This window comes from Rhinolophus sinicus, chromosome 17 (assembly GCF_057876585.1).
Source record: "Rhinolophus sinicus isolate RSI-liver-muscle chromosome 17, RSI-T2T, whole genome shotgun sequence".
Classification (NCBI taxonomy): Eukaryota; Metazoa; Chordata; class Mammalia; order Chiroptera; family Rhinolophidae; genus Rhinolophus; species Rhinolophus sinicus.
In genome coordinates, this window is record NC_142517.1 from 98,228,153 (window position 1) to 98,300,241 (window position 72,089).

Sequence of the window (72,089 nt, forward strand, 5' to 3'; positions counted from 1 at the left end):
GCCCAGTGCTTAGGCCCACAGTACTTTTAGAGTCCCATGAAAATATTATTTTCTTCAGATTAAAAAAAAAGCCAAAGTCCATGTCAAAGAAATGTTTTAATGTATAACAACAACCTTTATATCAACACAATAATAAAACATAAATTTTAATGTTTATGGATGATGGGGCCTAGAAAGACAAAAGTTCATAGAGCACATAAAAGTCATAATGTGGCCCTTCTCCCAAAGTCATGTGTACCCTATGTAGTCCTGCCTCCCTGGCCATAGCTGATTGAAGTAAGGATAGACACTTGACCTACATCAGACCTATCGGATTGTCTCCTGTGAGTCTGGATTGAGATTTAAATATATTAGTAAGTATTTGTTACCTTGTGGAGACCTGTACCTCTGTAGACTTTGGTGGAGTCATGTGTGTGAAACAGTGAAGAAAGAGAGAAGAATGAGAGATGGTGTAGCCTCTGAAAGAGGGAATGAGACGTAGAGATGCTGTCTGAGTTCCTGGTACTCTCCATTCTCTGCATGTTGGTGGTTGGTTTTACAGACTTTCCTGGATTCAATGAGATGTCCCAGTATCCTTTCTTAAATCCATGATTTGGCTTAGCTGGTTGAAACTGTTTTCTGCTAGTTTTAATCTAAGAATACTATATTAGTTTGCTGGGGCTGCTAGAACAAAGTACCACAAATTGGGTGGCTTAAATAATAGAAATGTATTGTTTCAGGTCAAGGTCCAGAAGTCTTGAAATAATATTATCAGCAAGGTTGGTTCCTTCTGAGGGCTTTAAGGAAAAGCCATATTCCACACCTCTCTCTTTGGTTGGTAAATGTGTACTTTCTCTGTATATCTCTTTCTATCATCTTCCCTCCATATGTGTCTATGTCCAAATTAGCCTTCCTCACAAGTACAATAATCCTATTAGAATTAGGCCCGACCCGAAAAGCTCACATTGACTTGACTACCTCTGTAACAACCCTATCTACCTATAAGGTCACATTCTGAGGTGCTCAGGGTTAGGACTTCAACATATGAATTTGTGAGGGACACAGTTCAACCTAAAGTATTAAAACAAGAGGGTAAATGTAGATTAAATTGTAGAGTGCCCATGGATTATTGCAACTGATATTTTGGATATATTTCTTCCCTTTTTTATTGAATTTTAAATTTTAAACAGCACTTTCTATGTTTTCTCCTCTCTCTCTTCAACTTGGCTCCCATAAACTGAATTTTACCCATAAATTACACAGGGTCATAAATTTCCAAAACATCATGCAGTATCCCATAATAATAGTAAAGAATATGTACTCTAGAGTCAGACTGCCTGAATTTAAGGCCTGCCTCTACCACTACCACAGAGTTCTACCACAGAACTCAGGGCCATCGGGGCAAGCTATTCATCTCTTTGTATCTCAGTTTCCACAGCTATAAAGTAAAAATTGAAAGAGCAACTTACTCTTAAGGATGTTATGAAGATTAAATCAACTGATGTATGTAAAGTGCTTGGCATAGAGCGAGTTCCAGCTAAGGGCTTGCCATGATTATTGTAGAGATGGAGCCCTCGCTTATGCACTGGCCTTCCTTCATGACGTTTGTCCTTTAAAATAGTCAGAAGGTGAATCTCAGCTATTAATTGCCTTCTTTGAGTAGGTGTTAGGTGCACAGACTTACCTGAGGCCAGGTTGCCTATGTTCAGATTTGCCACTTCCTGCCCCAGAGTGTATCTACCATAAGGAGTTTGTTGTCATAATTGAATGAGTAAATTATATGAAGCATTCAGTATATACCAAATGTACACATAGGTTAGTTATCATCATTACCATCAGATGAATTAACCAGGTGGCAATCCCCGGGACTAACCAGAACAACCAGTGACACAGCACTGACCCTGTTGAAGCTCATGACCAAACCACTGTTGGACCCTAAAGAGTCTTGTGAATTTTCAAATACTCTCTACTTTCTTGGAATTTATAGTCAGGGTTAAAGCCCTGATTTGAGTAGATTTGGCCTATATATAAACATCATTTTGTCTTCTTTTTTGGTTTGTTTCAAGTTTAATTTTTTTTTTTTTTTCTCTAAATTGATGGGTAGGTTTTTTGTTTTTGTTTTTTTTTTTTAAGATTTTATTGGGGAAGGGGAACAGGACTTTATTGGGGAACAGTGTGCACTTCCAGGACTTTTTTTCCAAGTCAAGTTGCTGTCCTTTCAATCTTAGTTGTGGAGGGTTTTGTTCAGCTTCAAGTTGTTGTCCTTTCAGTCTTAGTTGTGGAGGGTGCAGCTCAGCTCCAGGTCCAGTTGCCGTCGCCAGTTGCAGGGGGCACAGCCCACCATCCCCTGCGGGAGTCGAACCGGCAACCTTGTGGTTGAGAGGACATGCTCCAACCAACTCAGCCATCCGGGAGCTCAGCGGCAGCTCAGCTCAACGTGCCGTGTTCAATCCCAGCCGCAGGGGACAAAGCCCACCATCCCTTGCGGGACTCAAGGAACTGAACTGGCAACCTTGTGGTTGAGAGCCCATGCTCCAACCAACAACTGGGCCATCTGGGAGGCAGCTCAGCTCAACGTGCCGTGTTCAATCCCAGCCGCAGGGGACAGAGCCCACCATCCCTTGCGGGACTCAAGGAATTGAACTGGCAACCTTGTGGTTGAGAGCCCACTGGCCCATGTGGGAATCGAACCGGCAGCCCTTGGAGTTAGGAGCACGGAGCTCCAACCGCCTGAGCCACCGGGCCGGCCCAAAGTTTAATTCTTTTTAACATTACAAGGGCAATGCTTGAGAAACATCAATCATAAATTTGTCATCTTAATGGTAAGTTAAAGACCAGATATAACCATACAAAATATCTGTAACCATATGTCTATGACACAATAAAATATTTCTGGACCACTGCTCCCAAAGGGGGGAAAAATGTATATAAGATACTTATTGATATTTATACAGTATATAAATGTACTTGAAATTTGTTGGCCTACCTTTAGAGAATGGAATCTAATTTTCTTATTAATTATATGAAAACTCATTTCCTTAAGATAGAAAAATAAATAGAATTTATAGACATTTGATAACAATTTAATGACCCCTTTCTTAAAAGTCTCCATAATATGATATAAAAAAACAACAATTAAGTGGAAAATATGCAAAACAAGATCCTATTTTATTTGTATTTCAGAGCAAGCAAATTGATAATGCAATAGTACTTTGCTGATACTATCGTGCAAGCAAGACATTTAGTCACACTTCCGATAAAAGTGATCCCTTTGGAATTTTATACTTGTATAATTGGGAAAGTCCAATATATACAAATACAACATTTTCCATAATGATGATAATTACTGCACAGTATCTATAACCTTTAGAGCACTGAGATTAATTCAAACAAAAATAACAGATGGTGTTTCAGGAAAACAAGCTTTTATATTGCTTTTTTTTTCTTTTTTTTTTATATGCAACTGTTACAGAAAGCTATGTTGGAAGTTCTTTGAGACGTAATTATATATTGTTTTCTATCCTGCATTCTGCATATTTCATTCCAATAACAATATATCTAAATTAATTTTAGCTTAAAAAAAGACTATTATATTGATTAAATATCATATTAGAAAACATATTCTATTTATCTTGGCAAAAGTTCCACTCATTTGATAAGATAAAAGAATAAGCTTCTCAAATGTAAATTGGATTTCAGATCATGATTTATTATTTCATGCTGTCTGTATATTTGCTTTTGGAAGTTGACCACTTTGGGAGAATTCAGACTGGAGCAAATGGAAATACTGGCTGGAACTTAAAACAAGTGACATCTTCTTATGTCAATTAGTACCATTTTCTGTAAACAAATAAACAAGACCTGGGTAAATCTACAAAAATAATTGAGAGACTTTCAGGCAAATACACCTTATAAAGGATCTCTAAAAGGGATGACATTTTGATTTATACCAATCTTGTTAAACTTACAATATATTCTTCCTGAGTGTGACAACTTCACCTACCGAGTTTTGCAAAACCTGCTGAGTCAGCTTTGTGGTTTTCAGTCTTTCCCCTCAGATGATAGACAATTTTTCAACAGACCATCTAATTGGCTGTTGTCATTTGGAACAGTACTAAGCAAACCAATTCCTAATCTAAATCTCAGCTCTACAACAACCACCATTATACAGTCTTGTGCATCTGTCTTTACATCTCCTCTTAGACTTCCAGTTCTTCTCCTCTACTTCTATGAATATTCACTTACTCCAACCAGAAGAATTGGAAATCAATTTATTAGTGACTGAATTAAATAGCTCCATCCCTAACTTTGGGAAAAGATTGGTCAAATTTTACCATATAATATATGGAACCCAATAATAGCAGACCAATGTAGGATGACCTATACTATATGAGTATTATTTATATTAGCTACTACTGCCTAACTACCATCCAGAAAGATTCTCCATCCTCCCAATAAAATAGATGGATTCATTTTCATCATTAGAATGCTTGGGTAAAAACTGTGGGAGCTACTTACCTTAATTTTGCTGCTAAATAGCCAGTATTAGAGAAGATGTTCTAATTTCACTTATTGCAACATGATCAATTTTTAAAAATGAATCAAAGATATTTGTTCTTTAAAGCCCAATCCTCAAACCTAGTGGTATCTCTCTGGATTTTTCATATTTGGTCTTGGTAGAAAATGACCTGTCTAGATTCTTCTTGTCCTTGCTATTTATTCTGAGTCTCTGCTAAAAATAATTCATGATCACATACTTTGTGGTCTGGCCATTAGGACTGCATTATAAGTGAGTTGACATCTTTCTCCATCATTTGGACAGAGTCTAAAGCTTCTTAAATTAAACGATCTTATGTTATTAATGTCATGTTACCGGAAGTCCCAGTGCACAGCATAAGGACTTATGCAAATAAACAAAGATCGCACCTTAGTTGTGATCACCCCTCCTTGATATTACCCTTAGAATCTCACAAATAAGCGTAGGAATTAGTTCATCCCTCATATCAGAATACATGGCACAAGAATTTGGCTCATGTGATTAGACTGAAGATAAAATTTTCACTAAACCATGAACTCTACTTGGCAGTGGAAATGACATTTTTTTCAAAATGAATAACATCATGAAAGCCATTGGTCCACTCGCTCCACATCAGTTTAAATCCTTCCTGAGTCTAGAGATTTATGTTTTCAGTTTGGCTTGCCTTTTCATTACAGAGAGCTTTAATTTGTTTTCATTACTTAGGATTCTCTTATTTTCTTTTCCTACTTTCAATGTTCTGCATATATTACACACCTGTATTTGTCTTCAATAATGGGAAAAAAGACTTATCATTTTCAATGCTCACTCGACACACATTCATTATCTTGGAAATATCTTCACCAAAATATATTAAATTGTCACTAGAGAAAAATGAATGCATATAGAATGTATGAATATTGCTGGACTAGATCTCTAACTCTATCTCATTAGTCAGCATTCAGCCTCCTGGCTGAATGCCTACATTTCAAAGCCAGCAAAAAACAAACAACAAATAGATTTGAGAACATCAGGCACAAATAGAAAGGACCCTTTCTCTGGTTCTGTTAATGTTCTACCTGCTATTTATCAATTTATGTCTTTTAGCTCCTGTGCACCTTCTTTGTGCAAGGAGCTATTATATGCACTGGGAACAAAAAGTGAACAGAAAAGTAAAGTCCCTACTTTCATAAGTTTACATTGTAGTGGAAGGTGAGAGGTGATAAACAAACACATACACAGTATGTCAAATGAATGGTGAGAGCTAAAAAGAAAAACATAATAAGACACATAAGAGCTAGAATATGCCCCGAGGAAAACAGGGATGCTATTTTATTTAGGTGGCATTTGAGTGGAGATTTTAAGGAAAATAAAGAAGTCAGTCACATGTGTACCTGGGAAAAGAGCAACCCTGGCAGAAGATGGAATGTACAATAAAATTCTTTGTAATATGAACTAAAAAGCACTGGCTTAGAGGAGCTATCTACTCCCAACTAATGAGCAGATCAGAATAATAAATCTTTTAAAATATTGTATACTATTGCATTTTCTTAGAAAATTTATAAAAGTCCTCTGAAAATGTTGTCCACTTAACTCTCACTCATACTTTGTAAACTCTTACAAGTTCATATTACAAAACCAGTAACTCTAAACTAAACTTCAGCTCTTGAAGTTTGTTTTCCACTTTTTTAATAATGGAGGGTAAATTAGTGAGGTTTTGTTGCACTGTGTAGTTACTTGGTAACTTGCCAAGAAAATTTTCCACATGTTGCTAGACTATGGGAGTATAGGGAACATGATGAATATGACAAGATGTCTTCCTTCTTATTTAAGAACTTAGATTTCAAGTGACACTTGTATATTTTTAATATAGACTGCTGCATTTTGTAGTAGTATGAATGTTTTCTATAACAAGAAGCTGTAATCTTTGAATCTTAATGCAAATCCCTATTCTCACAGATAGCCTCCAAAGGCAATGTGATATATGCATTTAGATGTTTGAACATAAACAGTGACAGGAGGGGAAAAGAGTACTTGCCAAATGGAGCAGAATACCAAATGAATGGAGTGCAAGCTATTTTATTCTTTGAGAGGAATGAAATGCCTACTTTTTATTCCTTTTCTTTAGTGTCTGTACCCATTTAATGATTCAATTAATGTTTGGCATTTAGACAATAAGCATTACACAACTTTTTTCTTTGACCATAACACCAGCAGGAAGATGAGGGAAAAAGCAAAGATTTCTAGAAGTTCAAACCGATGGAGAGAGCAAATGAGAGATGGCACTTTCATCACTGGATTTAAGCTGACTTTTAACCTGATAAAGTCTCAACTTCAACATTGACTTTTTTTCTAAAAATAAATAACTTGTTTGGAGGAGCAGCAGATGAATTTACACACTACAGAAATAATTTAGGATGCTGATTCCCTAAGGTTTGTCCCAAAACTAAGAAATATTGACCAAGAACAACAGGAAAATTCTCACCCAAAATAATGTGAGCAGTTTGAAATTTTATGTTTGTGTTTTGCCTTTATTCTCAGTACCTCCTATATAAAGCTTAGTAGTCACTCTTTGTCATTTATCTTTGCAGTATTTACATGTATAAACTAGTAAAGAAAAAAATCATTTTTAATGACTGAAACAAAGAGGGTTTAGGTAAAATTTTAAAAAGCTAAGTGGATCATTGAAGCAATTAAGCACATAATTTACGCAAACATTCACAGATGTGTTTATTTGAGATAAATATGGTTTTCTTAGGCTTTAAGTCTATCAATTTCAGATAATCACCTTGATTCCCTCTTTACTCTTCAAAGAGAGACATAGAATAAGTAATTTGTGTAACATATATTATCTATATGCTGCTTTCAGTACCATAATCTGTTTAGTCAACATTTATGCTTACTTGACTTTTCTTAATTAAAAAAGGAAAAGGAAGATTAACTTAGCCATTAATTTATGACCTAAAAATATAAGTTTCCACCTTGCCAGACAAATAACTAGTCCTTGAAAATGGGTGATTCCACTTGCCTGATTTATAATGACAACATTGCATAAGGACTTTAAAAAGGATAACATCGTACTAATGTATATAAAGATTTATCAGAAAATGTTAAGTGAAAAAAATAAAATACACTGTTACAGCTCCGCTTTCGTTAAAACCATGTTAAAAGTAAGACAAAGAATAAATGGAAACAAAGAGAAAGTATAATGGGTAAGTTCATTGCCATCCTGGACTTCGGCTGGAATGTCTTATTTGCAAAGGATGTGCATAGAATCACATATGAGCAGACAGTTTAAGGAACTAAGGTTGACTTTATGGAGCCAATGCTTTCAACGCCTTCTTGGAATAACTGGCGTTGTCCTAGGCTTAGAGGATTCCAAGGCTTACACATGAGTAAGGAAGTTCACTTCCTGACATGCTTAAGAAATTTAGGATATTTTGGGGACCTTGAAAAGAAAATAATTCACCCAAATCTATAAGTACTACAATTGATATCTGATGGCAAATTCTTGACTTGGCTTCCTAGCCTCAAGAGGCTTTTAAAAATCCTATCTGAGATTCCTTATAAAAGTTCTAGCGAAGTGAACTTCAAAAGGCCTGTGTGCTCAATTACCATTCTTTCTATACTTAACATAAATGATCAGGCCAAATAGAATGAAACTAGAATTATTTTGTAAACAAGAGTAATCCTACCTTGATTATCTTTCTAAAAAATGGAAATAATTGTAGAGAAAAAAATTATGTTTTAATGGAAATCTATAATTTGCCCTTGGGGGTTATCAGATTCTAGTTCTTTTTTTTTTTTTTTCTTTTACGGATTCTGGTTCTGTTCATTGTCTTTGAGCTACTTTCATGTCTTTGTAAACTGGATCCTGCCATCTTGCATATTTGGTCAGTATTTAATATTTCTAATTGTTCTCCCACTATCATCCTCACTGCACCACCTAAAGACATTTCTAAAGGACTTAAAAAAATTCCAACCATTAATCTTTATTTTTCTTTGGTCTCCATAGAAGTGTCCCTCATTAGTAAATGCCTGACTGCTTGTTCCATGTAAAGGCCTCACTTCGATGGGTGCCCTCTCCCTACCTCCACTGCTGCCTCTTGAAATGACATACGATTTTTTAACTGGACTGACTTATTCCCAGGACTGGGAGACTAGTTCCGTGGGATATGGGACAATCAAACAACTTGCTTATTTGTGAAAGTTATAGGGGAATTTAAGACAGGAGAAATTAAGGGATACAGAATACACCACTGTGAAGAATCTTTTTCTGAACTCCACTTATCTGCCTAAAGACAGAGTCTCCCCAAAGAATTAAACTATCATAAATCCCTTCTCTGGGGGGAGTTTTATGGCTATGAAGAAAATGGAAAAAGACCACTTGCACCTGCATAAACAAACATAATCACAAACTTTCTTATCTTCTATTTGTTTCCCTAAGAACCCATTTGTCTTTCCTAAAGAAACTCATTTATTCTTCCCATAAAAGTTTTTTTCTCCCCCTCCCTTTCTCCTTTTAAGTTAGGTACATAAGTCCCTAACTGAGCTATCTACCGAAGTGAATAGAAGAAATGTCTTCCCCCCCACCCCCGCCCAGTGTTTAAACATTTGGTTCTGCAAAAGGGATGGAGCCAGCAGAATTAAATGCAATAAATAAATGAGAATGACTGTTGATGACAAAGGGACAAATAAACAGAGGAGAAATGTAGAAAAGGCCAAAGGTCAAACAAAACACTCTTTGATTGATATTAAAACAAGCCTATAGACCAACCATTACATAAATGTGGCTGGGTAAGTCTCAGTAAACTAAAATAAATTATTTATTGTACATAGACCATTGAAAAGTAAACATTTTAATGAGAAGAACTTGTGTTAGCCCAAACGCTACTTAGGATATAAGATTCTCATCTAATATCTGCATATAATTCCTTTCAAAAGAGTAGAATGAGAAAATCAATAAATGTCTCTTACTGTCCAACACTATCAGAATGAAATTCTCCATACAAACTAGATCTTTCTGGTTTCATGCTCAAAATAAAGCCCATATGATGATGACCATGACCTCTTGGGAAGAATATTGATCCTAGAATAAGATTTGTTCCTCACCTTCATGGTGCATGTATCAGTCATTATAGACATCTATGTTTTCTAATGAAACTTGCCAGTATGAATGGCTTTCTAAGGTTAGCCTGACAAAGCAGACACCTTGAGCTTCCAAAAGTGAGAACTCTAAACCCCTATAATAAAGGCTATGATGGTGACTCAGAGGCTACAAAATATGAGTGTTCCATACAATCGTCCACCACCACCACACCTACACATACACAGATCACATGGGGTGTGTCACTTCATGAGACAGGCCAAGGAACAGCTCAGGATGGTATAATCTGAAGAAATTCTGAGGTCTTTTCCTCCAAAACTTGATCCCTACATTGGCTTTCCAGTCTCACTGTTACACCTGTCTTTCGGATCAAAAATCTATCTTCAGAATATATGATGGTATAAATGTGAAAGCTTCTGTCCCTGTGCTAGTCACACAGCACATTCTCAATAAATGTTTACTGGAAAAAAAAAAAAAAAAAAAGAACAATTGCTCCAAATAGATGTCCTAAACAATCACAGAGTTATATTTTGTAACAAATTTAGAACCAAATTTGACTACATAATTGTCTTCCCTATTTTTCTAAGCTTGTGGGGAAGTTCAGAAATTTGTCACCATTCTCTCCACTTATCCTGCTCCATTGTCTCATAAAACTTGCTCTATCAATAATCCTATATTTATCTTGAATTGTCAATCACTTGTTCCCTACTTGCTTTTTCTCTCAGGCCATAGTTAAGATAGTCTCTCACATACGAAAATGATCCACATTTGGCTCGGCTTGATCTTTTAATAACTACCCTATCGTCATCATTCAAGTTAGAGTATTCTTTAAACACAAGTCTGTATACAGAATCCTCCTTTTCTGAGCAACTCTTTATTACATTTTAATCTGGCTTCTCCCTTGCAACTACCAAAAAAAAAAAAAAGTGTCAACAGAGGCCACAACAAACTTCTTAGCTGCTAATTTTAGGGACATTGTTCAAAACTCATATTATTCTATTTCTTTTTTTTTCTTTTTTTTTTTCTTTTTTTTCTTTTATCTCACATTCCTGAAACTCACTTAGCTTCAATTATAGAACATTTTCTGTTTTCTTCCTTTTCTGACCTTTCTTTCCCAATCTACTCTTCTAGCTCTGTTTTCTCCTTTCACCCCAAAATGTTGACATTCCTCATGGTTTTTAGCTTGACAGCCTTCTTTTAGTCTACATACATTCTTCAGTGGTCTCAATCATCTTCACAGTTTTGATTTCACCTATGTTCCCAAATTTCTCTCTCCAACACTATCCACTCTACTAACTTTCTGTAAAATATTTATAACTGCTTCTTGTCAAGAGCTCTGTAGAAACTGAAACTCAACACGTTCAGTGTGGACTATTCATCTAAATATTCTCCTCCACCAGGAATTTAAATCATGTCTATTACCAGACAACTCCCAAGATTTTTCCATCCTAAGTCATAAATATGTCTTGAATATGTCTGTTTCCCTCAATCTCCAACATTTTCCTTTAGCTTCTGTCTTGGACAATTATGATGCCTAAAATCCCTCAGTTCATCCTCCTCCATGGCCAGGCCTCTCTGTGACCAACAGGAAAAAATCTAAAATCCTTAGCTTAGCAATCTTACTCAGACTTCTAGTCTCCTACCATTGCCTCACCATTCACTAATTCATTCCTTCAAGAAATATTTATTTTAATTACTTAATATTTATTATTTTAAATATAATGAATAAGGCATAGTAACTGAACTCATGAAATTTATAAACTAATAGAGAGGAAAGACAAGTAACCAAACAAAAGTTAAAAAAAGGGGTAGAGACTATGTGTTTGAGGTTTATATTCAGTACAGTAGGAGCATGAAAAATTGGTGATTTTTCTGAGCGATATATATTTTAAAAGAATCCATAGACAAGAGGATGTTATACCTGAATCTTAAAACAACAAGATGGTGAAGGAGGGAGACTTTTGGAAAGCCTCGTACTCTAGACAAACCAAATTATTTGAGGTTCTCTGTATGCTCCCTACTCTTTCACACTTGCTGTAATACACATATTGCTTTTATGTCTCATCTCTGAGACACCCAATTCACTTCTTCTAAACCATCTCAAATGCCACTTGTCATGTGAACCCTTTTATGACCCTCCCAAATACTAAATCACTCTCTTTTCACTGATACATAGCTTGCTAATATTCTGTTCTGCATTGTTATTTGCTCTTTTTAGTTATTTGGTGATAGGGGTTATGTGTTTTTTTGTCTCTGCATCCTGGTTTCTGACAGATAATATTAATCACAGTTTTTGTTGTCACACCTGTTGAATTCCCATAACATACCAAGAGGGTCAGGAATGACGCTAGTTCATATAATATCACACCTTTGGGTGATCTCCCCTTGCGTGTGGGCTGGCTCAAGTTAGTGACTTGTTTCTAATGAATAGAAAATATCAAAAGTAGTGGGATAGCACTTAAGTGACTAGGTTACAAAATATTGACTTTCTTCTTGCTCACAAATTCTCTCTCTTGCTGACTTTGATGAAGCAAAGTCCCATGTTGAAAAGGCTTATGTGGCAAGGAACTGAGGCTTGCCTCTGGCTAACAGTAAGTGAGGAAATGAAGCCCTCTGTCCAATCACTTGCAAAGAATTGAATTCTGCCAGAAACCACATGAAAGAGCTTAGAAGTCAACTTCCTCGATTGAGCCTCAAGATTAGGCCACATCTCCAGAAGGCACCATCATTGTGACCTGCACGATATACTGAGCAGAAGACCCAATTAAGTTGCTCTTAGAGTCCTGATCCTTTGAACCTATGAGATACTAAACGTGTATTGGTTTAAGCCATTACTTTTGGGGTAATTAATTGTACATTAGTAGATAACTAATACACTAGGTTTTTGTTTGTTTCATCTTTTACATTAAAAGTACCCAAAACAAACTAGAAACAATGTAATAATTACAATAATATTAATATGGGTTCTTCTGCATTTGAGTGATATAAAAGCAAAGATCTTAAATTTTTAGGCGTATCTCTTCTTCCCCAAATGAATTTTTTTTAGCATATTTTCCTTCAAATCTTTTTTACCTTGTCACACACACACAAAATCACCTAAGCTGGTAGAGAGGAAGAAAAGAGAAATCAACTTATTTGAGAGCATAAATGTAGATTAATTGTGGTCAACTAATGATACTGCAGTATTGGCACAAAGGCACACACTCAATAAATAAATGAAAAGCAGAGTGGATCATTCAATTTGATCCAGAGCGGATCAAAACATTCAAACTATAAGTCTTGAAAGCCTGGTTCTTAAAGGCAAAGTCAGAATCAGAAGAAACAAATATTCATTTAAGGAGTATTAATCACCTATCTCCAAGACAAAAAAATAATAATAATAATTTGCAAAGTTAATAATCTACTATATCAAGACATTAAGATATTTTAAAGAAGGCATGCTTAATAAAAGGAAATCATATTAAACAAACTATTGGAAGAGAAACCATTCTGAATCTACACTTTTCAATCCAAATACATTGCCATAAGAAAGGTGCAATTCAGTGAAAACTCCATATTTTAGATCCAAAAACTTGAGTTATATTTAAAAAGTACTTTCCTCATCCATGTGATGTTGCCTTTACATATATTCCAGAGTAATATTTCCTCCCGTTCCAAAGTTTAGGATTTTATTTCCAGTAGTTTTGAGAAGTCAAGAATGAAAACAATGTTGTTATATGCAAAGGCATCCATTTGAATTGCAACTTGAAATCATCTGGAAACCAGTCCGGTCTCTAGAGGATAGTTGTAATGTGCTTCACAGGGCTAACCCCTCAAGCATCAAAAGCAACTGAAAATTCAGCACAGTAAATGATGCTTTTTCATTGTGCAAGAGAATAATTTCACATGAATGACAATTTCTGCAGTGCAGTACATAGTTTAGCCTTGACAAAACCTTTAACCTTAAATATAAAATAAGTCAAAACAAGTCCAGTACACATTGTTTATTATGTTATTATCTGGAATTATCTGATAATGATTGCGTAGTTTGTCAATAATCAGGTGTTGGGCTTTTATATAATTTAGGACTAGAGTTCTCAACTCTAAAATCTGGGAGGTTTAGTAGCTCTATAAAGCTAGGGAAAATATAAATACCCAGCCTCAGTGTTCTCAACTTTAAAATGGGAAGTCCGGAACAAATGACCCTGCACCAATCTGCTATTGCAGCACAACAAAACATTCCAAACTTAGTGGTTAAAGACAACAAACTCCTATTCCTTTCTTTCAACCAACGGGTTGGCTGATCTCAGCTAGGCTCACTCATGCATCTGCTACCAGCTGCCTGGTCAGCTGTGGGGAACTGATCTTGATAGTATCACTGGGAAAACCCACTTCTCTTATATCTATCCTGCAATTAGCCATGGCATGTTCTCATGGCAATGCCAGGGGTCCACAAAAGGAAGCAGAAATTCAAAAGTGAGTTGCAACCTTCTGTTTACATTAAATAGGCCATAAACCCATTGACCAAAGTAAATCAAATAGCCACGTTAGGATTGTAATGTGGGGTCTCTGGTCCCGCACCCTGCACAAGAACACAGGACATGGTGAGGCCAAAAAGGAACAACAGAGCCATAGATAGGGGAGTCATACAACTATATCTATATTCCTGCTGGCAGCTGGGTTGGAGACACAGGAAGCAGTAGCCACACAATCCGCATTCCACAGTCTGCTTCTCTGCCAACCAACCAACCAACCAACTCCCTAGTGTAGCTACGGCAGTTATATTAGTGGTTAATGGCTAACCGGTAACAGCTGATGGCCACCCAGCAACAGTGGATGCCCATCGGATTACAGCTGATGGCGATCCAATAACAGAGCCAGCACCCCTCCACATGACGCCAAGAGCCCAGATACTGTTCTCTGGGACTCTGCCCCAACAGGATCATTGTGGGAGGTCATTACTCAAGGGCATGGAACACATTTCCATGGAAAATTGTAGACCTTAATACAATTGATTTATCATAATCTCTAAGGTCCCTTTTCAGCTTATAATTGATTGAGTATAGGGTTTTGGTGGTGGTGGTGTTAATTTTTTTTTAAGAGGACTCCAGCACAAAACATAGTGAAATACATTGAGTGTAGAGAGCAAAGAAAACCAGCTACTGCTTCTTTGACAATCAGGCTCTATGTAACTGGATATGAATAGCCTACACCTGAAAAAAAATTAGACATATTTTTCTCTTTTTTGTTAGTTTCAGGAGTACAAAACAATGTAGAGCTTAGACATTTACACGCCTCACAAAGTGGTAACCCCAACAAGTCTACTATCCCTCTGACATCATACATAGCTATTACAATACCATTGACTATATTCCCTTTGCTGTACTTCACACCCTGTCACTATATATTTTTAATTATAGTTGACTTTCAATGTTATTTTATATTAGTTTCAGGTGTACAGGGTAGTGGTTAGGCAGTTATATAATTTATGAAGTGATCCCCCTTATAAGTCTAGTACCCAGCTGAGACTATACATAGTTTTTACAATATTATTGAGTACATTCCCTATACAGTACTTTATATCCCTGTGACTATTTTGCAACTGCAAATTTGTACTCCCTAATCTCTTCACCTTTCTCACCCAGCTCTGCAGCCTCTCTCCCCTCTAGCAACCATCAGTTAGTTCTCTGTATCTGAGTCTATTTCTGTTTGTTTGTTCATTTATTCTGTTCTTCAGATTGCACATATTAGTTAGATCATATGGTATTTGTCTTTCTCAGTATGACTTATTTCACTTAGCATAATGCCCTATAGGTCCACCTATGTTGTTGCAAATGAAAAAAAAAAAAAATTATTCTTTTTAATGGCAGAGTAATACCTGATTGTATATGTTTACTACAGAGCTATTCACAATAGCCAAGATATGAAAACAACAGATATGCCCATCAATAGATGATTTGATAAAGAAATTGTGATACACGTTAACATATTTTATTAAAAGTTAGTGTTATACAACTGACTGATCTACCTTTCATTTACTTTCTTCTTAATATTTTTCTATTAAACTTTTTCAAATTAATATAGTAACTAGGCAAGAAAAATGCAAAAGATAACCATGTTCAATGAATGCATGATTCCAAACATTCACTTCTGATTCCCTATTCCCATTCAAAGAAAAATAAATGAAAAGAGCAGGAGAAAAAGAAATTAAAAAGGGGAAAGTAATATAGTATTTTTTAAAAGAAAGAATAGTAGAGTGTTTATTTTTGCACATTTCCTTTAATGCTCATTGGCGGCTTCTTATAATACCAAAGGGCATCTTTTCCTTGGGGTAGTTGTACTGGTAGACATTGCATAACGTGGACCAAGTAAGAAGTCATTCTCAGGAATTGTTTTATCAACCATAACCAGATAAAACAATTCATCCCTTGTTGACCTCTTCTTTTAGGACCAGCAAAGACATCTACTAAGTTTCAGGCTGAAAATTACGTATATAGACCGTCTTAAAATCCAAGGTTATAAGTTCCTATCTTGGTCGCTGGTGAAATCATCCAGTAATAAAAATGCTTTTCTTCCCTGTTTTGAAAGAACCCTGAGAACTAAGTTATGGTACAGGACAAAGCTTTACAAGCACATATAAGTCAGTTATGTTTTAGTAATAGTTGTGATATCTCTGCTTCTAACCTCTTTGTTTTTCCTCTCTGGTAGATTCAAAGACTTTGAACAGACACACTTACAGCAGTGTTTATACCTTTACTCACACGAATGGGTTAAGGCAAGATTCAACTCTATAATCCTAATTGTCTAAGAATTCCTTAGTTGGGTTAAAAGCTTTGACGAATTTTACTGACCCATAAAAAGTTACCTGACATCAATCAACCACCATGCCAAGATGAGAAATCTGATCACTTGGCTTCCAAAATATTTATCTAACTAATACACCTGGGGGGGGGGGGGGTATCTATCTATAGTGGGCCTTTGTATGTTCAAAATTTCTTGAAGGTTCATATTTTGTCTTAAACAAATAGTTTGAATTTTATAATCTATTTATAACGTGGCTCTACTAAGGTAGCATAAAAGTATTTGAAAATGTTTTGCCAATTAAATTACTTACCTTCTTTTATTCCAAATCCCCATGTAAATTGGCACAAGAAGAAGAAGCTGCAGGCTCACCCTGTGGTTTCAGTAACCCATATCCCACTGCCATGTATCTTAATTTGGGAAACACAACTCTAAGTCAGTTTGCTCTGTATTATCTGTGTTATCCTGATGATCAGTGTTTTATTTTCTCTAAGTTAAAACAAAACCCTCACATAATTTTGTGTATTGGGTATTTAACCTGGAATTACTGACTTGTCATTTATAGGTGTGTTGTTTGCCTCCTCTGACAGGACCCAATTCCAATTTGAAAAATTATGTGAGGTCAGTTTCAATTTCTCTGACGATTTCTCTTGGATAACACAAAATGCCACAGTTTTTACCTCCTGATTTACCACCTGATAAATTGTTGTGCCCAATCATTAAAATTATTGTGTCCATATTTATGAATTGGGCACCAGAAAGGAGGTAGAGAGGACATAAAACTTTAGGCAAGTCAGAAAGCATCAGTGAACTTTGGAATTCTATTCCAAACTGTGTCAGAATCTGCCTGCTAGTTCTGGAGGCCTTTCACACACTCTCCAGTTCTTGGGAAAACATATTACTTTAAAATGTTGTATTACATGGTCATTCTGTTCCTTTCATATTACTTTTCAGGCCTATCGTTTCCGAAAGTCCTTCCCAAGTGGTTCAAGGTGAAACCAAGTTTCTGTTAACTGCCATTTGTGTCATCAAACCAGAATGTGCTTCTTTGCTCTTAATTTAATTTTAATTTCTGTCATCCAAATTCCCCCCCACCCCCTGCCCACTGGAGCAGTTTTCAAAGACAGAATTTTAGCTGGGGAGCTGGGGCAAAAGCAGCAGCGTCCAACCCATGCAGCAAGGGCCACTAATTATCCTTGCTGACAAAGAATAATGGTGGGGAGGGAAGTAGGAGAGGAATAAACCGCCGAGAAGAAAAACGTGTTTTGTTTAGACTTTATTCTTATTTATAAAACTAAGGACTAAAATGTAGTTTCAGCTTACCTCTTTATTTAAGAGAGAAGGGAAGAAACCCAAAAGAAGCCCCCTGCTGGCCACTCTAATTTCTACCCTATTAGCTCCTTTTCAAAAAAAAAAATAAAAAATTTCCTTACCTATATTTAAGATATAATTTAACCTTCTATCATTATTTTTGATGTACTATATCTTCTTTAATTGAAATATTTAACTGCACATATACCGTTATAAAGTCATAAAGGCAATTTGGTAAATTTTCTTTCCATGATCATAAAAATAATTAGTCTTTTAAAAAACCATTTTATTTTAATGTTGCATTTAAAATTATATCACTAGCAGATTTCTTTTTGTATTTATACCTTAGAACAAAAAAAGTTTGTGTTGATTATCTCAAACTCATGCAGGTCTTTAAAAATAAAATAATAAATCAGAGTTGTATTCAAAGTTATTTATAATAACTGGTTTTTGTCTTATTCTAGAAAATTAAGGGTACTATGCACAGCAAAAATCCTAAGGCCGCCTTTATTGCATTCTGTAACTTGAATCTCTGATGAAGTCATCCCCTAGACTTATCCTCTAGAAAATAGAACTCCTTAGGGCAGCCTGACCCAAGTTGCACAGGAATGTAAATAAAAATGATCTTATTTCTCTCTTTACATAAAACAAATATTTTGCTACACTGCATACTACAATAACCTTTCTCACATCCAACACAGAAATACTAACATCTATAAAATGCAATTAAATACTCACAGTCTTTACAAATGTAAAGCAAAACAGCAGTAGAAACAACATTACTTACATTTAGTTACCTTTTCAAAGAAAGTGTGATTAATGAAACAGAAGCTTTCTCCTGGAGAGCTTGTGCCCTGTAATAGTGGCAGTTATATCGGAACAAACTTCATGTAATGTTTATTTTTATTTTACTCCAGTATCCTCTAAGTCAAACGTGTGGGTATGTGAGACAAGCACAGATTGACAGCTTCTTTGGTGTTGACTTGGGCTTTGTCCAGGCTTTCTCTTACATGACTGATCCCTTCCTCATCCCTGCTGTCACTGTCTTTGAGGAAGTGCATGGCTGGGCCGTTTGACATCCCCTCTGTTGGACTAGGAATGAATCGGCTACTCATAGCCAGGTTCATGAGTCAATTTTAAGAACAGTACTATTCTACATGATACCCTTGACCTCTTAGAGTTGGTGGTATGAGCATAAAGGTTGCCTGGAAAAGCTAAACTTTGCCTGAGACAGAGTCCAGTCAACAACTTTACGACAGTCTTTCTGGACTCAGCTTTGCCTAATACCTACAAGTTGGTCATGAGACAGTCAGGGGATTAGAAATGTATCGCTTGACGAGGTTTTCAGATTGATAACAAGACAGTAAACAACTGTGTCATCCAGGAGGTTCCAAAGTCCTGGGTTCATTTGGGGGCAACTGCAGTAGCACCCCTTCCTAAGTCTAGGAGTTCTCCTACCAGCAAGAGCCCAATAGGGGGCATCTTCCCAAAGTTAACTCTAAAAGACCATAGTCTGCCTAGCTAAAAGCCAAATGCAAGCATAAGACAGTTGGAAAAGTCCCTGCAGCTGGCACACTCCATAGCAGAAAGCGCCTCATGGCCTTGTGGAAATGACATCAAGGAAGAAGGTGGAGGTCAGACCAGAATCTGCACATTGACTCAAGGAGGATTTGTTTGGGCCTCCAGTTTAGATAGAGAACAATTATCTCCCTATTGTTTTTCCTGTTTTGTTCTTTTGTTTACAGAAAATACAAGTTCTCTCACTGACCTGAATGCATCCTGCTCTTGAAATTGCTGGAGGGTTATTGAAACCTTCCATTGCAGAGATACTCCTGATGGGGGCGATATTAAACCTGGTCAGGAGATGGCTTTCCTCTCTCTGTCTGTGACTTCTCTGTGTGTGACACCATGGCCTTCACAGATAGGACTTCATTGTCCTTAAAAGGGAAAATGTCAGCACACTTGAGAGTGGACTAAGCCAGTGAAGTAGTTCCTGAAAAGAGCTAGGTACGTCTTTAACAATTCCTGTTTACTTTCCTGAGAGAGATTATGAGAAGGAAATAAGACCGAATTTTAAAATAGTTTTTGTGATGGAAGTTGTCAGCTGAAACCAAATACTATTCTGAGTCAAGCAAACATAAAGTGATGCACAATTCTAATATCTGTTTAACTAATCAAAATATTTATTGATAAATAATAGAACATTCTATTTGTGTTTGAGATTGTACATATACGGTATATACTCATAAATATTTGAATATAGGCAGTATGCTTGGCAGAGAAAAACTTAAACTCTCTAGAGGTCTTCACTATCTGTAAAGTTTGGAGGGGGAAAGAATTTTAATGAAACATCTTTTTACTTAATCATAGAAAAAGCAAATAAAATAAGTTTCTAAATTCAGAAGGAAAAAGATACATAAACTATAAAAGCCTTTCTCATTTTAAACCTCCATCTTATAACAACATTGTCTGCCTTAGTAACTGTGTAATATTAGGAATCTTGAGAAACAGTGGGGAGATTTGTTATTTATATATCTATCTATATATATACACATATGTACACATATATACACATATATATACATATATACATATATACACATATATACACATATATACACACATATACATATACATATATATATATACATATATATATATATATATATATATATGTATATATATATACCTATATAGAGGGAGGCTAATAAACCTCTATCAACATCAGTGTTTTAATACTGATTGGAATAGCTTCGTAGTTTATAATAGAAAATACATTCTGATTTACTAAAATTTTAATAACTATATATACATCTGCATATACATATAAATGGGGAGAATGCCATGTGCCAATGAAGGCAGAGATTGGAATTATACAGCTGCAAGCCAAGAAGCACCAAAGATTGCCAGCATACCACCAGAGGCTAGGAAGAGGCAAGGAAGGATTCCCTTACAGGATGCAGAGGGCTGATGGACCTGCCCACACATTGATTCCAGGTTTCTAGCCTCCAGAACTGTGAGACAATAAATTTCTGTTGTTTTAGGCCATCTAGTTTGTGGTCCTTTGTTATGGCAGCCCTAGGAAACTAATCCAGATACTACTGACCAAATCTTTAGCGTTCCTCCCTTACCCATTTTCTTAAAATACTGTCATCTACAGGTTTCCATACACCATAGTATTCCAAGAGAACTGCCACACATTTCACGGGACTCTTCACTGTCCCTGGCATTCCAATGTCCCTTGAGAGACCTCAAACAATTCTACAGTATCAGTTATCATTGATATGTTAGGGCTTGTCAAGTTTATATCTACAGGTTGACCCTCTCCAAAGCACCACGGCCAACCTACTCACCATCTTTCCCTGTAGTTCATGGAACTCCATAATAATCAGAAGCCTCACATACCCTTTCAAAGTTCACCATTTTTGTGCATGTCCCTAAGGCTCATGTTCCCCTGGGAGTTCTGCAACAAGACTTGTCACTCCTCTAGTTTTTATAATATCCTTAAGAACAAGAATGCATCTCTCTGAACCCTGTACTAAAGGTGAGTTTGAAAAGTCTTAAAAAACTTCTGACTAATTTGGCATGTTTTCCCTTCCCTTCTACCATTGCTCTCATCACCTGGCATTGAACTATGACATCTCCTACCCACCCCCAGGATTGCTTCCAAAAAGGCCTCAATATGGAAACAAACTTTTGTCCCTCTCTCTTTGGCCTCACCCAGGTAAAAGGCAGGAAATCTGTCAGACAAAGATGCCTATGGGAAGGCTGCAGATCAGACTAAGATGAGGAAACAAGAGGGATGCAAGGAGTGTCTGCCCTTGAAGCCAGCAGGAAAGGATCCACCTCTGTTCATCATCCAAAAGCCCTTTCTTTTGCCCCTTTAAACTAAATTTTTTTTTTATTTACTTGGGTGACAATGGTCAACAAAATTACATAGGTGTCAAGTGTACAATTCTATAATACATCATATATATATCGCATTATTGTTCACCACGCAGAGTCAGTTTTCCTTCCATCACCATATATTTGACCCCCTTTACCCTCTTATACTATCCACCCTCCACTCCTACCCTCTGGTAACCACTGAACTGTCGTCTGTGTCTATGAGTTTTTGTGTCTTTGTTTATCTTGTTCAAACTAAATTTTATTCTGTTTTGGAACAACTTTAAGAGTATAATCATGTTCTCCACTATCAGGGAAAAAATCTTTTGTATTTATTTATAATTTTTCATGTGACTCTTTTCCCAAAAATGAATAGAGGGGAAGCAATGAGAGATTTTGGTTTGGGCAGTCAATCTTGCAAATTTTTAAAAACTACAACATTGGGATATAATCCAGCTCTCTATTATGAGGGCTTCCAAAAAACAGAGGAAATTATATTATGGTACCTAGCAATTTAAAAAAATAGCAATTTAAAAAAATAGCAATTTATTTTAAAACCGAAAAATTTTATTTTAAGTCATGCAAATCATGAGACTTGATAAGTTCAGGGTCTAAACAAAGAGTTAAACAAAGGATAAGTAAGACTTTTCTAAACAAATAGGGCTGCCCATTGTACCACACTTGAAACTTTTTTTTTTAATTTACTGATATTTCTCATCATTTGTAGAATAATAAACAGTACTGCGTTAAAGTAATGCAACCCACCTTTATTCATTGATAAGTATCTGAATGTCACAAATGTATACTCTGCCTTCCGGTGAGGGCCCCTTCCCGGTTCATAGCCCCTGCCTTCCTGCCGTGTCCTCACATGGTGGCAGGGGCTAGTGATCTGTCTGAAGCCTCTCGATAACGTATCAATCTCATTCATGAGGGCTCCATTCTCATGAGGCCTCGGTTCTCGTGAACTAAGCACCTCCTAAAGGCCCACCCTTTAATACTATCATCTTTGGAGGTTAGGATTTCAATATATAAATTTGGTGGGATACAAACATCCAGACCATAGCAACCATAAAAGAAGCTATAAATAAAATAGAAATAAAATTAGTATGGGAAGCCATAACATCTCCTCAAATCATTTTATAGATTAAATACACTGCAATAAATTTTTTATAACTAATTTTAATTTGACAAAATGATTCTTTAAAAATTATACTGGTTAAAATCGCCAGAATATTTTTGAATAAGAAGAGTAATGGAGAGAGGACATTGTTCATAGTCCCACATGTATTAAAAAGATACAGTAATTAAAAGAGTATGCCAGAATAGATAAATCATTGGGACAAAAAAAAAAACAAGCTCAGCAATAGGTTCAATATTTATACAATTGTTGTAAATGATGAAGTTGGAATTATAAATTATTAAGGAAATGTTATGTTGTTATGCAATGAATTGTGCTAAGAAAAACGGTTCAATATTTTGGGATAAAACTATAGTAAAATAAATTCCAGCTGAATTAAATAGACTGCTTCAAAATAGTTTGCTTTTTCTGATCCCTGCTGAAACATGTTTAATACACTACATTTTTTCTTTCCAAGCAGTGGTATCTCCACGGGACTATATTATAGTCCTATTCTTTATATACTTTCATAACCCTTAAAAAACGATGTCACATGTAACAAACAAACTAACCACTACTAATACTAAACTGGGAAAAGGGTTCTTTGCATGGTTCAAAAAGTCATATGTATAATTTTTAAATCAGCACTGTAATTTGTGGTCCAGAAACTGAGATGGTATCTTGCTCGCTCCCCGAACAAGAACCCGTCTTTCTTGTCATGAACCAGAATCACAGCGTTTGCACTCTGGTTCTGGGAGGCACAGTCCTCTCCAACCTCATCTGTCTCCTCTGACAAGGAGACAGATGTTAGCTTGTCCAAGAAGAGATAAACCCTGCTGCTCCATGCTTGGAAGGAAAAACATATCCTCCTTCCTAGGAGAGGTTGAAAGAAGAGTTGAGTACAGAAGATTATGTAAAGAGTCTTCATTTTCACCTGGTCTCCCTTTAATTTTTATGCTGAGTGCAAGCTTGTCTTGAGTGATTGGGCAACAGGCTGAATATTCCCTTCTTGCTCAAACAATCATTTATTTTGACAAGAGCTTCTTTTCAGTCATAAGAAATCAATTCTACTTTCCTCCATTAATGTAACAAAAATATGGGCTGTTGATAAGATTGTCACATATTTTTTGTGATCCAGAATGTTGAAATTTGGCAAATAGGAAAAACATAAAGAAAGAGCTTTCACTGGGGGGGGGGGGGGGGGGGGGGGGGAATGCTGTAAGGCAGCTATCCTAATTTGAATGGAACAAAGCCAACACTTGTACTTCCTGTTCCTTTTAAATGCCTTTCTGACATACCTGAATTCTCATAGTCCTGGAGAATCGTTAGAGACAAGAAAACTTTGTGATTGTTGTAGAACTTCAAAACTGCTGCACAGGACCGACTTTCTGTATCAGAGAGGTCCCGGTGGAAGAGGATGTGAGGTCTTATTAAACCAGCACCAGCTGCATAGCTGAACTTTTAAGACAAAGTGAAGAATGAAAACTTTTTCTAGGAATAAAATAGAAAGGAAGAGAGAAAAGCACTTTGCCCCTGGTTCAGGAAATTTTGTTTTAATATAATGAAAACTTCAATTTGTGAGTGAAGAAAAATACTCAGTTATTAAGTCTTTATAATTTTATTAGTATTCTTAACTAAGAATATGCAAAATTATGTATAAGTTTATAAGCTTTATATGTATATATGTGGACATATATACTGGGGGTGCCATAAAAATTTATACAAGTGGACACTTTGGTCAACGTTGCTCAAGCAGTAGTTCTCCATAATCAGAAGTGTCTAGATGTTGGTGGTAACCACTTTGAGAACCTCTTGTAATTGCAGAACTCAAATGAGACTTGTAGTCATCTTTTGTTATCGGTATATATTGATTATTATAATTTTAACACAGTTTTCCTTTCTTAAAATGTGCATACATTCTTTTGACACCCTCTGTATATATATACAAACTTGAAGAAGGCAACCTCTGCAACCTCTCTATTAATATCTTTTTAAACTGAATATGACATATATTTATTCAGATTATTTTCTTTTATTCAATCTTCAGTGAAGAAAAATACAGTTTTCTTCCTGGGGAAGCAGCGATTTCACAGTGGCTTTAATAAAATCAATCAGTTTCACCACTAGATATAGAATATTTTCCTAAGGGTCACAAAAGCTGAAATTGATATGTCTGTCAAAGCAGACAAACTGTTAAATGAAAGAATACTTCCTACTAACTGAACCAGGAGAGAGGAATGAAATGAGATGAACTTTACATACAAACAGACGTACAAGTATATTGCTTTTCTCCTCATCTATCTCTTATTTTCATTTCCCCCAGTATTATCTGCAGTACTTCGCAGTAGCAGCCATACTGAGAAGACACCCCAATTCTGTTGACAGATACTGAAACTTCAAAGGAAATGCAATTTGAAATGTGTAAATATGTCATTGTTCAATAACTTTGTAAATCATTTTGTTACCTCAAGACTTCACAGTTTGTCTTCTCTTTGTGTCACATTCTTTGCCACTAGGTATGGGCCTGGCCGTCTCTCACACATACTCACCCAGAGGGGCTTACACATGGATACCTCGTGGGGATTTCTTACTTAAAGCTATTTCCTCTTCAAACAGAGAAGACCTGGATCCATTAAATGAATGACCATTTCCTGACGTATAAAACAATCTGGAAAAGCAATTTAAATAAATATAAGGAATCTACCAAAACTTAATAGCAAGTGGACACAAGGAGGGTGTGAAAGTAAGAAGCTTTCTTTTATCACTTCCTCATGCCAAAAACAGAAGTAGGAAGTATGCACTCATGAAAAACTTTAAAAAGTTAATATTTCCAGTTTCAAACTTCATCCCAATAAATGTAGACATAACTACTTTAATCCAGTTCTTTATTCTGGATACCAAATTTAAACATTCTACAATAAATCTTGGGTACTTTCTGAATATTTTTTTTTTTCCTTAAGGCTAAGCCCTATGGGTAAGTAGATAACTTGTAAAACTGGTTCTACTAGCAAACTATAAAGACTTCATGCCCTATTTACCACGTTAGAAGAAAGCAACGTTCTCCTTTTTTCTCATTCTTGTATTAGCCTGAACACATGGGTTTTTCTGAAGCTATGCCAGGTTCAGATCAGATACTATTAGGGCAGTGATGACTATGGGTTACTGCACACACTACCCCCATGGTTTCTCAAGTGAGGTCACTTTAAAGTTTCTATCTGGCACGGTATTCAGATGAATGTGTATACGTGAGCACCTCTGCAGGATATTAAGTAGTTGTATCATCAATAAACGTTGGTGGTGCTTATCTCTCTTTTTTTCCCGGATTCTAGAATGCAAGACTTTTGAGATGACCTGCTAAGATAACAATTTAAGTGACAAGTGTTACAGAGAAGAGACACAATTTGACTGAAAAAGATTTAAGAAGGAAATGTGGAAGTTACTTTCTGCAATATGTGTCCAAGGTGACTTTTTCAGTGCTTATTTTAGAACCCTTCCTAAATTTTTTGTGTTTGATTCACTGCAATGAATAGTGAATCAAACACAAAGAATTTAGAATTCATTAGCTGGTGATATCCAATGAGTTCAGAATGCTCAATAAAGGTTTAATGTAGTAGGGGAAAAAAGAAAAAGGAAGGGGTGGTTCTATTTTTTTAAATGTTTTTATCCCACTCTTATTCCTGAAGAAGTGTAAAAAACTCCATAGCACAACTCTTGCCTCCACACTGCATCCTCCACCCTTAACCTAGCCCTCTTTTACTTTTTTCTCCTAACTTCCCCCTTGCCCTCCATCAAATATTGATGGAGAGAGGGAGTAAGAGCAGGGCTTAAAATTTTTCAGTCTTATCACCAACCCTAGCTTGAATGCTCTTGAAGTTTTTTCTAGTAAAATCAAGTAGCCATCCATAGTAATTAGGTAGGCTAAAATATTGAAGTGAATATCCCTGAAAATGTAATGGTTGAAATAAAATAAAAGTGGATTTATCTCTCAAGTAACAATCCAAGTCTAGAGGTTTAGGTCATTGGTTGGGGGAGTGAGATGGAGGAAGAGGCTATGCTCGACTCAGCCATTCAGCAACCCAACGCAGAAGAGAGTAGTGCTTCATCTTCAACATTTGGCTTCTCTAAGATCTGTTCTATCGTTACTGTTTCAGCCCATAGAAAAGAAGAAAGAGCTGTGGGAGCAAACATACAAATTTTCAAGACAAGGCTTGAATGGTATCCATCATTTTTGTTCACACTTGACAGAGATAGCTTAGTCCTATGGCCACAACTTGCTGCAGAAGAAACAGGAAAATAGCTGGACAGCTTTGTCCCAGTGTGACTCTATCTTACTCTGGAAGCAGTGGAGCACAGGTTTTGGTGGACAACTTGCAATCTCTATCACACCCTCGAGTCCTTTTATCTTCTCAGTAAGAATATAAGGATAAGATGTAGGTCCAAGAATCAATTGTCCTCGGTCTTTTGCAGAGCAAACTAATTTATGGCTTACATAAGTCATCTGCAATGGGAATGAATTTGCTTGATGACATGTTAAGGTCTTTTTATGAATTATTACATACTCCCATTTCACAGACGTGTTAATGAGGATAAAATGAGAAAACACATATGAAAACCATTTGGAAAAGCTAAAAGTATTATGTAGTTCTACAGTGTTAGAAGCTCAATTGAATTAGTATTCCTTCATTGTTCAAAGTTAAGAAGGAATTAGTTTGAGTCAATGAAGCCAATGCCCAGCATTTTCATAATCATCTTTCAAAGAGAGTCCAAACAGAGCATCCATGAATCAGGATAGAATATGTGTCATGGTTAAGCTAGTACCCTTTTGTTGACAATAGGTCACAAAAACATAGGCAGATTTAGCAATATAGACAGGAAATTTTTGTCTGTCATTCAGTGCCACAGCTCAATGAGCAAAACTGACTACCATTCTTGCAACATCACTGAGGTTTTGAGGATCAATGAAGTTTGAAACCAGAATATAGTGTGGAAGCCTAGAGAACGTTAGAACCCTCAGGAAATGAACCCTGGATACAGTGTTCAGAAGAAAACTTCAGTTTTGTCTAGGGAATATAGACAAATCAAAATAGGAGGCTAAACAAGAGACAGAGCAGGACCCTTTCAGAGGGATCACACCAAAACGCAGATCATATCAGAATCCAGTAAGTTGGCTAGACCAGTTTTTTAAGAACATTAAAATAAGGATATAGAACTCTATGCCCAATCCTGCATAACAACCTTGGTCAATACTCTGATATGTCATGTAAAGAGGCCAGCTAAGGTTAGGTAATGGAGGTCCCCTGACCCACTGACCTTGTTACAGCATTAGAGAGACAACATTTTGCCATTAAATGTCAGATCAATTCCCAATGATTTAAACATTACCCAGAAGTCTCTGGCTTCCTGGAATCTTTAAAAAAAACAAACAAAAAAAACCTTTAAACATTTCCATTTTCCAGAGTGTAAGGAATTATATTTATGACATTAGCTTAATCCATCTTGCTTGCTCAATTTTTAACATTCTTATCTCGGTTGGTTTCCATTGTTTATAAAGCAGAGTGTGTTTTGTGTGTTTTTTAATCTATATTGTTATTTTCAATGTATGTTCATATCTTATCTTTTTATGTGCAAAAAATAACTTTTCACTCTGGGATTCTTATAAACAACTTCACATAGATTGTCCATTTTCTCATGTAGTCCTTACCAGAATTACACTTACATTACAATTACTCACAAAAGGTTTTTCTTCATTTAAGTCAAGGATGACCTATGTTTAGATTATCTTTTATCCCATATGATACCTTGTATTTGGTAAACATTTAATACATAAATTAGTAAAATTTTAGCCCAGCTCTATCTCCCTCAATTCAAGGTAAGAGGAGGTAAAAGGGAGGCCCATCCATAAGGCTACCATTAATTTGTAAGGGAACTTCTTAATTTTCCTCTCAGGAGTAAAGTAGCCCAGTCTCTCTGGCCCTCCACAAGTAGAATCAATTATGGTTTTAAAGACGCCACAAAATGTCAGAACTTCTCTGGGGGCATGCCCTCTGTCTAGCAGCCCTGGATAAACAGGCACTTAGTGATAATTCCTAACTTGCTCTTGTATATCTCAGAGATCACCAAGAGATTCCTGTGTCCAGTGACTGACATACCTTTTTGATGGGCATAATACATGTTATTGAATGAATAAATGAGCCAATAATTGCCTACGTAGATACCAACAAATTTCCATCTGGCATCTGGCTGCTTGATGGTGTCACTTCCATTGGGTGTGACAAGTTGTAATTTACAATAATACCAAATTTAAGTACTAGTTCACTTTCAGAGCTGCAGGAGAAGAGAAAGAAGATTCCAGCTCCTTGTACTCCCAGCCTCCCACTTCCATTGTATCTGCTGTACAATTATTGCTGTCTTGCCTGCCAAAGTTCCATTAAGGGCACTAGAGCTCCTGGCACTTGACTGGCTACTCTACTAAATTTAATAACGAAAGATGACTTATTCTTGCCAGCTGGGTGCATCAAACCAAAGGAGTAATATCCCACAAATATGGGGATCCATTTTATCTAAATGTATGGGAAGAAAACAGAGAAGAGGGGCTTTTTGCTGATGTGATTTTCTAATTTTTTTTTCCCCAGTTTTGTCATCAATTTAAATATTCATGTGAAAAGAGGTTATATTGCCTAGGATAACTCTAGAGAATCCATCAGACTTTGGCTCTTCTGGAGGCAAGGAGCTGGCTTCTCAGCAGAGCTGGGGTTGTGAATGTGTAATTAGAGTCAGCAAATCTGCTTATCTCACACTGCTCTTCCACTTAACCTCGGTGGGGCTGGGGCAGCTCAGAGATGGAGTGAGGAGTTCGGGTACCCTGTGCAGCACTCAGATTCTCCCACTCCCAGTGGGGATTGTTGGGCCCAGCTTGAGGAGAGTCCTCACTGCAGATAATTCACATACTGAATTATTTGTGGCTGGCTCTCTGGGTTGTGCTTAACTCTGTTCCTCTTCCATTGCCTTAAGGTACAAATGCTTAAAAAATAAAAATAAGTAAATTAAAAAAAATAGAATTATCATTGCCCTGAATTCAGCCATCTGGAATTTGCTTTAACCCATCACTAATAATAAACTTAAAAAAAAAAAATTTCTCAAGTACGGCATATCTTATTTGCATTGTGATGCTTTCCATTGTAGGGGTAGCTAGCAGACAAAACCCAGGCCTTTCTTAATTTCCTTTCTAGATGTCGATGAAGGCAAGTGTCAATGAGGCAATATGACTTACTTCATGATGATAGTCAGGCTCTGCTGAATGACCTGTGACCTTCATCCTCAGGGAATTTTGAGGTTAACATGACTGTATACTGGACATCTACACCAGAAGGAATGTACTCAACACTAGAAAATGTGGGAGGAGGAATTTAGTGACTGAATAGAGCTTACAGAGCAGAAAAAAATAATTGGGTAATTTTGCCCACCAAAACCCCCGATTAACAGTTTTTTGCAGCCCACTGGTCTGCAACTTCAATAGCCTGATCAGACATATTTATATTAGTGCAGTCCGGTACTCAAATAGTAATCACCTGCCTGGGTTGGCCCTCAGAGGAGGAAGAAGGAACAGAGGAAGTTGTAAAGTAGAAGTAAAATTTAATACAGATGAGCGTGGTTGAGGAAATAGGCAGGGAAACATCTGTGACGCGATGGGAGCTGAATACAGTTGTGGACCTGTTGACCAGGCAGTGACAGGACCCTCTGCTTCCAGGCCAAGCAGATAGGCCTCCAGCCACACAGCCATTGCACTCTCCTTCCCTTCCAGCTGTTGCTGCATGAGGACTCCAGGTGGGATCCTATAGTCCGATCTCCCTCACTTCTTGGGGTCAGGAAATGAGAAAATCATTGTTCACGCTGATCCAAACTTGTCTTATCTCAGAGATCAGTCTCAGCCCCAGGCTTTGAAGCTACATGAGGGGTGGAGGAGGGTCTCTTTTGTATAAGAAAAGGACAGAAAGTTGGAAGGGAACTGTCCTTGACTGATGGGAATGAATGAGAGTGCTGATGAGTACTAACTGGAGGCAATAAAGGTGTTAGCAAATAGCAGGAGGGAAGAGTGGGCCCTACAGGGTACTAGCTCTCCTACTGGCTGTATGTTGTACAAATGCCAATGAGAGCTGCCATCTACCGTATTTCCACGAAAATAAGACCTAACCGGAAAATAAGCCCTAGCATGATTTTTCAGGGTGCTCGTAATATAAAATAAGCCGTAATGTGTCTTTTGGAGCAAAAATTAATATAAGACCCAGTCTTATTTTCAGGGAAATACGGTAGGGCTTATTTTATATTACGAGCATCCTGAAAAATCATGCTAGGGCTTATTTTCTGGTTAGGTGTTATTTTCGGGGAAACACGGTAAGTTTCAGTATAACAGCATGTGGCTCCAGCAGATTCACAAAGTACTTGTTAGCTTTCCCAGTATCACAAGCGTTGGCTGAGTCCCCATCCAAGTGAGGGAACTCCGGTCTCTTTGTCACCCTCCTTTCTAATGCCTTTTCTCCTGGTCATCCGTCCTTTCTTTGTCCTGATTCTTTTGTTCTTCTCCTCCCTGTTCTTTTTGCGATTTTCGCCTTTTCATTTGGGGTGTCTGTCTTTTCTTAAAGTAAGGACAGCCTCATCATCAGTGCCAAGCCCCGTGTGATATAACCACTTACCCTAAAATCTCAGTCATCTAGCCCTGTCCTCCATGTTAAGAAAATGTAGCTATTGCTGATAATTGTATATCTATACAGTGTTTCAACATGAATAGCAGCAAGAATTCTAAAGCAAAAGTATCATTAAACCAAAAAATGCTATAACAGAAAGAAGTGTTAAATGCTTATTACCTCCTCCCAACTACATTCCATTTTACAACCAAGCAAATCATGACTTGGAAAAGTTAAATGAGTTCCTAAGGTTATACAACAAATAGAATGAAGGGGTCACTTAGGACCCTAGCTCTTGACTCCCTAGCCAGTGATTTTTTGTTGTTGTTGTTGCACTTTATGAATTTTAATGTAAAGTAAAAGCCCCAGATCCTTTAGACCCCTGTGCTACATAGGGAAATACTTCTTACCTCCAATCCCGTTTGAACCCCTCTACTACTGAAAGAAAGACAGCTAATGAATCAGGATGCTCTTTTGTTCCACTATTAATCGTCTGACATGAAGGAAGTCACCCAGCTCCCTGGTTCTCAGTATCGTCTTTCACAATGGAGGAGCCTGGACATATCATCGGGGGTTGTTGCTCCTAGGTCCAAAATTCACTGACCCTTTAAGCTTAACTTCTTTCACCAGAATACCTGTTATTTCTAGGTAAATAGTGTTCTCAAGTCCTTTTTGCTAAAAGAGGTTATGCTTTTGGCCTAAATTATAACTTTGTGACCAGGGAGGAAAGAACTTAATAGCAATAAGAAAGCTTCCTGGGTCTACCATTTACAATTTAAATACTTCACTTGGGAGGTTAAAAGTTCAAAGTTGAGTCATAGTCTGAGGTGGCTCTGCTCTTTCTTTTTAATTATCTGAGGTCAGGAAGTTAATAATACCAGAAATCCCCAGTGGAGACCTCTTGTGCACTGTGTGAACTTTAAACTTGCTCATTTTTTTTTTTAAGGGTAAAAAGTTCAGTAGAAACACAGTGGACTTTTCCTCTTAGCCTCCACCCATTTATCCCCCAAGGTCAAAAGTTGAACTGTAAAACAGGAACCCTTGTTCTCTGATCCACATTTAAACAGATCACTTATTAAAAGGTAAACATTCCAAATGCAAGCCAAGATCCAAAGTGAATCTGTTCCATAAAAGTGAAAATATTGTAATAAAATGAAGTCTTTGATCTTTATCACTTGCCGTAGAATTGAACATCACAATTTATTTTCTTATTTTTTGAATCTCAGAGAAAGAGCAGTCACAAAAACTCTTTCCTCACCTACCTCTGTTCTGAGATTGGCATATCTGGAAAAGATAAACATAAGACATTTTAAAATAGTTGTGTTTACAGTTATATCTTAAGGGAATTTGTATAATTAATTCGATAGCAACTATGTTTAGTTGTTTTGCTTAAACAGAACTTTAAGAACCATAAAATGTGATTTAAAGAGGAGAGATTTAAAAGATTGTGGAATTAAGAGGTGTTTGCTGAAAATGGTGGGTAGTGTGGAAAGGGAAAAAAATAGATGAAGGAACCCAATGAACCTCGTGGGACTAAGGAATGGACTATATTTGAGGTCTTCAAAATGTTAAAGCTCAAACATGAAGCCAGGAGGACAGCTGTAGAGCTCTAAATATGTCATTAACAAGGACAAGACTAGCTTTCTTAAAGTGATAGTGGCGAATTTAAGAAGTATGGAAGAGCCATCAACTGAACACTAACCAAATCTAATCAGCTTGCTGAGAAAAACTCCCTGAGCCACCATCCTATGAAGCTGTTATTGCATGTCACCCCTAAGTGTCATTTTCTAATAGAGTAAAAGATACATATGGGCATTTTTTTTTCAGTGCATACGTACTGAGAATGCTTCCACTTGCTAAGAAAAAAATGCCCTACCTGTGCATCAACATTTGTTCCAAAATTTTTTAAGAAAGCACCTTTGTCACAATTTATCTATCCAAATGTGGATAATACCAACTGCTTACAGCCTTAATAATTTTGGTACAGATTAATGAGAAAACAGTGAGACCCTTAGAGATAGATAATAAACAAATTTGTAATCAATACTTTTCACTGACGTTAGTTTTACCAATGTCAGTTAAGTTTTGGAACTTTGTTGATTAATTTTAATACAAATCAAAACTAGAAGATATGGCCCTGAAGAATTTGTGACCTAGACCCATTTACACTGTAAGTGATTTTCATGACATCCTTTGAGACTCCTGGATGCAGCTGGACGACCCACAGCCAGGAAGGAAATGGAGAGAGCACACAGGGCTACTTCCTCTTGCTGGGGCTCTCCTCTCAACAGCTGTAAGGAAGTGTGGAAATTCCTTATGAATCAATGTGTGACTTCAAAGTAAGGGATGAAATTTGAGAGGCGTGCTCATATTGATTAGGATGTTGACAGAAGGAAGTCACTGCATGCAGGACAGTGTTCAGGGAAAATCAGGTATTAAATCAGATTATTAGGATGGGAAGGGGATTTGGACACTGCTGAGACATTTAGACGAGTATTATATTCATGAGAATAACTTCTGGTTTCAGTTCATCTTGTGACTATATTCCCATGAATATGTATGTATCTTTTTATTTTTAAACTACCTCACTGTATTTGAGTTAGTTGTTTTCAACCCTCTTGTCTGACTACATTTTCAATCAAAAAAATTTTTTTTCCTGCAAACCACTTCAGTTTATAAGAGGCTATTATTTGGTAAGACTGTGTTGTGTTCTGGGCATCCCTACCTTCAGTGCTGTCATAGAATAGAAATAGGACCAGATCCATATAAAATTAACTGTATGCAACAATGAGGAGTGTACTGCAAGTGGTATGAAAAAAGCACCACAAGAACCACGGGTCTTTCCCATGCTTTTTCATGCCTCCTTGCCTTACACATTCTGATCCCTCTTCCTGAAATAACCCTCTTGTCCTTGATCCCTGGGACCCTGTACTCGGCCTCAGCACTGCCTTTCTTCATATTCCACCTTCCTTTCCCTCTCTGGATGTAAGGATCCCTTTCATAGCAATGTGTGCAAGGAGTAAATCAGAAAAACTATCTCACCATATTATAATCAGTTAATTTTTCTGCCTCCAGCAATAAATGATGATCAAATTGAGAGAGAAAACTGCCAAGCAATTCCCTGCGAGGTCCTTTTTCAAAACTATAAAATGAAACCTGACAGAAATGAGATTCAGTGTACACCTTAACGGTTGGCCAAGAAGAGCTGAGACTCAGAGTACACGACGGAGTGAACGCCCAGTCCCGCCAGCTTCCTGGAATACCACCAGCACAGTGGTTCTCAACTTTGGCTGTGCTTTGATATCACCTGGGAGCTTTAAAATATCCTTGATGTCTGGGTCCTAGCCCTAGAAATTTCTAATTAATTGGACTGAGGTAGATCAGGATATTTGGGGTTCTAAAATGTTCCCAGGTGATGCCTGTAACAAGGAGAACTTAAGGATAAGGACCACTGTACAGGAAGCTGCTACTTACTAAATTGGGAATAGCTTCTAGAAGTCACCATTGGGATTGGGAGTCACAAATCGACTGCCAGTTTAAGGACACCTTATTTTTCATTATTCTCTTGAGCCATAAGTTACTCTCCCTTCTGAACTGATTTAGCAATTCCCTATCATCTCATGATAAAATCAAATATCTTAGCCAGCCAACATATTACACCAGCCTCTCCATGAAAAGGTCCCATCTTTTCCTTCTGCCTCGTGAATATCTTCGGTGCTCGAGTCACACAAAAATGCTTGCTATTGCCTGAGTGTGCCATGTAAACTCTTTCCATATTATCCTATGCGTCTGCTTCTAGGAATGCCTTGCCTCTTATTCCTCTAGGCAATTCATACTCACACTTCCAAACCCAACTCAGGCTTGTCTTCCTTTGAATGCCTCTCCTAGTGCCCATGATTTTATAGAGTGTTCCTGTTCTGTGAGGCACACAACTTGGATCACCACTCAATCGAAGCACTTAACACATTGGCTGAAACTAGCTCTCTGTCTCCACTAACTTTGGATTATATTAGATTCCCTGGGACAGAAAGGGCATATCTTTTCAGAACCCACTTTCCCCAGTATCCAGCACAGTGTTTGATATATGGTGGATGCTAAGTGAATCGCTATGGAATAAATGGATGGAAGGATATATAGAGGAACAAATAGAAAGATGAGCACATAAATTAACTCTCATGATACTCATCACTGAGGAAAGGGAATAATTTATTTCACATTGATTTATTTATTTCATATTCACCTGCCAGAGGTTGGAGACCACAGAGCCTGAACCAATTATTGTCATTTCAGACCTCAGGCCAGGACATGTGGCCCCAAGAACAAGGATTACAATCATGATTTCCTTGCTTATGTCAGGATTTTCTAAATAAAGTAAAAGCAGAACATTCTAGTCATGTTGGCTTTTTAAAAATGCAAACTTTCTAGATGACTGGTTAGGCCTCAGTCACATCACTTTCCATTTGTTCTTCTTTCCCTTCATACTGCCTTGGGATCTTTTTCATAGCCGTAATCAGTATAAAAGCATTTGCTCCTCCTCACCCAATTTGGGTTCCAGCTGAAAATAAATTATGGGTATGAACCCATAGTTTGTTAGAGCTAAAAATAATTTTAGGAATCATCTCATCTTATCCATTCATTTTGCAGACCTAGAAACACTTGGGAAAAATTTGGGGAATGCATAGTTTATGGCAGTTACCAGTGTACCTGGATGGTTTTGAGCCTCATCAGTATAAGAAGACCAGTGAGGCCACATCAACCTTAACACCAAAATCATCTAGGGACTTGGGTCCCCTCTGAAGGTCTTCTCTAACTACTTCCAGGAAGTTCCAGGGGGAGTGCGCATGTGTGCTGAGAAACAAAGCAGTCGGTATTCTTTGTCCCTGGCCCCTTTCTCAAGGCCCCTGCTCACCAGATCCCTGCTCTGGCCCCTAGTGTGAGAAGTGTCCTGCCTGTGTACAGCTGTCTTCTGGGGAAGAGCTCCCAGGCTGCTGCATAGAGGTGCTTGTGTTTTGTGTGTTTTTTTGTGCAGGGGGTGGGGGGGTTTGAGGAAGTGAGAGAAAGGCATGGGAATCGGGGGAAGTAAGGGTATTGAAAAGCATAAGACAAATAAACTCTCCCCCAGCTTTTGAGCCATACTTTGTTATTGGTGGACCAGAACACTATTATCTGGTGCTACCAAATTTGGTTCTAAAATCACATCTGGATTCTAAACTTGTCTCTGCCACTTAGTATCTCTGTGAACTTCAACAAGATACGAAATCCTTCTGAACCTGAATTTCTCCTTTTTCTTTTTTAATGTGGTGGAAATGATAATTCCTCCCTCGTAACATTATTGTGAGGATTAAATGGAATACTGTCTTAATATACCAGGTGCTTTGCTCAGTGTTGGTAAGCACCCAGCCAATGGTATAGGTATCATTTTTATTTTCATCTTCATCATTCTTATCACCATCACTTTAGTTATTCATTGGAATAGCTCCTTTGACTTGTTCCTGACCCCTCTTCCAGTGGGGCCTCAATTGTCCCTCAGGCCGGCTGGGGGAAGCAGTGTCTCCCCAGTTTCATTTTCCCCCTCACTTCCTTTCCAGGCACTTGTACACAAATTCTTTTTCTTCTTTTTTCCCACCGCAGACAGTTTGGTTACCGATCAGTACAGAGTTCCTCATGTAGTCAAATTTTAATCCCATCAATTGGGATTAAATCCCATCAATTGGGATTAATCGATTGCCAGTTTTCATTAAAGGGAAAAAAAAAAAGCTTTGGTGCTAGATTTCCCCCAAACCAGCTCTCCTCTTTTATAGTAATAGAGTTCTAGCCAGGCACATATTTAGCTGAAGACAACATTTTCTACCTTCAACCATGCGAATGAGAATAATGCCCTGGAAATGAGCAGAGGAAGGAATTTGAGACCGTAATAACTTTGTGTTTATCCACCCAGTAATTCTGATATGTCTGGACTGTTTTAGTCACTTTATTTCTGTTTTCCTTATAGCCTGACATACCAAATAGTGTAGTTTCTAAACACTGCAAAAATAAAGTCTACTATTATGATGTTCAGACATCAACGCAAGCCCAAAATACAATGTTTAATTAAAATAGTAATACTGGTGATATGCCCACAAAGGGATTGAAGATGCAAACATCTTTCCATTCCCAATTTAAAGCTTCAAAGCTGGTATTGCAAAAGATTTCAAGGTCTCTGACCCAGCCAAGCATTAAACATTCACGGTCACCCTCTTATTATTAACTGAAGAAAGAAAAACAAAGTCATGTCAGGGAAACTGTGTGCCTTGTATAGATAACTTTCATGAGAAATCATTCAAGTTGTCTTTTAACTGCAAATAGATATAATCTAATTCATCCTTCAAGCAAATTAGGGGTCCTCATATCAGACAAGAAAGCTCTATGTTAAAAGAATTTGGGAGATTGCCCCAAATGTTATGGGTTTTGTAGTCCCAACCACAGGGAAGAGAGTTTACTAGCTCAGCTTTGGGGCAAGACTGGGCAGCTCCAGCTTAGTTCAGACATCTAAACCAGTTGTGGGATTAACCTAAACCTACAAGTGTATCCCAGACTGACAGTCTTGATCTCATACATTTTTTAATTATATATTTTATATTATGTATATTTAATTATGTATATTTGACTGACTATATGTCATTTATGAATCAGAGTCTATAGACTACCCTCATAATGACCGGCCCATTCAGAAAATGAGTTTGAATTCAAATAAATTCATTTGAAGCAGGTACAGATCTCAAAACCCTGTTCTCTCACTCTGCTCATGCGGGAATGAGATCAACCTTCAACACTGAGAACACCAAGCTCCTTGTAACCAGAGATCCCGTGCCAAGGGAGAGTAGGTTAAAAAACAGACACAGGTGGCTATGTTCTACTCTTTTCCATGAGTTACCAGGCCTCCAAGAGGCAAAATTCCTGACTTAATGCCAAAGTGTTGTATTTGTCTTATCAGAAAGAACTACTAAGTAAAATGAGTTGCCCAGGAGCATACGGTCACCACAGAGCACAAAAGAACTGTCTTTATAGCATCCAAATAATTATTTAAGCCGATATCTTTTCATTCATGATTTTAATGATAAAATTATTAAGATGCTGTATCAGATAAGCTGTCTTAGAAAAACTTACTATCAGTACTGTAAATAATGCTTTTTCCATGCATTATTTTTGTTCTCATGTTTTCTAAGTTGAAAACCTTCTCCTGAGTTTTCTTGATTGTGGCCTGTGTTTGAGATATGTCGAATTTCCTAGTCACAACTCTATAAAGTGTCTTTCTTTATGCATCATGACATTGTTCTATCCTCCATCTAAGACATCAGGTTTGTGACAGGGAGTATTTGATATTGTGGCTAATCTAACATCTACTGACTCAAGGGTAATAACACAATACTAACAGTTGTTACACACATAATGTGTCAGGCACTTTCTAGGCATATTATGTTTACTAACTTATAATGTACAATGTGTATTAATAATCATAACAACCTTGAGGTATAGATAATTTTATTATGCCCACTCTATCAATAAGAAAACTGAAGTTAATTCATCCAGCAGCATACCACTAAGAAGTAGCAGGGCCAAAATCCAAAACTGGAAGACCTAGCATTGTGATACAACGGTTCTGCTCAAGCAGTAGTTCTACTCTCATTTAACCACGTCTATTTGGAAAGAGGTAATAAAAGCACATGAAACGAAAAGTCACAGAGCCACAGAAACTGAGGGGCAAAGGCAGCTTAAACATCCTCTAGTTCTTGCCCAAAATATCAACCCACGAAATTAACTGGCTTTTCATCAAAAGCAAACAACCAGGAGAAAGGCCGAAGTATCTCAAAGAAATTTGCCCAAAGGACACACAGAAGAGATGAGGGAAACCACTCCAAAAAGAAGGTTAAGGCATTTGTAGACAAAAGACAGGCTTCTAAAGGAGAACCCCAGCTTGGCCAGATAACAGACTCCCTCGCATATAAAGTGCCAGGTGATGTCGCAGGTGGTCTGGAGGGTATGATAAGGTTAGATGAATACCAGCTTAGAGAGGTTTTTGTTTGGTTCTTTGGCAGCCCTCGACTCTAGGAAATGATGGGGAAATTCTCATTTCTGAGAACACTTTTCACAAGAAAGACAAAGATTACTGTTTCCATGAAGAAGACATGCTGCAATCGAAGAAAGCAAAGTGCAATAAGGCACTCAGGCCAGATGGCATTCCTGTTTGAAGGAAATAAGGTGTGAAACATCAGGGATTGATGAGGACATATAAGATATTTGTAAAAATAGCAGCTGTTCTTGAAGATTGTCCGGTTCCTAACACAGCGTTTTTTGGGTTTTTTTTTGGGTTTTTTTTAAGGAAACCAAGAGAGATCCCAGGAATTTAGACAAGTGAAGTTTGTCTTGGTGCTAGGATACTGTTGGGAAGAAGAAAAAAAAATCTGGAAACAGTACCAAATAAAATCTGGGGATTTAAAGTTGATGGGCTCCCACAAACTCTGCAGTAAAAGGACTTTCCACTTCTCCCAACTTAAAATTGATAATGATTAGTTAGAAAAATGTCATGCACTTGCCATTTCAAAAAGTTTGAGAATGAAAAAACAGACACTTGCGTGGATCTAAAACTAGCTAAAGAAATTAGAATCATGTATACTGGGCACTTAAGTCAAAGAAACTGCGGTATGTCTGGAATCTGGTTTGGGGATGAAAATGTAATTACATATGCATTTTTTAAATTTGGAAGTCTTTGTGAGCCACAGGTAATTAACTCTCACATGACTAACACTGGGTGTGACAGCACCTACAGGGGCAAGAAGTAAAAAAAAAAAAAAACATGGTAATCACATGATTGTATGGTCATCGTCACGAACATTTATTGACTGTTTACTTCATGGCAGGTACACTCTGTAGTGTTTGACATGCATTATCTCAATTATTCTTAGTCTGTGGGTGATGGCATAGTCTACTTCAGAAACACCTGCTGTTTCAGAAACAAACATGTCATAAGAGTTATGGCAGGGTATCAGCCACAGTCGTGAGTTCCAAACAAACCTCATCTGAAATACACTGAATAAAACATGGTCCCCATTTAGAACTGAGGGAGGCCAAGAAGGTGGTAAAAGGAAGCCAGTAATGGAAGCTGTTCTCCGTCCCTCAATCCCTGAGCCAACCAGGAACTCATCTTCTAAACCTTGGGATAGTTGGGCTGACATTGGTTCCAGACTCCTCCCAAATTGCTAGCCTTGAGACTAGAGAGGTCTTACTATCTGGTTGTTGTTTTTTTTTTTTTTTCATTTCCTGGTCCTTAAACCCACTTCCTTGCCTAATGTCAGTCCCTAGCTAATTATAGCTATTTTGTATCTGTTTCTTGGTTCTTCTGGCTCAGTCTCTTTTTCCCATGGCTTTTATCTGTGTTGCCCACCTGGGATTTTAGACCCATGTAGGTCTAAAGTCTTGTCTCAAGTTTTGTCTGAAACTCTCCCAGGCCTTGGTCCACCCAATCCAGTGCTGACAGACAGAATGATCTGTAGCCCATAAAGATTAGGGCTATTCTATTAGTCAATGACCCTTCCCAATTAAAATACTTAGTTCAAGGTTCTTCACACAATGTTCAAAGCACTTTCTGGTCAATAAAGACTTGTTGACTGAATTTACAGTGCACGTTGTAACATGAACTGCAGACCAAAGTCCAAATTACAACATATGACCTCTATGGCAAGAAAGAGTAAAAAATTAAAACAACCTTGGACGGATGCCAGATGATGCTGGACCCATGACAAACTCCAGAGAGAGAAAAATGCACTAAACAAAAATAGTAGTGCACACAACACAGGCTTGCTCTCTGATCCTTTGCAGACTATGATTTGTCTTCTTTTCAATATTATAAGCCTACTGAGAGCAGGGAACAATGAAGTATGAAGTGCACGGTGCTTACTTTCCTCATCACTCCTCCTGTGACTGTGGAACTTGCAGGAATTGAACTTTTATGTTACTTTTTACTCCTTGGTAAAGCACAGACAATAACCTTGAGTGCCACAAAGCCACAATGAGGAAAGTAGGAAAGCTTTGTCATATTTACATTACATCTGGACAGATAGTTATTTGAACAATAATCTTTCTACATTTTTCATCTTGTGTATTAATTTTTCTATACAAGATCTCTTTTTCATCATCCAAGTCTGATTTCTTCCCAGTCTAAGTCTGTATCTAGCTCTTTAAAAAGCTTACTTTCCTCTTGGTTTCTCTAAGTAGCAGCTTTCCCTAATCCCTGGTATGATGGTTAGTTTTATGTGTCAACTTGACTAGACTATAATTCCTAGTTATTCAATAAAATACTAATCTAGGTATTGCTGTGGAGATACTCTGCAGATGTGGTTAGCATCTATGATTATGTGACTTGAAATAAAGGAGATTATTCTCAACAACTTTGGTGGGCCTCATTCATTCACTTGAAGGTCTTAAGGGCAAAACTAAGGTTTCTCTGAGGAAGAAGAAATCCTGCCTCAACACTGCAACATCAGCTCCTGTGCAAGAGTTTCCAGCCTGCTGACCTGCCCTGCCCTATAGATATCGAATTTACCAGCCCTCAAAATCTCAAAAGCTAATTACTGGGGGGGGGGGGGGGGAATATATAATTTCTATATATATTATATAAAATATATTATGTAGAGACAGTTCCCCAGTTATAAATTATCAGAGTTTTTGAAGCACAAATAACTTACCCCAATTTTTCAAATGAATATACTTTAATGAAGAAATCCTGAAATAGAAATTTGGGGAGGGTTATGGAAACAAAGAAGGGAAGGTTAGACACCAGAGACTAGCAACAGAGCGCAGCAGTTACAACTCCCCCTCCTCCCCCACCCACCACACACACTCATGGTGGAAGGGGCAAAGGGAGGAAAGGGCGTTGCCACAGCCCAGTGAAAGCCGGAGCCTTGAGTGGAGCCTCCTCATAGGACCTGTGGTCAGGGAGTGATGCAACACTGAACAGGGAGGGAGAGGGAAGAAAGCCTCTGAGCTGTCTCTCTCCTCCAGCTCTCTGATCTCCTTTCAGGTGAGTCAGCCTCCAATTGGTAGAAGCTGCCAGGAAGGGAGCCTGGGAGATGATGTTAGCAGGAATCAGACTCCTTAAGGAACAGAGCAAGCCAAAAGTGAAGAATGGGTCTTGGGTGGGGAGGGAGCCAAACAGAAAATATCCATCATAGACTGATTCTTCTATGACTCAAACTACAAGTTCATATTGGTTTTCAGCTTTCATAAAAGACTCTCTTTAATTTCACTTCGTATCTGCTAATCTACCATATCCAATTAACCCTTATTTTTTTTCTTATTCAATACTGTTATTTCCCCTTGGTCCCAAGTCTTATTTATTATTTAGTTACATTTGCAATAATCCAGAATTTAATTGCTCTCCCTACAATTTCTATTACTTTTATCAAGCCCTCTCTGAACCCAAAACTCAATTTTAATCAATTAATAAAGATACACACATCCATTTACAGGGAAATCATAGCCAAAGATATTTTATAAAATAATCTATATATGTGCAGTAGTCCCAGGGTTAAATATTTTATGTTTATCAGATTGTAGTCTACCAGAATTCGAAGCACTTAATGTATGTATTCCAAAATATGCATTTAATTGACTAAATTAATTTTTTCGTAAATGTCCGTCTTGTTTAGGTACCAAAAATTAGACTTTTCACATCTCATTTATTAGTATCAGAGAGAGAAAAGGGCCTGTTATTATGTGTAGGTAAGGAGTTAACTATAGCAGGCTCACATGGGTTCACCTGTCCAGCCTGCTTATCTAGGAATTTCCTATTTCCTCACCCAATTCATGAGGTTATCACAGAAGCTGTTCTATGGCAACAGCTGATTGGCCCAGGAGTAGACGAAGACTCAAGACGACGTCATCATAATCCTTACTGGAGACCTCATCTTCCTACCCAAAATTCATAAGTACCAGCCCGTCACCTGATGCAAAAGGGAAAATTGGACTCTATCTTTGATAATATTTCATCTGGAACTGAGACTCGTTCTTTGGGTGCCTGAACTACAATGTATAAAACTAGCAGGCCAACTACCAGGAACTGCATTTCCAGTCATGTGGAATAAAAAAGGGGAGGGAACAAGAAAATAAATAAATAAATAAAGCATACACTCAGAAAATCAAAGAGATGAAAGCCAGAGTCAAGATCTCTATTTCCAGTTCTGCCTCAAGTCCAGCTGCATTTCTAAGCCTGAGTCTTCTAAACCCTCTATTTTGTTTAAATTAGTTTCATTTGGGGGAGGCCAGAGGGCTCAGTTGGTTAGAGTGCGAGCTCTCAACAATGTTGCCGGTTCAATTCCCGCATGGCATAGTGGGCAGCACCCCCTGCAACTAAGACTGAACAATGTCAACTGGACTTGGAGCTGAGCTGCGCCCTCCACAACTAGATTGAAGAACAACGACTTGGAGCTGATGGGCCCTGGAAAAACACACTGTTCCCCAATATTCGCCAATTAAAATAATTTTTTTAAATAAATTAAATAAATTAGTTTCACTTGGATTCTGTTACATGTAACCCAGTGAGTCCTGATGAATAAAATTACCACCATTTAAACTTGTTGAATGGAAGGCTGAGCCTCAAAGAGACCAATGGACTTGTCGGGAACATATAGAAAGTAACTTACGAAACAAAAATTCCAAAAATTCCAACCATACTTATTAATTTCCTGCCAGTGAATCTGACTGGCTAAATAGTTATTTCTATGATGTTGTCTTTAGTGGCAGGAAAGTTTACACTCATCACTCCATTAGGCTTTACACTAGGTACAACAGTGAACCTTAAAATGATTCTAAAGCATGGAATCCTGGTCAGAACAAGAACACAATTATCTTGAATCCTTATTTTAAAAGTTAAGTGAGTCATATTTCAACTAAGACCCTTTGAAACAGAGTGAACACATTATGAAATCCAAGAGAAAATCAGTTACTTAAGCAAACACATGATTAGTATTATCACAAAATGACCAGTATTATTGTTTCAGATGCTTATAGCCATCATAGCGACAAAGAGGGTTTCTATCAATCCTAGTTTCCATTTCTGAGCTTTCTACAGTCTCTAAAATTTTAGTATCTGCCCTGTTTAGAGGAAACATAAATCTCGTAAATAAGCAAATATATGAATTCAAAAAGGGTATAATTCATTATTTTATTTTTAGCACCTATGAGGAAAGGACCAAAAGATAAAGTACCTAGCACAATGGCTACAGATAAGTAAGATTTACAAGTACAAAATAATTAAGGTTCCTAAATAGGGATTGCCAATACTAGGAGCTTCTTCATGTGTAGAGCAGTGCAGCTTCGTGTTTGAGAACTTGAGTTCTGGAGCCAGACTGCTAGGTTTCCAATTTCCAATCTGCTACTTAGCATCTGTGTGGCCTTGGGCAAGTCACTTATCATCTCTGTGTCTCAGTTTCTTGATCTTTAAAACAGGAATAAAACAGGGCCCTCACAAGTAGTATTTGTGAATAGCAAATAAATGAGTTAATAGATTTAACACACTTGGTACAAAACTTGGCAGAGAGTCAGCACACAATAAATGTTAGCTCTTATTAAGAGATCATGTATCACTTAGTTTTGTACCTTCAAATATAGTCTACACACACACACACACACACACACACACACACACACCTATTGGTTATTTAAATTAAAAAGAAAACATAAATCAACAGAGTAAATTTTAATTAAATCAGCTAATGCCATAGTATAGATCAGTTGGGAAAATTATTTTACTTCACAAATTATTTCTAACATTGTTCCTCATAAAACAGTAGGACCTCATTAGATACATATGCTTAAAGGGAACATTAAAAATATATAATGTGTAACCATGCATTTTGCTTAACAGCTGCTTTTTTCACATTACTATTATTCAATGTGATTTTTAGTTCAAGGGGACTGTGTGAATGTTTTTCTCAAGAAAATCAATAACTGTGTTTGTTCAGTCCCTTGAGATCACTGGGTCATAGCAGCAACCAATATTTAGATGTTTAGAAACTGTTCAGGGAAAAGGCAGCAGTTGAAGTATCCTCAAGTATGAAAAGGGCATGTAGAAACAATTAATCATAAACAAGTCATTAAAATTAAAAGTGTATTCTTGATTAAGAACAAACGCCTCATTAATCTGGAACATGTTGACTTGAGAACACAAGTAAAGTCAAAGAGAATAATGACTGACATGACATGGAACAGAACATGCTGTGTGTTCCCATCTCAAAAGCTTTGGAAGACTCCACGAAAGGTCACTGAATTGAACAGAAAACTCAGGGTCACCCAATGATGAAAAGGTAATATTTGAAAAAAAAATCTAGATAACAGAAAATATTGTGTCCCAATAGCACTAAAACTTTCTCCATCTATAGATTCTAACTACATTCTATTTATTTGAGAATGAAAATAAGCCTAAACCCAAGATCTAAAAAATAAAAATAAAAATAAAAATATACATATATATATATATATACACATATACATATATACATATATATATGTATATATGTATATGTGTATATATATATATATATATACATATATGAAACAAGGTATGTAATTTTAAAGAAACTTAGTATCCTTCCCTCCTATTTCCTACCCCCATCTTTCGAATTTTAGTTAAATGTGTGCATGGAAATTAAAAACCAACACAAATAAATTTGAAGAAAAGTCTAACAACTTAATTGGATATGGACATGCATTAGACCATACTAAAGCTGCATGTCTTAAAGGAGCATGTAGTACTTAGTAAACAGAATGATAGATGTCTACCAATATCAAATATGCATAAAATAATCACATATATACTTTTGAAAAACAGATCAGACATTAAACAATCATATGAGGTTAGCTAGGTAGTTTTTAAAGACTAAGTGTTTTGGAACAGTCATTAAAATATGTCCCATATTCTTCTGGAAAGCTTCAGAATTTCATCTTCTAGAAGACAAGTTCTATGAGGAAAGGCATTTTTCCCTTTCTCAATCACTCCTATGTCCTAGAGCAGTCCTTAAGACATAACAGAGATTCCATATGTATTTGATGAATAAATAACTTCAGCAGGGGCGGAAACCCTAACTTGGATATACATGTTGTGATTTACCATCTTAACAATTGTCCTCACAACTTTACACTCTATAGTTGGCCCCTTACTCATGCCGGTTCACACCTTCCTGTACTTAGCTTGACTTCACGGAGATATCTTCTCATAATGAAAAGAAAGAAAATATCCATAAAGGACTGTAGTGGTTTTAGAGGAACATCATGTGACTTCCCAAATACCTTTTTCCCCCTTTAAATGTGTTTAAATACTTTTATTTCATTTCATTTTAGGGGGAGGGAGAATTGGATTTTTTCCTTTTCTTTTTTTAAAGTGTATAATTATAGTTGGTATACAGTCTTATGCTGGTAATATTAGTTTCCTGAACACGATATACTGATTTCATATTTTTATACCTTACAATATAATCACCCCACTAATTCTAGTAATCATCTGTCACCGTGCAGACTTATCACAATGTTGTTGACTATTTTCCCCTTCCCTTTTCACCCACCCCTCTCCCCTCCTCCTTTCTGGTATCCATTGCTTTGATCTCTGTTTCTAGGAGTCTGCTGTTGTTTTGTTTTGTTTTTAGATTTCACATATAAGTGAAACCACATGGCATTTGCCTTTCTCTGCCTGATTTATTTTACTTAGCATAATACCTTCTAGGTCCATCCACGTTGTCGCAAATGGTAAGATTTCATTCTTTTTTATGGCTTAGCAATAGTCTAGTGTGTGTGTGTGTGTGTGTGTGTGTGTGTGTGTGTGTGTGTGTGTGTCTGTGTGTGTGTCTGTGTGTGTGTGTGCATGCGTGCACGTATATATACCGGGGTGCCAAAAAAATGTATACAAGTTGACACTTTGGTCAACGTTGCTCAAGCAGTATTTTGCCATAATCAGAAGTGTCTGGACGCTGATGGTAACCATTTTGAGCACCTCTTGTAATTGCAGAAGTCAAACGTGACTTGTATTCATCTTTTCTTATCAGTTTACATTGAGTATTACGATTTTAATACAGTTTTCCTTCCTTAAAATGTGTATACATTTTTTTTGGCACTCTCTGTATATATCACATCTCTGGCCATTCATTTATTGATAGACACCTGGGTTGCTTCCATATCTTGGCTATTGTAAATAATGTTAAATGAACATATGGGTACATATGTCTTTACAAATTAGTGTTTTGGATTTCTTCGGATAAATACCTAGAAGTAGAATTGCTGGGTCATATGGTAATTCTACTTTAATTTTTTAAGGAATCTCCATACTGTTTTCCATAGTGGCTGCACCAGTTTGCAATTCCACCAACAGTGCACAAGTGTATCTTTGCCAATACTTGTTGTTTGTTGATTTATTCATGATAGTCATTCTGACAGTGTGAGGTGATATCTCAGTGTGGTTTTAATTTGCCTGATTATTAGTGACATAGAGCATCTTTTCATATATCTATTGGCCATCTGTATGTCCTCTTTGGAGAAATGTCTATTAAGGTCCTTTGCCCATTTTTATATTAGATTGTTAGTGGGGTTTTTTGGTGTTCAGTTGCATGAGATTTTAATAAATTTTGGATATTAACCTTTTATCAGATATATCGTTGGGGAATATCTTCTCCCATTCAATAGGTTGTCTTTGTTTTATTGATGGTCCAAATGCCATTTTCTATAGGATGGTACATAAAAATTGTAATCTTTCTAAGACCAGAATGAATTCTTCTGAAGTAAAAAAAAATTGACATAATTTTTGGAGTCAGATTACAGATAGAATATTATATTATCTTTACTTAAATTGTAAACTTAATTTCAGACTTCAAAACAAAGGAAAGATGGAATAAATGGCATGTAAAGAACGTAGAGACTTACCACTCTAACTAACTATAAGTGACTTTATTTTCAGCAATATTTAAACCTTTTTTTCCAAGGTTTTAATCTTGAAAACAGGATGGCAAAGAAGAATATGGCTAAAGAGCCAATACAAGAAGATTTTCTATTTATTAGATGTATACCAAGCTTACGATAGCCTGATCCATGACAAACAATTCAGTTATAGGTACAAGACTACTAGCAATCAGGAAACATAAATATATACTGCCTTATATTCTCCTAAGTATTTACTTCAGTAGAGAAAAATGTAAATGGCCTAGAGGTGAAAGGTAATTCCAGCTTCTAGCACAGTGCCTGACACATATTAGACATGTAAATAAATACTTGATAAGTAACTGAGAGCTTGAATGAATGAATGAATGAATTAATTAATTAATTAATTAATCTTTTAGAAGAAATGAATTGTCTTTAGCATCCTGGGAGATGATGGCCAGCCATTGGTTGGTGTCTTCCATAAATGACATTTTACTTTTCCTCATCTCCAGATTATAATGCATATGATAAAAACAATATCAACCTTGTGTAAGAAAAGATGGAAAGATTAGGAAACCCAATTTTTCTCTTAATAATATTGGTGGTTTTGGAGGCTCAAATGGTGATGACTCTCGCAACCTAGCCAATCTCCCTCTTAAGAATTAATTCTAAGAGACTCAGAGGATTGTGACCAATGGAAGTTTGAATTGGAACGTGATGCAATGCAATGTCTCAGCCAGGTCAGCTACCTGAGACCCTGTGAAAAATAAGTAGAAGCCAGTTAGGACAGGGAAAGAACTAGAAAAAAGCAGATTAAGACACAAAATCCAGAAAACTTGAACTTTTAAAGAGATAGCTTCAGAGAGGAGTGATCTGTTCTGAGAGAAGGGCTGATTCAGTCCTGGAGTTTCAGCATTCAGTTTTATCTGGAGACTTCTGTTAAACTACTTTGGGCCAGTTTTTTACTCCTTAGAACTGAAAGAGCCCAATTTAAACACTTATCTTTGAGTAATTTGTTCTTTTTTCCATTGTAATTTGTTAATATTGTCTTTCCTTGGCTTTATATAATAAAAACATCATTGATTTAGAAGTTATTTTTTAAAGCCATTTTTAACTATTTGGTTATGCTAAGAGAGTTCACATACTTTCATAGGATTTCTCAATAATTCCGAGAGAAAATATGTTTTTCTCCCTGGGTGTTTCTATTTCATTCAAATTGTAAAATTCAAAATTTCTAAATTGTTGTAAAACCAAACTAAGCATACAAGAAAACTATCAATAACTTTGAAGAGAATAATTTTGGGCTAACACCGAAAACATTTATTGAAACAAAATATTTCATCAGTGTTTATAGAGCTTTTGCGTGAATTTAGCATTTGTACAAGTCCCAAGTACCATTAGAAAAGTTCTAAAAAGAATTAATTTTCCAGTTGATCATGTCCACAATGTAAGGACAAGGTTGAACAGAAATTTTCTCTATAATAGTTGATCAAAATGCTCAGTGATTTTTTCTTTTCTTTTCTTTTGAAAGTGCTTTGTTAAAATAGCTTAGGGGCTTCACTGTTTGAAAGTTACCCCCTGGTATGAATTTGGCTGTTTTGTTTTATTTTGCTTTGCCCCAGGTTACAGTGTTTAATTTGCACATCTAGATTGGCCGAATGAAACTATCTGCCTGAAAATGTCTGCCGTAGAACATCCAAACCTTCACCCCCAAAGAACTTGGAACTAGAGAATGAGGCACTTGTGGAAGAACCCACCCTAACTCTGCTGCCAGTGACTTACTTTTCTTTGCTTCTGGAAAACTTCATCAAGAAAACATGCCAGGACACACGCTCAATGAGGAGGTAGATCCTAGAGTCCTTACTTATACCCAGTGTGTCTGGATAAAAACCAAAGATCTCTGAGAGTGTGACCTATGACCAGCCATGCTTATGAGTAAGAGACGCACATGCTAAGAGGAAGTGATATTGTAAGTAATCTTATGGTGACTTCATCACCTATGGAAAACAGAAGGCTGGTTGTCTTATTCTTGGAATATTTACTCTATTACGCTTTAGCAAAACAGCTTGACAAGTAAGTTATAAGGTTTCCTGCTGGCACTCAAACCATAAGATTGCAAATAAATCCTCTCACACCACCATCAAAGGTAAGGTAGGCTGAGGTGTTTATGCTATAGTCAAAAGGGGTACCTATGCCTTGCTTAATAATTATATGCGTAGACAGATCTCAAATCACATCTGTAATTTTCCATGCAGCATATCAGATTTGGCCCCGAAAAAAAAAAAATAAGTGAATTTATAAAAGTTACAAAAGAAAAAGAAAAAACTGAAAAATTGCAAAACTACTAAAAAGTATTGGACTTGGAAATTCAAATCTAATTCCAAACTGAGAATAATGGATATATCACATGTTCTTGGCTTCAAATCATACATCACTGAAAAGGATGACAGGAGATTTTCAAAAGCATGTTTCATTATCTTAAATATTTGCATATCAACAGATTTCCAGTTTGTTCTTTTTTTCCCCCCATTTAGAGGACCCACCATCTCTTCCTCTTTCTTTACAAAACTCCAATGTCCTCAGGCCTTAGTCTGCAACTGGAATGAAGGAACAGTAATATTTGCTCACAAAGTTACAGACTTATCTCTGTTACCTACGTATAAGAATCTTAGGTCCTGAAGAACTTCTCCTATCCCCCAAGAAATTCTGGCACTTTCTAGTGTCTTAAGTGTTGAGAAGCCAGCTGGTTGTGCTGATTCGGACTCTCCTAGCATTTTGCCATGGTCTATGGGGTATCAGGGTGTCGGCTTATCTTAGGCCACTGATCCTTAAGGAGCATATTTCCTTATCGAGCACAGCTCCTGGGTCCCCAGCTCTACAGAGCACTGTGGTGCCATCACGGAACTGTCTTTCAGTCCTCCTTGCGAGGCAGAAATGGGGAAAATAGTTCTAATCCCTGAATTCATGGGACTCAGAACTATTTATTGTCCCCACCCCATCCAAGAATGAGATATCACATTATCCTCTATTATTTCCTTGTTTCTCATCTTCCAAATCTCTCCCAGTTCTTCAGACAGAAAACTTCCTCTTCTCTCCCCCCTACCCACTTCCCATTTCCAAATGCAAATCAAACATGCAGATGTATGTCTGGAAGGATCGCAGAATCCAAAAAACTGTTCTCGGTTTAAGCTGAAAGAAAAACATAATCTACATCTACATTTGCTCCTTTTGAACACCTGACTACAATAGTTAATAAAGGTGAGAGTCTTCTTTATACCATAGTCTTTTGTTTTTTCAGTAAGATAAACATCATGGTTTTTCCTAGTTTGCCAAAAAATTTGAATGGAAATATGCTGAACTAGGGACAAAAATTTGTGCTGGCAGGTAAAATGACATGTGATATTGTTCACAAAAAATAATGGCAAACTGTAAGGTTTTCCATCTTGTCAAAGAGTTATAATAGGCATGGATAGAAAGAAGTGAGAAAAACGGTAGAATAAACACCCTTTGTTAATTCAACTGAGAGAATTAATAGATGTTATACATTAAAGAGATGGGCTAAAGTGATTTAGAACTGCAAGAAGATGTGATCTATTTTACCTGTGTAATTTTATGTCATTTGATATTATGTATAGTATATACAGTACAAGGAACTTGAAAGTGGAAAAAATGAGTTTTCAACTGAAGAGTTGAGTTGGTCCACTGATTCTAAGCGTGATGACCCAGGCATGACCCAGACCAAGGAGTGACTCAACTGAAGACTTGCAAAAGTGGGAGCTCTAACAAAAGAAAGGTAAATAGATGCTTAAATAAAGAAAGGTCACAATAGCCTAAAAGAGAAAATAAAAGAGGAAGTATACGTATTGAAAAATGATGATGACTCCCTTGGCAGAAAGAAAAACTTAATTTAGGACATAGTATACGTATGCTCTATAAATCCTCAATTATCATAGCAAAGAGGGAAGTAGTTCTAAAACTAAGTAATTAAAAAATATTTAGATTATTACTTTCAAAATGGAGACAAATCTCTATTCCAAATACAAAATCTTCAGATTCCATTCTGCTTTTCATCATGCTAGAGATGTAAAATTTGCATATCATTTTTAGATGCAAAGTTCTGCTCAATTGAATAGGGATATGATTGACATCTTAAAACACAAACTGGTTATCAGGCTCCATTGCTTTCAAGGGGTCTGAGTCAGTGCCATCCCTGGGAACCTAAAGATGTTCACAGGCATCACACTATTATGTTGGCCTACTTACAAAAGAGAATGTTCCTTTCTAAAATCCATGTGCACATGTGCATACATGCACAAACATGCTTGTTGATGGGTTAACAGGCAGGCTTTGGTCTATAAACATTCCTGAGAAGGAAATGCACTACTAGCAAAATTATAAGGCGTAAAACCAGCATGGCTTAAGAAACAATCAGGTTTCACACGTTCAAATATATGTTGTTGTTTCTAATGTATGCATCTGGGAGGCTGCACATTTATTCTAATAAGGTTGTCATTGTTGCAAACATTTTTAGAGTTCCGTTTTGAAGATGGCCTTCATTTTTCTGCACATTTTTTGACTATCATATGGTAACGTATCTTTTGAGTACAAACTTGATTTAGAAATAACCACAGTGAGTCAGAAGTAAATCTTAAGAACACAAAAGGCAATTAAATCGGGTAATGTCATAAAGTGGTAAGGTGAACATTAGAAAAACTTTGTCTTTATATCCTTTTGCTTGTATTTACCTTTTGTGAACTATTAATTTTGCTAAACCTCATACTTTCAAGTCTTTTTTGAGATGATTTTTGTTGCCTTTGTTTTCAAAATTAGTAACATCATGAATTCTGTTCCATACAAAGAGAATAGGTTACACATGTATATGTTTTATTATATAATGCAAATGAAGAATCTACAGAACTCAATCATTGACAATTATCAGGAAAAAATAGTTGCTCCAGATATAGTTTAATCCACCATAGTTAATTAAGTAAAAATACTTGCAACTAAAACGTTCAAAAGAGAATTATCACCTATTCTTCTCAATCTCTTCCAAAAAATCCAGAGGGAGGGAAGACTCCCAAATACTTTTTATGAAGCCACTATCACCCTGATCCCAAAATCAGACATAGACACCACAAAAAAAGAAAACTACAGGCCAATATCGCTAATGAACATAGGTGCAAAAATCCTCAACAAAATATTAGCAAACAGAATTCAGCAATACATTAAAAAGATCATACACCACGATCAAGTGGGATTCATCCCTGGTATGCAAGTGTGGTTCAACATCCACAAACCAATTAATGTGATACACCACATTAACAAAATGAAAAATAAAAATCACATGATCATATCAATAGACGCAGGAAAAGCATTTGATGAAATCCAGCAACCATTTATGATAAAAACCCTTAAGAAAGTGGGAATACAGGGATCAAATCTCAACATAATAAAGGCCATATATGATAAACCCACAGCTAACATCATACTCAATGGGGAAAAGCTAAAACCATTCCCCTTAAGATCAGGAACAAGGCAAGGTTGCCCACTTTCTCCACTTCTGTTCAACATAGTGCTGGAAGTTCTAGCCACAGCATCAGAAAAGAAAAAGAAATAAAAGGCATCCAAATCGGTAAGGAGGAAGTAAAACTGTCATTATATGCAGATGATATGATACTATATATAGAGAACCCTAAAGATTCCACCAAGAAACTATTAGAGCTGATAGATGAATTTAGTAAAGTAGCAGGATACAAAATTAATATTCAGAAATCAGTAGCATTTGTATATACCAATAATAAAACATCAGAAGGAGAAATTTAAAAAGCAATCCCATTTACAATTGCTCCAAAGACTATAAAATACCTGGGAATAAATTTAACCAAAGAAGTAAAATATCTGTACTCAGAAAAGTATAAGACACTGAAGAAGAAATCAAAGAACATACAAATAGATGGGAAAACATACCATGTTCATGGATAGGAAGAATTAATATAGTTAAAATGTCCATACTGCCTAAGGCAATATACATGTTCAACGCAATTCCTATCAAACTACCAATGACATTTTTCACAGAAATAGAACATATAATCCTAAAATTTATATGGGACCATAAAAGACCCCAGATATCCTCAGCAATCTTGAGAAATAAGAACAAAGTGGGAGGTATAACAATACCTGACATCAAATTATACTACAAGGCTACAGTAATCCAAACAGCATGGTACTGGCATAAAAACAGACCCATAGATCAATGGAACAGAATAGAAAGTCCAGAAATAAATCCATGTCTATATGGCCACTTAATCTATGACAATGGAAGCAAGAATGTATGGTGGGGTAAAGACAGTCTATTCAATAAATGGTGCTGGGAAACCTGGACAGACACATGCAAAAAAATGAAGCTGGATCACCTCCTTACACCATATAGAAAAATAAATTCAAAATGGCTTAAACACTTAAACGTAAGATCTGAAACCATAAAATTCCTAGAAGAAAATATAGGAAGAAACTTCACAGACATTACCCAGAGTAAGATTTTTACTCATATATCCCCTCGCGCGAGGGAAGTAAGAGAAAAAATAAACATGTGGGATTACATCAAACTAAAAAGCTTTTTCACAGCAAAGGAAATAATCAATAAAACAAAAAGGGATCCTACTGAATGGGAAAAGATATTTGCCAATGATATATCTGATAAGGGGTTAATATCACAAATTTATAAAAAACTCACTCAACTCAACTCCGAAAAAACAAACAACCCAATTAAAAAATGGGCAGAGCTCATGAAGAGACATTTCTCTAAAAAGGACATACAGATGGCAAACAGACATATGAAGAAATGCTCAACCTCACTAACCATCAGAGAAATGCAAATAAAAACCACAATGAGATACCACCTCACCCCAGTCAAGATGGCTATCATCAATAAATCAACAAACAACAAGTGCTGGTGCGGATGTGGAGAAAAGGGAACGCTTGTGCACTGTTGGTGGGAATGCAGATTGGTGCAGCCACTATGGAAAACAGTATGGAGGTATCTCAAAAATCTGAAAATGGAACTACCTTATGATCCAGCAATCCCACTCCTAGGTATCTATCCGGAGAAATCCAAAACTCCAATTCAAAAATCTTTATGCACGCCTATGTTTATTGCAGCACTATACACAATAGCCAAGACATGGAAACAACCGAAATGCCCATCAGTAGATGATTGGATTAAGAAATTGTGGTACATTTATATAATGGAGTATTACGCAGCCATAAAGAAGAAATAAATCTTACCATTTGCAACAACATGGACGGACCTAGAGAACATTATGTTAAGTGAAATAAGTCAGACAGAGAAAGACAAATACCATATGATCTCACTTATATGCGGAATCTAAAGAAAAGAATAAGTGAATGAACTAATCAGAAACAGTTTTGGAGACATAGAGGAAAAACAGAGGGTTGCTAGAAGGGCGGGGCGGGTGGGGATAAGGGGAAGGTGAGAGGTTTAGAAAATAGTCGGTAACCACAAGATGGCCACGGGGTTTTGAAAATTAATTTGGGGTACGTAATCAATAATGTAAAGATGTGGTAGGGTATCCGATGGACACATGTCCCATTTGGGAGACCACCTCAGGGATGATGTAGATGCCTGATCTCTGCACAGTACACCTGAAGCTGAACAATACTGAATGCAAACTATAATTTTATATAAATATATATATATATATATATATATATATATATATGTATATGTATGTATATGTATATATTTGTATGTATATTGTTACAGGAAGCAGAGTACAGCATTAGGAAATGTAATGGCTCTGTGTGATGTCAGAGGGATAGTGGATAGGGGGAGGGGGCTTCACACAGTGTGAGGGATATAAATGATAAACGTCTAAGTTTTGCTCTGTCTTGTGCACCTGAAACTAATAAAATTTAAAAAAAAATACTTGCAACTAGCTCCAATATATACTTTTAAAAAGATACATCAAAATATGAGATTTCTTTTAACTAATTCTTTCCATCTTTTATATAAAGTTCCACTTTGTGAGATGCTTTGACAGGAATTTTGATAATGTCTATAGTATCATGTTATTTTATTAAAGATTTTTATCCTTTTCAGAATAGTTTTATAACCTCCTGTGCTATTCAGTTGTAACTTAATATTTGTGCTTTTTTCCGATGATTTGTATGGGAAATTTTGATACCAAATGCAGTGAAATAATGTTTTGCTGTAAATTTTAGAATTTGAATTTGATACAAAATAATAGTACTAGCCTTCACAGTATATAAACTCAGCCAAACTTATTTATGCAAAATGTTTCTCCCTACTACTATGCTCATTGGCAAAGACTGCTGACTTGGGGGCTTTGTAGCTTCTAAAACAATTATTCAATATGATATTAGGTTATAGAATGTGGGTTACAAATCCTTGAAGCCTAGAGAGGTTCTAGAAGTGACATTCCACTGTCTTTCAACTTTACCATGCTCAAGCTTGAGTCTTATGTCTTTCCTAACTATTCAACTTTTTTTATTTTCTTTCTTTTTTTTTTCATATTGAGGTATTTTCATTCTATACCCATTTTATTAAGTGTTTTACTCATAAATGGATATTGTATCTTGTCAAATGCTTTTTCTGCATCTATTGATATAATCATATGATTTTTATCCTTTATTTTGCTTATGTTGTGTATCACATTGATTGATTTGCATATGTTGAACCATTCTTGTGCCCCTGGGATGAACCCCACCTGGTCGTGATGTATGATATTTTTAATGGATTGTTGTATTCGATTTGCTAGAATTTTGTTTAGGATTTTTGCATCTGTATTCATCAGAGATATTGGTCTATAATTTTCTTTTTTGTGTGTTATCCTTACCAGGTTTTGGTATCAGGGTAATGTTGGCTTCATAAAATGAGTTAGGGAGTATTGTCTCTTCTTAAATTTTTTGGAAGAGTTTGAGTAGGACAGGTATTAGATCCTCTTTGAATGTTTGGTAGAATTCACTGGTGAAGCTATCTGGTCCCGGACTTTTGTTTTTGGGAAGGTTTTGGATGACTGACTCAATTTCCTTATTGTTGATTGGTCTATTTAGATTTTCCAATTCTTCGTGATTCAGCCTAGGAAGTCTATATGTTTCTAAGAACATGTCCATTTCTTCTAGGTTATTGAATTTGGTGGCATATAATCTTTAATAGAATTCTTGGATGATCCTTTGTATTTCTGTGGCATCTGTGGTAATTTCCCCTCTTTCATTTCTGATTTTGTTTATTTCTGTTTTCTCTTTTTTTTTATCTTATTGAATCTAGCCAAAGGTTTGTCAATTTTATTACTCTTTTCCAAGAACCAGCTTTTTGTTGCATTAATTTTTTTCTATTGTCTTTTTGTTTTCTATTTCATTTAGTTCTGCTCTTATTTTTATTATTTCCTTCCTTCTGCTGACTTTGGGTTTCATTTGTTCTTCTCTTTCTAGTTCATTAAGGTGTAAGGTGAGGTTATTTATCTGGGATTTTTCGTCTTTCTTGAGATAGGCCTATAATGATATAAATTTCCCTCTTAAAACTGCTTTCGCTGCATCCCTAGAATTTTAGTAGGATGTATTTTGATTGTCATTTGTTTCTATGTACTTTTGATCTCTCCTCTTATTTCTTCTTTGACCCAATCATTCTTTAAAAGTATGTTGTTTAATCTCCACATATTTGTGGGTTTTCCCACTTTCTTTTTGCAGTTGATATCCAATTTCGAAGCCTTGTGATCAGAGAATATGCTTGGGATGATTTCAATCTTCTTAAGTTTGCTGAGGCTATTTTTATGTCCCAATATATGTTCTATCCTTGAGAATGTTCCATGTACACTAGAAAAGAACGTATAGTCTGATGTTCTAGAATGAAGTTTTCTATAAATGTCGGTTATTTCCATTTCATCTAATGTGTCATTTAGTGCTGCTATTTCGTTATTTATTTTCTGTTTGGATGACCTATCCATAGCTGTCAGTGATCTATTTAGTTCCCCTATTATAATTGTGTTTTGGTCAATTTCTCCCTTTAGTTCTGTTAGTAGTTAATTTTTTTAATTTCTGTGCTCCCTGATTGGGGGCATAAATATTGATGAGTGTTATGTCTTCTTGTTGTATCGTCCCTTTAGCATTATAAAATGTCCATTTTTGTCTCTTGTTACACTTTTTATCCTGAAGTCTGTTTCATCTGATATCGGTATGGATACACCTGATTTTCTCTGAATACTATTTGCTTGGAGTGTCAATTTCCACCCTTTCACTTTGAATTTATATTTGTCCTTGTAGCTGAAATGTGTCTCTTGGAGGCAGCATATGGTTGGATTTAGTTTTTTTATCCAATCTGCTACTCTGTGCCTTTTTATTGGTGAGTTAAGTCCATTTTATTTTAGGGTGATTATTGATATATGAGAATTTCCTATCATTCTACCTCTGGTTTTCTGGTAGAGTGCTGTATCCATTGTTACTTTGCTTTTTTGTTGCTGTCTATTATTTCAGCGTGGCAGTATTCTATAACTTTTCCCTTTAATTCTTCTTTTTTGTGTTATATATTTCAGTTCTGGATTTTTTTCTTTTTCTTTTTTTTTTTTTTTTTTTTTTTTTTTTTTTTTTTTTTTGAGTGGTTACCATTAAGTTTATGTAAAAGAAAGTTTCATATTTAGAGTATTCCATTTTTTTCAGCATGGTTACTTTTTCCATTCCCTTGTGCCAGTTCAGAACTTTACTCTCTCCCCTTTTATGTTTTCATTGTCACAAATTATCCCTATTTATGCTGTGAGTTGATTTCTGTGCTACAGTACCAATTTGTCTTTTTCCTCTTTTTTTAAATGATGTTCTTTTTTTTTTTTCCTTCTTCACCCTGTATGTTATGTTGAAGTGTATAGTGTCCTATGTGGTGTATAGGTTGCCATTTCCTGCTTCTGTCTGTTCGTAATACTACTCATGATTTTATATTCTTTCAGTTTTTTGTTTCAGGTCGAATAGCCTCCTTCAGTATTTCTTGTAGTGCAGGTCGTGTGTTAAAAAATTCCCTCAGCTTCCACATGTCTGGAAAGATCTTTATTCCTCCTTCATATCTAAAGGATATCTTTGCTGAATATATTACTCTTGGCTCATAATTTCTGTCTTTCAGTAGTTTGAATATTTGGTTCCACTCCCTCTTGGCTTGTAGATTTTCTGCTGAAAACTCTGATGATAATCTAATGGGCTTTCCTTTGTAGGTTACCATCTTCTTTTCCCTGGCTGCCTTGAGGTTTCTTTCTTTGTTGTTAATTTTTGACAGCTTCAATACAATGTGCTTTGGAGGAGGCCTGTTGGGATTGAGGTAATTAAATGCTCTATTTGCTTTTTGGAATGAGGACCCAGTTCTTTCCACAAGTTTGAGAAATTCTTGTCGACTATTTGTTTGAATATACTGTCTGTTCCCTTCTCTCTTTCTTCTCCTTCTGGTATGCCCATTATACTTATATTGCTCTTTCTGATGGAGTCAGAAAGTTCTTGTAGAGTTCTTTCATTTCTTTTAACTCTCTAGTCTCTCTTTTCTTCCATCTGTGTCATTTCCAGATTTATATCTTCAATGTCACTGATTCTTTCCTCCAACTGGTCAACTCTATTACCTAAGCTGTCTATTTCACTCTTCATTTCTTTTATTGAGTTCTTAATCTCCAGAAATTCTATTTGGTTCTATTTTAAAATTTCAATCTCTTTGGTAAAATGTTCATTTTGTTCCTTGATTGTGTTTCTGAGTTCATTAAACTGCCTGTCTGTGTTTTCTTGTATCTTGTTGAGTTTTTTAAGAACTGCAATCTTGAATTCTCTGTCATTTAAGTCACATATTTCCATGTCTTAAAATTCATTTTCTGGAGAATTTTCATTTTCTTTCTGAATTAATGAATTATTATTTCTCTTCCTACGCATCTACAGGAGGAGGTTCTGAAACAGGTTGATAGGAAAAGGTCTTTCTTTTGTTTTCCAGTAGGTGTTGGTAGAATGTTTTATTTTCTCTCTGACTGCAGCCTTTTATTCTCTCTCATGCTGTAGTGTTATATTTTCTCTGCACTGTTCTGGCTTCTCACACAATAGGGGCATTCCCTGGAAGGCGGGCTTCTCCTCTGTGAACAGTTCTCCTGGGTCACAGAGCACTGCCTCCGTGGGGGGATGTGAAGAGCTTCTGAAGATCCAAAGCTCTTCTTGAACCAGTTTTAGAACCCGTGTGTTTCATCAGCTCTGTTTACTCCTGCAGGGATCTGCCCAGATAGGTGGGAGCAGGGCTGGGGTGGGTTGTGGGAGGTGGCCCAGAGCAATGGTAGTGACCCCTACCGCAGCCAGTCCTGCACCCAAGGCTCCCTCCCCTTTACTGGAACTAGTTGTGCTGCAAGTCCATGGCTGTAGGCCGCAGTTCTCAGAACAGTAAATATTCTGTTCTTCTATTCTGACACTGCTACTGTTCCATTTCTAGCACTGGGATGGTGGGGATGGGGCGAGCTCTGGGAGGGTGGGAGGGGGGGTGGCTAGGCTCCGTGCCTTTGCCTTCTATTCTCTGCTTAACACTGAGGGCTTAAAGTGCCATTTTCACTCTTCTTCCCTCAGTTTTTGCTCTGCAGTCTCTGCTTTGAGTGTTGGGTGCAGCCATGTTATATGTTGATCCCTCAGGCAGGATGATGGGCCATAAGCAGAACACTAGCAGTCCGAGTTCTTCCCTCTCCAGCAGCTGAGGTAGCTCCGGAATGCAGAAAGCTCTGGGCTCCGGTCTGTGTCCTTTGCCTACACTGCCCACATCTCTACACTTCCCACTTCCCTCCTCCCCCGCTCGCCTAATTTTCCCACCTTTAAATGATTTCAGTTGCACGTCTCTTAGTCTTGCCTATCTGCTGTGCATGGAGTCTTTTGTGGAATTATAGCTGTTCAATTTGTTGTAAATTCCAGGGAACATTTCAGGAGGCTCACGTCATGGCGCCATTTTTATGATATACTCCTCTCAACTTGTCTTCTAATATATAGAATATATGTTTTGAAAGTCAAACCACAGCAGAGTCAAAAGAGGCAGGAGTACAGTGAAAATGTGCGATGCAGTAAAAGGTCAAAGGCTAGCATGGAAATCAACATGGCTGCAATAAGGTGGTGGACTTATGGGCAAAGTTTTCATCCCTTTATGATCTTATTTAATGTAGTTATTTTGCCAAAAGATGTAAAAAGGCGTCCTTTCTCTGAGATGTAGTCTCTAGAGCAGGATTGCTTTGCTTCAGCATTATTGGCATTTTGAGCAGTTGGGGGTGCAGTGGGGGCTGTGCTAGGCATTGTAAGATGTTTAGCATTACCTGTGGCCTTTGCCCACTAGATGCCATTAACATCCCTACCCACAACTGTGACAGCCCAAAATGATTCCAGACATATAATTGCCCCCCTGCGGGACAAAATCCTCCCTCCCTTTGCTCCTTTTCCAGAGTTGAGAAACATGTTTTAGAGTAACCATTTCAATATTTAGAATAATTTTCTGACAATAAGTTACAGAATAGGATTTAAATCATGTCACTTATTATTCATGCTAGTTTTGTGTTTTACTACAAGTAGTTGAGGGTCAAGGTAATATATCCTAATCCATGTAATACAAATTCTTATCAATTGTGTTCCTGTGTTCTTATGTTCTTTACAAGCTATGAACCTGTGTTCTTGCCGTTGCCCAAAATGTTCACAAGTAAGAAGAAAAATATACTGATTATGGACAATGAAAAATGTAATATGGCCAAATATAAAATACACTAACATCATAAGGTATATCTCAAATACTTGCAGCATTTCACAGCAACAAAATTGCTGCAGAGTAAATGGGTCAGAATTACCATTGGTGAAGTGATACCTGAAATACCACTGGAGTACTACAGATCAGGCCAAAACAAGCATTGCTCATTAGATTTGAGAGTCACTACTTCAAGGTGGCTAAAGTATCAGCAGTCAGAAAGCATCTGCAAGAAGCATAGGTCTGAGTTAACCAAGTGAACATCTAGTAAGTCTTCAAATACTCTGAGAACAAGCCTAATTCTGTATGTTTTGCTAGCAGAAGTCTCAGCTTTATTCTTGCCCAGCCCTAGGATTTCAGTAGGCAAGAAACAAAAAAGATGAACTTCAAATTTCACTCCCAGAAGTATCAGGATTTATGGAAAATAAAACTATTAGGTTGGTGCAAAAGTCATCATGGTTTTTGCAATTATTTTTAACCCGTTAAACCGCAATTACTTTTGCACCAACCTAGGGGCAAAGCAAACTTTGAATAATAAACTCTGAAAGCATGTGAATGAAGGATCCTAGATTCGCCTTCTAATTTCCTTAGCAACCAGATAAACAAGCAGAAAGTATCAATGAGTTTGAAAATTCACGTACGTACACACTTGATGCTTTCAAATACCCAAATAATAAAGATGATAATCACACTGAGTGACAAAATACAGATAAACTCACTCTGGCTTTGCAAGTACAAAACCAGTTATTCTACTCTTAACAATTTAATAAGTAGAACTTCCCACGTGTTATAAAGGCCACAGTGAACTGTGTGAAAGTTTGCAGTGCTTGGGGAAGGGAAAACTGGCCTAATATCACCAGAGTCATCTAAATTTGTGACCCCTGACAAACTCCAAGCTCCTGAGAAGATGACCGAAGGAAAATGCTGCTTTTGCAAAGGTTACAAATATGGGAATACAGTGTGTGTGAATGCAAGCTGTGTGACACATGACTTTGCTGCCCCCAAAGCTAGCTATGAAAGCTTGGTTGATCACACTGAGCTGGAGACACAGAGAACTGAAGATGTTTTAATCTCCATGTGCCCAGGGGCTTAAGTTGTTTACTCTGCTCCACCTGAATCATGATCACATCTTATTTGCAGCTGAGGCCTGGAAACCTTTTCTCAATGGCCTAATAGTTCTTTTCCAAATAATATGTATTTTTACGTAGCATTACTCTTTTTTACTAATTATTTTTTAGTGCAGCATATTTTGTCACCACCTAAGAACACATTGATCCAAAGCTGAACATTATAAACATCTATAATCATACACATCAAAAGGCTGAAAATAAGAGTGGGCGGGTTGGGAAAAAAAAAGAGTTAAAGAGGGAGAGTGAAAAAGAAAGGGAAGGAGATTGAATAAAATGATAATATAATGAGGAAAAGAAGTAATTTCTATGTATCAAGTAAAAGAGAGGAGCTATTTGCTATGGCTTTGGGGGAGGTGCATTTCCCACACTAACGATGGCAGTAAATTGAAAAACCCATACAGACTGCTCCTTACTCCTTCGGGGATTCTGAAAGTGTAGGTATGAGATGCAGTGCTAAAGCTACATACGGGTTCTGTTCCTCATAAGTAAATCACTTTTTTGTGTTACTCTGATGGGCGGCTCAAGACACAAGCATTGCTTTTTACTGACCAAGAAGACATCAGCTCCACAAATAAGGGGCAGTTTGAACAAACAAGAATAATGATGTAGCCAACAGGATTATGTTGCTCTGGGCTTGAGTTTAGAATTAAATTCTAAAACATGGCCAAGCGGCAGGACCAGTCTGCAGAGACTGCCCTCCTTCTGTCCATCCGTACTAACTCTCACCCTTCATACACAGGCCTTTTCACCCCTCTCCTCCGGGCACTTCAGCCATCTCCAGGATAAGGAATTGTAAACAGATGCTTGTGGCCAAAAGTACAAAGTTTTGCCCACACATTTTTCTGAAATCACACAAATGGAAACCGGGAAGGCAGAAATGAATGTTTCATATTTAGTAGCTACAGTTTTTGAAATCTCAGGGTATGCATAAATTGTTTTGTGATTAAATCCTAATCTGGTCATTTTAGGGAACCAAGGAGCCAGCCTAATAAGCCATTACAATCTCACCTTAAAAATGTCATTTCCTTATTTGAATGTCTCCTTTAAGTACTAATGTGTAGCCTTTTTCTAAAAATTCTGCCAGATGTTGCTATTTCTCTCTTATTTAATATATTTTATTTAGAATCTATCATGCATAAATGATATATATAAATAATATGTATAGGAATTCTTAATAAGTTTTCACAATTATCTGTATAAAGCACGGATATTCATTATCTGTAAGACACAGTTTGAAAGTTTTGGTGGTAATTTGATAAGTAACAGCTATTGGACTGCTGAACCAAATGAACACTCACATACAAGTCTTTCTTTTGTGTTTGATTATAAAAAAAATTAGTACTTGCTTAGGCAGCACATATACTACAAAAAAATGAATATTTCATTCATAGTGTTTTCTTATATTAAATCGCTCAAGGTCACCAGACTTCAAATGCTAAAAGGGCAGAGGAAACAGATAGATGAGAACAGCTATGAAACAATAGTGAAAACATATGGTGTCCATCTTGCAAACATAAGGCTCGCTGATATTACTGCCACTCTCCCTGTGTTCAGAAAAGCTGGAATAAGCCAGTAGGCAATCTGGTGTCTCGTCAGAAGAGTGCCAGAAACAGGTGGTGCCGACCTAACCTTTTCCTTCCACCACAGATACTCTTAGCAAATTCTATACTTGTCATCATAGTATTGCTTTAAGAAACATTTATTAGGTGAAAACCAAGTGTTTAAAAGTAACAGTTCATAAGTAGTCATGATGCTTATAATCATTGTTGCTTTTTTCTTTTACCTTTTTAAAATTATGTAATTTTAAGTGTTCACTTGTGTGAATTTTGACAAATGAGTTATACACCAGTGTACCACCACCCAAAACGAAATATAAAATATTTCAATCACCCTGGAAATTCTCTTCAAGCCCCTTTCCAGGCAAACTACACTTTCCCAATTTCTATAACCAGAGATTATTTTTGCCTGTCCTTGAAGTAATATACTGCAGGTATTCTTTTATATCTGGTTTCTTTTGTTCAGTATTATGTTGTTGAGATTCAATTCATATTGCATATATTACTAGCTTTTTCGTCTTCATTGTTGATCAATATTTCATTATGAATATACCATAATATGCTCACCATTTTCCCAAATATAGATACTTACGTTGTTTCTAGATTATCTCTGAGCATTTTACACAAACTTTGGGTAGAAAATATGTTTTCATATCACTTGTATAAATATTAAGGAATGGAACTCCTGGTGCATAAAATGTTTAACTTTTAAGAAACTGGCAAAACATTCTCCAAAACAGTGATAACATTTGACATTACCAACAAAATGTGGGTACTTAATTTGCTCCATCCACATTCTCATCCATTTTTTGTATTGTCAATCTTTTAACCATTCCAGTGAGTGTGACATGCTACCTCATAGTTAAATTGTATCTCCATGATGACTTATGATGTGGAGTATCTTTTCGCGTGCCTCATGGCCTCATTACTCTGTGGGGTGGCTCATTCTTGCATTTTCTTTAGTGAAGTGTCTGTTCAAGTCTTTCCTCCATTTTTTATTGGTCTGTTTAACTTTTTACTATTGACTTACAAAAGTTGTTTATATATTCTGGTTATGAGCTACTCGTGAAATAGAAATGGTAAGAATATTTTCCCAGTCTGTGGCTTGCATATTCATTTTCTTCTCATGAGCAGAAATTTTTAATTTTGATGAAATATAAATCTTCTTTTAAGATATATATTCTTTTAAGATATATATATATATATATATATATATATATATATATATATATATATATATAAATCTTTGCATACCTAAGTGTGACAAAGGTAATCTTACTTGTTTTCATCTAGTAGATTTCTTATTGTAACTTTTATATTTAAATTCATGTAAGGGGATACAAAACTTTACCTCTACCCTCTTAGGGTCTCCAGCTAGATCTGAGAAGTAAAGTGACTTTACACAGATTAACAGAAGAAAAGCATACGGATTTTGTCATGGACATGGAAGCCCCCATATGAAAACGAAAACCCAAATTAGTGGCTAGGCCTAAGCGATTATATCCTAGGGTGAATAAAGAAAGGCAATTGTAGAAATGCAATTATATGGGAAGACTAAAGGAAAATAAGAGTTATTTTAAAAAGGTCAGTTTGTACATATTTCTCTTGGCCTCAGTTCCCATCTCTGGTGATAAGAATATTTCTTTCTTCCTGGTATAAAAAGAACATCTTCCACATGGGAATTTTATCTCTTGCTTTCAGGAAGAAAAGGAGAGGTCAGAGTGCCCTTCTTACACCTGCATTTTTTTAAGTGCTTTTGCTCAAAATAGTCCTTGTGCCAAAGCGGCATACTTGAGGGTGCTACCCTTCTGCCACCTTTCATTCATGATCCATCTCCAAATAATTTTCGTGTGTTGAGTGAAGTAGGGTCAAATTCAATTTATTTCTAGTTGATATGTAGTTGTTCCTCAATCATTTGTTTAAAAACATGTTCTCTTCTTCGCTGATACTTTGGTCAGATATGAATATATTTGTATATGTATTTGTTATATATGTGTGTGTATCATATGATGTGTGCATATATCACATATATGTGTATGTGCTTATTTCTGGATTTTTTTATTCTCTTCCATCAGTCTATTTATCTGTTATTATGCCAATACCTCACTGATTTTATTACTGTGACATTGTGTTAAGTCCTGAAATCAAGTACTGTAAACCCATCAACTTTGTTCTTTGTTAGTTTTGCTTTGACTATTCTAGATCCTTGGCAATTTTAAACTAACTTGTAATTTCTTCAAAAAAGCCTGCTGACATTTTTATTAAGAATACGTCAAATATACAAATAATTTTGGGGAAGATAGACATCGTCTTAACAACACTGAGTTTTTTAGTCCATGAACATGGTATTTATTTAGTTATATTAAAATTTCTATCAATAATATTTTATAGTTTCCTCATCTTTTGCTCGATTTATTTCTAGATATTTAAGGGTTGTTTTCAGGCTTTTTAAATGGTATTTTTATATTGCATTTTACAATTTTTAATTGTTAGTAATTAGAAATAAAATTGATTTTTTTAAAATATTGACCATATATCTGAGACTTTGCTAAATTCACTTGTTAGTTCTATTAGTTATTATTTTGTATGTGAGGATTCCATGGAGTTTTATACACATACAATTATCATCTGTAAGCAGTGATAGTTTCAGTTCTTTTTTTAATCTTTATGTCTCATGTCTTTTTCTGGCCTTGTTTCTGGTACAATGTGAAATGGAAGTGGTGACAGCCATTAAAATATTTATTCACACTTTTTCTCGTTCTGGTGTGTTTTGTTCTTTCCTGCAGATCCTGTCTTCCATGTGGTATAACTTCTCTTGAGTTTAAAGAACTTCTTTAAGTATTTGTTGTGGTACAGATCTGCTGCAGACAAATTCAACCTTTTTTCTATCTGAAACTATCTTTATTTCAGCTTCATATTTGAAGTCTGTCTTTACAGGATATGAATTACAGCCTAATAATTTTGTCATTTAGCATTTTAAAGATGTTTTATTCTTATCTAGTCTTCATTGCTTGCAATAAAGCACGCAGTATATAACTTATGAGATGATCACCCTGGTAAGTCTACTACCCATCTGACACCATACATAGTAGTTACAATAATATTATAGACTACATTCCCAATGCTGTACTTTACATCCCCATTATTGTTTTTATAATTGGCAATTAGTTCTTCCTAATCCCTTCACCTTTCACCCATCCCCCTTCCATCTGGCAACCATAAAAATATTCTCTGTATCTATGAGTTTGTTTCTGTTCTGTTTGTTTATTTATTTTGCTCTTTAGATTTTACATATAATTGAAATCATACAATATTTGTCTTCTCTGACTTATTTCACTTATCATAATACTTAGCATGTCCCTTAGCAATCTCGAGATCTAACCATGTTGTCACAAATGACAAGATATCATTCTTTTTTATGGCTGAGTAATATTCCATTATACCACCTCTTCTTTTCCATTCATCCATTGATGGACACTTAGGTTGCTTCCATATCTTGGCTATTGTAAACAATGCTGCAATGAACATACAAGTGCATATATCTTTTCAAATTAGTGTTTTGGATTTCTTTGGATAAATACCTAGGAGTAGAATTGCTGGGTTACAAGTAATTCTATTTTTAATTATTTGGGGAACCTCCACACTGTTTTCCATAGTGGCTGCACCAATTTGCAATCCCACCAACAGTGCACAAGGGTTCCCTTTTCTCCCCATTTTCACCAACACTTGTTTGTTGGTTTATTGATGATAGCCATTCTGACAGCTGTGGGGTGGTATCTCATTGCAGTTTTAATTTGCATTTCCCTGATGATTAGTGATTTTTGAGCATCTTTGCATGTCTATTAGACATCTGTATGTCCTCTTGTAAGAAATGTCTATTCAGGTCCTTAGCCAATTTTTCAATCAGATTGTTTGGTTTTTTTAGTGTTAAGTTCTGTGAGTTCCTTATATAGTTTGGATATTAATCCCTTATCAGATGTATCATTGGGGAATATCTTCTCCCATTCACTAGGTTGGGAGAAACCAAACTTCATTGATGGTTTCCTTCACTGTGCAAAAGCATTTTAGTTTGATGTAGTCCCATTTGTTTATTTTTATTTTGTTTCCCTTGCTCAAGGAGGCATAGTCCAAAAAGTATTACCAGGAGCTATGTCAGAGAGTTTACTGTCTATATATTCTTTTAGGAATTTCATGGTTTCGGGCATACATTTAAATCTTAATCCACTTTAAGTTTATTCTGTATATGGTGTAAGAAAATGATCTAGTTTCCTTTTTTGTCCATGTGCCCGTCCAGTTTTCCCAACAGCATTTATTGAAGACACTCTCTTTACCCCATTGTATATTCTTTCCTACTTTGACATGGATTAATTGACTACATAGGTGCGGGTGTATTTCTGGTTCCTCTATTCTGTTCCATTGATCTATGTGTCTGTTGTTATGCCAGTACATTGGTGTATTGATTACGATAGCCTTGTAGTATAGTTTGATATCAGGTAGCATAATACTTCTACATTTGTTCTTGTTTCTCTTAATTGCTTTGGCTATTTGTGGTCTTCTGTGCTTCCATATGAATTTTAGTACTATTTGTTCTAGTTCTGTGAAAGATGCCATTGGTATTTTGATAAGGATTATATTGTATCTATAGATTGTTTTGGGTAGTATGGACATTTTAGCAATGTTAATTCTTTCTATCCATGAGCATGGTACTTTCTTCCATTTGTTTGTATCTTCTTAAATTTCTCTCTTCAATGTCTTACAATTTTCTGAGTACAGGTCTTTTACTTCATTGGTTAAGTTTATTCCTAGGTTTTTGGTGTGTTGTTTTTTTTGATGCAATTGTAAATGGGATTGTTTTTAAATTTCTCTTTTGCTACTTTATTGAATTCATTTATCAGTTCTAACAGCTTTTTTTTTTAATAGAGTCTTGACATCTGCATAATGACAGTATCATGACATCTGCAAATAATGAGAATTTTACTTCTTCCTTTCCAATTTAGATGCCTTTTATTTTTATTTTTTTACTTGCCTTATTGATGTGGCTATGATTCCCAATACTATATTGAATAGAAATGGTGAAAGTGGACATCCTTGTCTTGTTCCTGATGTTAAAGAAAATGCTTTTAGATTTTCAGCATTGTGTGGGTTTATCATATCTGGCCTTTATTATGTTGAGGTATATTCCCTCTATTACCACTGTGCTGAGAGTTCTTAACATAAATGTATGCTGGATTTTGTCAAATGCTTTTCTACATCTAGTGCTACGATCATAGGATTTTTTTACCCTTTATTGTGCTTATGTGATATAGCACAGTAATTGATTTGTGGATACTGAACCAAGTTTGCATCCCAGGAACAAATCCCACTTTATTGTGGTTTATGATCTTTTTAATGTATGGTTGAATTCGGTTTGCTAATATTTTGTTGAGGATGTTTGCATCTATGTTCATCAGGGACATTGGCCTACAATTTTCTTTTGTAGTAATGTCTTTGTCTGGTTTTAAAATCAGGGTATTGCTGGCTGCATAAGATGAGCTTGGGTGCCTTTCCTCCTCTTGAATGTTTTGCAGTAGTTTGAGAAGAATGGGTGTTAATTCTTCTCTGAATGTTCAGTAAAATTCATCTGTGAATTTTCTGGTCCAGGACTTTTGTTTGTTGGGAGTTTTTTTGACTACCAATTCTATTTTTTTAGTACTTATCAGTCTTTTCAGATTTTCTGTTTCTTCTTGACTTAGTCTTGGAAGATTGTATGTTTCTAGGAATTTATCCACTTCTTCCAGGTTGTTCCATTTGTTGGCCTATCACTAACTGTTCATAGTATTTCTTTATAAGTCTTGGTATTTCTGTGGTGTCAATCTCACTTCTCTTTCATTTCTAATTTTATTTATTTGGGTCCTCTCTTTTTTTTTCTTAATGAGTCTGATTAAAAGTTTGTCAATTCTGTTCGTCTTTTCAAAAAAAACAGCTCTTAATTTTACTGATCTTTTGCATGTTTTTAGACTCTATGTCATTTATTTCCACTCTGGTTTTTGTTTCCTTCCTTCTACTCAATTTGGGCTTTGTTTTTTTCTTCTTCTTCTGGTTCCCTTAGGTGTAAGGTTAGATTATTTATTTAATATTTTTCTTCTTTCTTGAGGTAGGCCTGTATTGCTATGAATTTTCCTCTTAAAACTTCTTTGGCTGTGTCCTATAGATTTTGGGTGGTTTGTTTTCATTTTCATTTGTTTCAAAATATCTTTTAATTTCTTCCTTGATCTTGTTGTTAACCTATTCATTGTTTAGAGCATGTTATTTAACTTCCATGTGTTTGTGTGTTTTTAGTTTTCTTCTTGTAATTGACTTTTACCATTCTGAATGGAGATGCTTCATACAACTGTGAATAGAGAAGATGCTTGATGTGAGTTCAATCTTCTTAAATTTATTGAGATGAATTGTGGCTTAAATATGTGGTCTGTCCTGGGAAATGTTCCATGTGCACTTGAAAAGAATGTATATTCTGCTGCTTTGGGTGAAATACTCTAAAAATATCTATTAAATTCATGTGGTCTAATGTGTCATTTAAGGCTGCTGTTTCCTTGTGGATTTTCTGTGTGAATGACCTATCCATTGATGACAACGGGGTGTTAAATTCTCCCACTAATACTGTATTACTGTCAATCTCTCCCTTTTATGTCTGTCAATATTTGCTGTCTATATTTAGGTGCTCTTTATTGGATGTGTAAGTGTTTATAAGAGTTATACCCTCTTCTTGGATTGATCTCTTTATCCTTATGAAATGTCCTTTGTCTCTTGTTATAGTCTTTGTTTTAAAGTCTATTTTGGATGACATAATATTGCTATTCCAGTGTTTTTATTTTTTTTCATACCTTTACCTTCAGTTTATATGTGTCTTTCGATCTGAAGTGAGTCTGTTGTAGGCAGCATATGTAAGGGTCTTGTTTTCTTATCCATTCAGCCACTTTGTCTTTTGACTAGAACAATTAATTCATTTACATTTAAAATTATTAATAGTTATGTAGTTATTGCTATTTTATTATTCAAAATTTTGATTATTTTTTCTTCTTCTTAAAGTAGTCCCTTTAACATTTTTTTCTAATACTGGTTTGGTGGTGATGAACGCCTTTAGCTTTTTGTTGTCTGGGAAGCTCTTTATCTCTCCTTCAATTTTAAATGATAGCCTTGCTAGGTAGAGTAATCTTAGGTGTAGGTCCTTGCTTTTCATCCATTTGAATATTTCATACTAATCCTTTTGGCCTACAAAGTTTCTGTTGAGAAATCAGCTGACAGGCTTATGGGAGTTCCCTTGTAGTTAACTAATTGCATTTCTTTTGTTGCTTTTAAGGTTCTT